At 40.2% G+C, this 63,916-nt stretch overlaps 1 protein-coding gene across 1 annotated transcript; it reads right to left on the bottom strand.

The window, feature by feature from the left end:
• Positions 1-38,459: 38,459 nt before the first annotated feature.
• LOC308078844 (ubiquitin-conjugating enzyme E2 Q2-like) lies at positions 38,460-39,638 on the bottom strand (the record flags this gene model as incomplete). The annotated part of the gene is made up of 1 exon (XM_080420188.1): positions 38,460-39,638. One exon carries the CDS (start codon positions 39,636-39,638, stop codon positions 38,460-38,462), a length of 1,179 nt encoding a protein of 392 aa, XP_080276314.1.
• Positions 39,639-63,916: the final 24,278 nt, after the last annotated feature.

Raw genomic sequence — 63,916 nt, forward strand, 5'->3', positions numbered from 1 at the left:
TCTTTCCATTCCAATTTCACTTTTTGGCAAGCATCTCTGTTCACTTTTCTAATTGGTTCAGCATCGTTGTCCTTATAGAATTCACATCCAATGAAATGATTTGACTCACAACGCATTGTGATGGGTGTAACTATGTTGATGTAGGTAGGATCTATAGTGATTTTTGGAGCTGGGACAGCATGTAGAAAGAATCAATTTGAATTTAGTTTGAAAATGTGCCTCATGGAAATTGAACAACTGTAAACTCAATCAACTAAACAGTTTACATAAATCACCTACAATCAAGAATCAAACCTACACATTGTTCAAATGTATTCAGACTTTTTGATGGTAATTCATTATGCATTTTGTAAAACATACTGTACCTTCATAACTTCTTGTGGTAGTGATGCTAAAGAAAACTGTAACATAATGTTGTAATGTTTTATCATATACAGTAACACATAGTTGAAATAGATGAATATTTTGCAATACAATAGCAGTCACTACTACTAATAAAATAAAAACACTTACAAATGATCAGAAGACTGTTTGTAGACATCTCTTGGTTGTATGGATGTATGAGGTGCAACTGAAATAGATAAGTCAGAGTTTGTAGAGTAGCGCTATATTGGATCACTCCAATATGATATATCCGAGGTAGACTTACAGATTAATCCCGTGTACGGTGATGATGCGGCTAGGGGCCCTCTACTCTTGACCAAATTCCTACACGGCACCTCCTTCTTCCCCTTTCCTTCTCTCGGCGCGGCAAAGAGGTGGATATTTGAAGCTCCGTGGATAGATTTGTTTGGTAAGAGCTCTATGTGTAGAAAGTATACTCGCAGCTACAGTATCTAAGCTTGGAGGAGCTACTTGTAGCCCCTCCTTTGAGTGTTTCTGCTTTCGCTCCGCTCGTTTTGGCTTTGTGCTATCTTGTTCAGGAGTTTGACGTTTGTTTGCAGATTTTTGACACGGTGTACGAAAAAAGCGATACACGGTCTGGACAACCTGTATTGCGGCGCAGGGGGTTTCTTGTCCTTTTATTGTCTGTTTGCCGAAACCCTCCCATTTTGCCTCCGGCTTGGGGACTGCGCCTACTCCGTAACAAGCACAGCTGTGCCGTCTTGTTTTCGCAAACTTGTGTGCACGGTGTGCTCCATGGTGAGCGGTTTATGAGATCCCTATAAACCCAGCAAGTGAAACGACCACAAAGGAGTGTACTTTTGTATTACCCTCGTGTGTTCCACATTGAACGGACCTGAGCTTCTCGGTCGAGCGAGCAGGCATACATATTCAAGTCTCATGTACTGTAGTACTAACAGGCTGCAAACTCAAATTCCGATGTTGGCCACCGCCCTACTAGGGCATTTGTGCTACTGTGTCCGACTGTACCGGAGGTGACCTCGCTCCTAACCAACGGTACTGTGAGGAAACTAGGACCGCCAGAACGGCTCAGTGGGTTCTCCTCCAACAGTTTCCTCGTCCTATCCTGGACCTGCGCCACGGGTGGCATCCGCAGCTACACAGACGCCGTCGCCTCATGGTGACGGGGGTGTGTTAGTTAGCGCTGTCCCGATGGCGCTCCCGGTCCTTCCTCATGGGAAGGACGACGTTGGGTAGGGTAGCACACAGGGCGTTGGCTCGCTGCCCCAGTTGGTTCTCAATAGCGATGCTAACTGTGCTTCCCCCGTTTGCCCTGATCTACTCGATGATGGACACGGTCAGGATGAGGAGCCATCAGAGGCTCTTCATAGCCCCGTGCTGGCCGGGACGCCCCTGGTTCAGGTTGTTGCTGTCTCTCATCTTGGGGACGCCGTGGCGGCTGCCACTGAGACCCGACCTGCTTTCAAGGGCCCAGGAGACCCCGTGGCTTCCAGAACCATGTCGCCTTCAGTTTTGGGCCTGGCCCCTGAGAGGTGTAGGTGGTCAGATTTAGGGCTCCTGGAGCCCTAAATCGGTATCACAGTGTCGTGCATAGATTGCAGAGCGCCAGGGCCCCTGCCACTAATGCGGCTTATCAGACCAGATGCCGCATGTTTAGTGTGTGGTGCGACAGTCATGATGCCATACCAGAGATCTGTAATGTCCAGACTGTAATGCAGTTTTTGCAGTCATTGCTCGATGCAGGCCGGGCAGCGTCTAAACTGAAAGTATATCTTGCCCCCATCTCTGCGTATCATGATGACGGGCCAGAGGGACCACATGGGTAGGCACTAGTTACTGTCCCACTTAATGAAGGGCATTAGGCATCCTCGTCCGGTGCGGGCTCCTCTGGTTCCCACATGGGACCTCAGCTTGGTGCTGTCGGCGCTTGTTCAGCCGCCCTTTGAGCCCTTGGACTCTATTTCCCATCAGCACCTTTCCTGGAAGGTGGCGTTCCTGTTGGCTATCACCTGAGCTGTTCGGATGGGTCCTGACAAGATGAGTGTCACCCTCCGACCTAACCCCTCTTTTCTGCCAATGGTTCTGTCCTCCGAACATGTGAACCGGCCTTTGCACTTGTCGGCCAACACCCCTCCCTCAAGTGAGGGTGATGTGGCTTGTGCCCGGACACTTAAGTCACACGGACACAAGCGATCAGACAGACTGATCAGCTTTTCGCCTGCTATGGTGAGAAAGTTCTGGCTCAGAAGCTTTCAAAACAGAGACTTTCGCACTGGCTTGTTGATACCATCACTAACGCGTACCGGTCGGCTGGTCGGCCTTTGCCGCCCTCTGTGGTGGCACATTCTACCAGAAGTGTGACTGGCTACCTCTTGGTCACAGCTCCGGGGGGTTCCCCTGTCTGATATCTGTGCCTCGGCCAACTGGACGTCCCCTAGCGCCTTTGCAAGGTTCTACCACGTTGACTCATTCACTGCCAATTTCGTGTTTGACGTGTTTTTGGTGTTTTTCCACCAGCTGGCGCTCTTCAGTAACACATGCGTGACCATTTCATCCTCAGACACACAGATCCAGGAGATCACGTGATCACAAGATTTCCTCCTCCATTCACTTCCTTGTTAAACGATTTGGAAAAATGCCTGTATCTCGCCTCCCTGGTTTTACTCTGCATTTTGGACGAGACATGCTATATTCAACGACGTATAACAAGCGCACAGGGGTCGTGATAACTTTTTTCCCCCGCGGAAGCTCAAAGAAACCCTCTGTGGTTAGCAACGATAGGGGGATCGATCATACTGGAGATAAATATTTTGTGACTAGTTGACAGCAACGGATGACAGCTCTGTCGTGAGAAGTTGAGCTCAACCCCTTCTTATAGGTGAGTTTGAGCTTGTTCTTTCCTAGTTCACCGATTAATCTGACACTGTGATATTGGAGTGATCCAAAATAGCGCTACCGAAGTTTACGTATGTAACGATGGTTATGTGAGTGATTGGATCACTCTAATCGTCTTGTGGTGATCTAGGGCGCCGTGTAGGAATTTGGGCAAGTGCAGAGAGCGCCGCCCCTAGCCGCCCCTAGCCGCTCACAACGCCTCGCAGTGCGAGGCGTTGTGAGCATGTAGATTGGCTATTTTCACAATATTTATCTGTGGTGTGCAGCGTGTGCTTGTCAGGGTGGGGGGTCCCCAGTTCAAATATGATTATTCTGGGGGGTCGTGACCTGAAAAAAAACCTTGCTCTAACGAATGGACTGTGTGAAATGCTCTGCCTGTCCATCTGAAGGCCCCTCATTCTTGAATATGAAAGAGGAACTAAAACATGTTCAGATTAATTTCAGTACTTCATTTTAGAGTGTTTGATGTCATTGGTTATCCACAATGTCAGAAGGTCACTAGCAAAGTCCACAAATCCAAACTGCTCATATCCCTTAAAGATGAACGTAATTTTACTTGAATGATAACAGAATGTCTTGGAAACAGATGCAGATGCAAAGTTAGACTAGGTACAGTACATACGTACAGAAGGAGGAATAGCATGTCCACATGCGTTATATTCTCCCTGTGAAACTCTTCACTGTCGGGTGAAAAGAAGGAGCAACTGGTGACTTCATGTGTATCGGAAGGTCCCTTTGTCTACACCCTCACTAACAAACAAACGAGTAGGGGTCAGCGGCGACAAAGGACTACAGTACAAGGGGGACTGGAAATTGGCAATATATAAAGAAAAATAAACCTCTAAACAAAAGAGGTTTGACACTGTATGTAGGCTAATATCAGCTAGAACAGTTTTTAGCTCAAGACCCAAAAGAGAACTTAGACATTTGGGGACCCAAACTAGTAAAAATAGCAGATCTACAAGCTCACAACGCATCACTTCGCGTCGCATTGTGAGCTTGTAGAACTGCTATTTTAGATGCATTTTCTTTTTTATGTAATACTTTTGAAGAATTGTTTTGAATTGATGAAAAGTTGTGATTTTTTATGTAGGTAACAAAAAAAGGGATATTTATTTGCGACCCATATAAATTGGTCCGCGACCCAAACATGGGTCCCGACCCACTGTTTGGGAAACAGTGAGTTAGAATGTACAAGGCATAGTGGCCACCACAATTAATATTTCATATATCTGCAAGAGGAGGTACTGTGTGAATAGAAATTTAAACCATATTATTGAATGCATTATTACCTTTAACTTACTTCATCTTATTCATATTTTACGGTCCTGCACACTGTTGAGAAGCTTGACATATAATATTGCCACTGCCCATTAACCGTACAGTGTATCGTACAGTATGTGATAAACACGTAGACTGGTGAACTTATTTCTAGAAAGCTTATTTGCAAAACCCGTGCCTAGCTGTTATAACCCGTAGTGGTGTACAGATGGAGGATCAAACCACACTGCAAAAACCACTCGTGTACAGCTTTTACTAGTGCTTCTGTTAAAACAGCAACCATTGTTTGATTGTGGTTAGTCTGCATCCTTCCTGTCACACACGTCTCCTGAAGTGAATGAACATATTCTATTATAAATCATTAGTAGCATCACTGCCACCACAAAGCTCTAATTTACAGCAGTCACTGTGCAGGCGAACATGTCTCAGTTTCATCTCTAGTTACACCTTTACATTTAGTTTCTGGCAGATGTCAAACTTTCCAGTAAGTAGGTCAGCGTGGTTTGATTGTCGGTAGCAGTCGAGACCACAGGAGTCTATCCCTGTTACAATGTGCTAGACCCCTAGGAGAGGTCGAGCGTAACAATTACTGTACCATCAGCTTCCAGTACTTACCGCACGACTTGCTGCACCCAAGCCGTGCTACTCACGGTGAGTTGGTGCAGTGCCCAGGATCGAACCCATGAGCCCGGGCACTTGTGGTCCAAAGGCGAGAGCTTTACCGACTGAGCTACCCGAGTACCCGGCCACAAAGTTTCTAACCTTTCTATCCAGGCCAACAGAAATATCTCCTGTACTAGTATCATCTACAGTACATTTTTTTGTTTTAGTCATATTGAGGAATTATATTGTTCAGGCAACATGCATAGTACAGTGAAGAAAAACTCACCTCATCCCACCCATTTGCTGAAGATGTTGTGGAAGCTGTCAGGAGTACAAAATAAACACAATCATTTAAACAGAAAAATAATGTAGGTACTGTATAATAATAGTCATTTTAGCAGCATCAATGCAACTGAACGACAATTTGACTATACAGTCAGTTGCCCGAAAACGCTTGCACGCACGCATGCAGAAACGCACGCACGCACACAGCACAGCCCCTTGAAATACCAGATTTATGTATAATGTATTTATGTATTGCAGAAATAAATACATTATTTTTAGTATACTATGTCAATAGTTATAGTATATAATTTAGAAAGGGACTTACCAGTATAGAATCATTACTTTGTCTCAGTTGATACAATTATTTATACGTAATTAGTAAATTATCTTCAAATAGTTTGATCTATTTATTAGCATGATCTAATGTTTAATTACTGTTTACAAGGGATAGTTATTATAAAGTGTTCCTGATTTGATTACAGTACATGTTGTAGACTTTTGTTGTGGGGTTTGTCAGTACTGACTACTCTCTTGTATCTGTAGTTTGTCTTTCAGTGTAATGTATCTAACCCAAGGGATCGATAAGGTCAATCAATCAATACTGTTGTCAAAATTGTAAATTAAAATGTATTACCTGACTCTATGCCTGTGCTGTGCCATACTCTTTTGTGTACAGTATAAGCTCTCATCTTTAGTTGTGGTTAAAAGATGCAGCTCAAAAAAGAGCTGCATCTCAATAAGCTCAGATAAACTTCATGTGTGTTTTTCCTTTCCAAATATTGTAATCTTTTTAGTAAGATTTAGTAAGTATCTTATCTCATTATGACTATTTTTCCTTTACTCTATATTCTTCTGCTGCTGTACATGTACATACTGTAGATTACAGATGATACAATTCTCAGTGATTGAAAGTTCAATACAGCCATATTTAATAGGAAATTTGATTTACAGAACATTCAGGTGTAGAACACATCAGATACTGACAAAAGACAGTGGAAGAAACAAAACAAAACATATTCTAAATTATCATGGGTTGGCGAGTTAAACTGTTACACTTTGACAACTTGTTTAATTTTTCCATTACAAAAAATGCAACTGAAGTGAAATACAACCTGCCTTACAGATCACACACTCTGTGGGTTTATTCAGCATTTTTGTAAACAAAATAACATGTACTGTACCATGATGCCATTTATTATACAGTATAGGCTACCAGAACCTGTTCCAAAGGCCCATTACACCTTTGTGGTTGTATAAAGCAACCACTAAGGTGCCATTTACTCAAGCCAATGTCCCACCAGCCTGATGAAACATTCAAGCCCTGGACAGTGACACCTGATAATTGTCAGAAAAGGGAGAAAAGGTGTTTGGTCTGTTACTATTGTTGCATCAAAAGGTGGGAGTATTTGCTATATATGCTCTTATCTTTTGGTCTGTATTGTTGCACCTTTAAACAGCACATTTTGAGTTGAAGTTTTTATTGACAAAACATGCATATACTGTACATGACCATATTGCACATTATGTGTCAAAACAAAAGGATTAAATGCAAAACAGCTCAAGAACGTAATTCCATGTGTTGTTGGGGGGGCGGTATAGAAAAATAAAGACATACAGAAAAATATAATCCATAATAAGCACAATTCGTATAATTTTAAAATACTAGACAAGCAAATAGCAACATGATAGACAAGTAAAATAACTCGGTAAAAGGTACCACAAAATATTCTGTTCTGAGAAAATACCTTGGATTGCCCTGCTGTACAAAATGTGCTTTACAGAATGAGTTTCCTTCTCGCCTTGCACGACCTGACAGATGATCTTCATCACAGATATTTAATTCATACAAACAGTTTGATTCCTAGCAGTATCAGTACACTGGTGCATGGTTCTAAAGAACAGCTTCAGCATCATGTCTGGAATAATAAATCTATCCGGCCTGGTTCTTGGGTTTCACACCAGACAGTGTTGTTGTAACCAGAGGTGGAAGAAGTACTAAAATTTTTTACTTACTGTAAGTAAAAGTATCAATACCGCAATGTAACACTCTGTTACAAGTACAAGTATTACAAAAAGTACTTGAGTAAAAGTACAAAAGTATTGTCATCAAAATATACTTAAAGTACCAAAAGTGAAAGTACTTCCCATTTCACAAGTTCAATATAAAAATCTTTTGAAAATAGTAGATCTACAAGCTCACAATGCGTCACAAGCGTTGTGAGCTTGTAGATCGGCTATTGTCAAATAGGCAAAGTAATGAAAGTATATAAAGGGCTGGTTAGTTACAGTAATTACGTTTTAGTTAACTAGTAATCTCTCAATAACAGATTCCGAACTGAAAAACAGCAGAGGGCGCTGTTTTTTCCTTTTTTTTTTACTATGGGTTCCCAGATTGGTTAACTAGTAACTAAAGTCTTCAAATAATTGTAGTGGAGTAAAAAGTACAATATTTGCCTCTGAGATGTAGTGGAGTAGAAGTAAAAGTATTGAAAATTGGAAATACTCAAGTAAAGTACAGTACTTGAGTAAATGTACCAAACTTTCCACCACTGGTTGTAACTAATAAGTGTCAGTAATCACTCACACTGGGAGTGAGGGTGGAGTAATAAACACAGATATTAGAGCCACAGTACAGTAGATGAAAAGCTTTGCCCTCAGTCAAAAAATTATAGATTATAACGTTTAGTGTTAAATGTTATAATTATGCCCAGAATTTCAAGTCACTACATATTTTTTTTCTTCTTCTTGGGAAACCATCGTCAGACAGCCACCATTTCTGAATTCACGACTTTTAAAGTGATGTGATTGATTGTTTTTTCTTCTTTTTACTTTAACATTTAGTAAATACAAACAGTATTTGACACTGCCTACCTACAAATTCAGTGTCCCATTTTTGTAGCCAATATTAACTTTATCTAATATACTATAGGTGTTATTTAGAAAAGTGTATAGGCTCTGATGTGTGCATTTTATACACAATTTACAAGTACAACAGGGAATTTGAATGAACCCTGGTGTTTTGCTGTTGCGCAGAAATATGACGCTTATGACACAGAGAATCAGTGAGACGTAGAGAATCACATTTATTTTCAGATGATTTAGAGTTAAGTATGTTCATCATTCAATCCTCTGAACATCTCTCTGTCATTAATCCCAATAGTATTCAGATGTTCTGCAAGAGATTACAAACATTAAAAACATAAGACTATGGGGCCATAGAATAATTTACCTTTAGCTCTAAACCATGTACCTGTTCACAATGTAACATACTATTGTAAATCTAATAGATTTACAATACGTAGAAATATAGAAATACACGTTCAGCGTTCAAAATTATGTTAATTACTCACATATTGGATTAGACTGTGTGCTGTATTCCCTCTTTCCATTCCTTCAAAATGTTTGAAAAAAAGAATATATATATATGATGATACAATTTTTAACAATTGAAACAAATCACTTCAAAAGACTCTGATTAAGCTAGACTGTGTTTAAAGCTCACCTGGATTCATCTGTTTCAAAAGAGATAATTAACATTTTACATGACATTGTCAGGCTAAGGGTTCTCTCCATCCACAGTATCCATAGCAGATATGCCAGTGTTAACATATTTGTTTGGGGGGGGGGGGGAATAACTTTTATATTCAACCTTTTTATTTAGCCATATAGTGCATGATTCCCTTTAAGGCTCCATTTTACCACTAATCAGTGTAATCACCTACAGTAGTTAGAGATAGATAGGTTGACAATTAGCAGATACTCTCTGACAGACCTGTTATACTCACTAGTCATGTTGTGACGACCTCAGGGACTTATATAATATAAATATCCAACAACATAAAAGAGGGCAGCTTTTTCTAAGACATATGGAATCCTAAAGTTAATTTTAAAAAGTAGCTTACTTTATCTAACAAAAATCATACTCACATAATGGGATTTCATTTTGATGCATCTGTTGGATTCTGTAAAGAAAATGTACAGGAATTATCCAATTATGAAGTGTGAAGAAATATGTTATTAGTGTGGAAGAGGTCAATAATAAAACTAAAATGTAGGAAGGAAGATAATTACCTTACTGCACGAGGCAACAGATTACATAGAAAGACAAATAGGATACTGTCACAAAATAAATAAATAAAAAGTCCAACTTGCACAAATATTTGGATTGTAACAAAGGAAAATACACACCTTGTCTGTAGTGGAGAAACAAAATCGTACATCCCACCAACAAACAATAGACAGAGCAGCCAGCATACCGAACCACAGTGAAAAGCAACTGTTGGGAATCTAAGACCATAAACAAAGGAACAAAACAGACAGCCATTTAAATATGTCGATGTCAGTGGAAACCTTGTATGTCCAAATCCGTTCCTTTTTAATTATAATTTTAAAAACATTTTAAAATAGTGAAAATAGGCAATTTAGAAGCACACAATGTGTTGCATCGCGATACGTTGTGAGCTAGAACAAGCATAAAAAGTTGAAATATGGAGATACAAGGGTTCTGCCCGACAGCAACAATATGTATCTAAACATTTGTTATTACTGCTGTAGGCTACAGGGTATAGAAGTTTACCTGACCACATGGAGAGTGGTTTACGGCATCTTCTGGACTCTTATTCTGGGTGGGAAATTATCAATCCAGAATAATGTAAACTAGAAAAAGTGCTCCTCGGAGCACAAGTCTCCGCTAGGTCAGGTACGTTATTGTGCCTCCTGGTGGCGCTATAATAGGCCAATGTGAAAAGGGTGCCATTTATTCTTAGGCCTTTCACGGCAATCGAACACTTTGATGCATTTTGTTCCAAAAATGTGTTTTGCTAAATTAGATCTGGTGGTGGCGCTATAACAGGCCAATGTGAAGAGGGCGGCATTTCTTCCTGGGGCAAGTGGGAATCTACGTGGAAGATTTCACGGAAATCGCATGCTTCGTTCATGATTTGAGGCATTGTGTTAAAAATGAAGCAATCCTGCACATTTTGGGAGCCAATCTTAGCCAATCACGATGGAATCTGCTAAATCAGACAGATCCGTGTTGATCACATGACTATAGAGATACTGTGTACCGATTTGCGTGTTTTTTGGAGAAAATCTGTAGGAGTAATATCCAAAAATGTGTTTTGCAAAAGTCGGCCTCATGGTGGCGCTATAAAAAGCAGATGTGAAAAATGCAGGGCAGATGTTTTTCCTTGGCCTCTGGGGAGTGTGTGTGCAAAGTTTCACGCAGATCGGTGCAGTTATAGGGAAAAACGTGAATCGGCCTATTATAGCGCCACCATGAGGCTGTTAGGAAAGTTTTCAAGTGGCTTTTCTTCCTGGGCCAAGTGGGAATCTACGTGGAAAATGTCACGGAAATCGCATGCTTCGTTCATGATTTGAGGCATTGTGTTCAAAATGATCCAATCCTGCAAACTTTGGGAGCCAATCTTAGCCAATCAGGATGAAATCTGGTAAATCGGACAGAGCCGTGATGATCACATGACTATAGAGATACTGTGTACTGATTTGCGTGTTTTTTGGAGAAAATCTGTAGGAGTCATATCCAAAAATGTGTTTTGCAAAAGTCGGCCTCATGGTGGCGCTATGACAGCCTGATCTGAAAAATGTGGGGCAGAGGATCTGCTGGGACATCCAGGGAGTGTGTGTGTGCAGTTTCACAGCGACCGGGCCAACGGTGGCGGAGATTAGCTGGTCGCAGACAAGGACGGACACACGGACACACACACACGGACGGACGGACGGACAGACAGACGGAGGGTAAAACATACTCTCTCGCCATGCCTTTCGGCCTGGCGGAGACAATTACTTTTGTGTCACCCACTAGCCTACTAAGCTCTAGACCAGTGTGTGTGTGCACTGTGCACATGGGCTAAGAGAGCCCAGAGGGTTGTTCTTAGTGTGGGGTTTAGTTTAGACTGGGCCTACGGAAAAGTGAGAAAGCACCTATTGTGTAAAAAAAAGTAAAATAAGTTGTAGGGTGATATTTATTGTGATTGTGCCAAGTTTTTATAAGATGTCCTCAAAGAGCTACAAGAATTATAATTTGTTTAAGTGAAAGAGGGAAATATTTCTGCAGCAAGTTGCTATTATCCTGAGCAATGTAAGCAATTCGACTCTTAGGTCCATATAGTACTTTTCCGATTATGTATTTTTATTGTTTTAAATGATCGTAATGCCTATATTTTATGTTAACTTCAACCATGTGGGCAAACATAAATTATGCTAACAGTACAAGGGTGATGGTGCTTGGCTCGCAGCACACCATGCACCAATCATCACATCAATGTCAAAACATAATGATGAAACTGTATTTTCACTGTTTCACTTCAATATAGTGACACTGCCTAACATCTCACATGCTAATTGCATTGCACCATTAATGTTTTTCTTTCCTTACCTGTAGAATTGTTATTCAAATCCCCAGATAAAGCATTCACATAAGTAAAAGCTGTAAGGAAAATTATACATAGAAAATGTATTTAAATTTAAGGCAAATATATTTATTTATATAACACAGTTGTCTTTTAATTCAAATATGGCATATAGTGCATTCTCTCTTTTTTTTTTTTTTTACATTTTAACATCAAAATACTCAACCTGTCATGTAATTTGCATAATGGCATACACAGAAAATGTGCCTTACTTGTAGGGGTGGACTTTGCATCTCTCTCACCTGAAAAAGATAAATATATTAATATGCAGTATAAACGTCTATATTTACACATTCATTAAGAAAAACTACTCATTAAGCCCTCACCGTTCATGGAAATATGGACTGATTCACTTTTTGTGACTGATTTAACACTGCCAAACCCTTCAACAAGTACTTCCACTTCACAGGTAATAGAAGCCGTGATGGAGTTACTGATCTGTTTCTTCATTTCTTCTTGGGAAACCCTCGTCAGACAGCCGCCATTTCTGAATTCACGACTTTTAAAGTGATGTGATTGATTGTTCATGTAAAAGTAACATGTGGTACCGTGTTTGGCCTCACATCGCAGAGTGAAGAAACTTCCTGTTGTCTCCACATAGCATTTAGGTTTTCCAATGGGATCTGTGTGACAATTTAATGCAACCAAATTACATTTGTTTATCTAAATGAAATCTATCAAAAATGTTCAATTAAATGATCACTTACCACCAACAGTAAGTTGCTTAGCTTCACTTCTCTTTGATGTGATAGTTTCTCCATTAATTTCATGCATCGTGGTACAGCTCAGATTTACATTGTTCTGGTTCCAACTACTGAACTCTTTCCACTCCAATTCAAGTTGGCAAGCATTTCTATGATTCACTTTTCTTATTGGTTCAGCATTGCTGTTCTTATAGAATTCACATCCAATGAAATTAATTGACTCACAACGTATTGTGATGGGTGTAGCTATGTTGATGTAGGCAGGATCTATCATGATTTCTGGAGCTGCAGGGACAGCATCTAGAAATAATTAATTTATGTTTAATGAAAATGTGCCTCATGAAAATGTGTTACTTAAGGAAACTGAACTAAACTCAATCAACTGAACGAGTAAAACCAATCACCCTCAATCAAGAACTACTGTACACCTGCAAATTCAAAAACGGTATTCAGAATGTTTGATGGTAACATGTTTTTCATTTTGTGAAACATACCTTCGTAAGTTCTTTTAGTAGAGATACTAAAGAAGACTGTAACAAAAGGCGGTAATGCTTTGTCATATAATTGTAAATCAGTGTTCCCAATATAATGAAGATTTTGCAATACAATAACAACAGCAATAACAACAATATACTGTAATGAAGAGGAAGAAAAACACTTACAAATGATCAGAAGACAGTTTGTAGACATCTCTTGGCTGTATGATTTGCAACTGATACAGAGAAGTCAGAGGTTGTAGAGCAGACGTACAAGAAATAAAAAGAACAAGGAAACACTGAGCATGGGCAGGGCTAATGTGATGTGTTTAACCTATCAGTTTCACGTGAATACCAAGAATATGCTCCATTAATAGGATGTTTGATGTGTTACGTAAAATGCAGATTGACTCACTGATACGTTTACCAATATCCAATTTGTTAAAGAAATCTACAGTAGAAAATAAACCTAATCCTACAAACAGCTTACTGTAAGGAAAAGGAAGACAACAATTATACATGCACCTGTATTGTTATAACAGTGCAGAATTACATACAGCAAATCAAGTGTAAACTATATACTGTATACTCTATATACTATATACTGAGCAAGACGCTGAACCCCTAATTGCTCCCGATGAGCAGGTTGGTGCCTTGCATGGTTTCCTCCGCCATCGGTGTATGAATGTGTGTGTGAATGGGTTAATGGCACAATCAATGTAAAGCGCTTCGGATAGAAGCGCTATATAAATGCACCATTTACCATTTACCATTTACTGTACATTAAGGTCCACTCAGTGGCTAATTAATCACAAAGTAAACTGAAGTCAAAAGGAAAACTAAATTACTTCATCTTTATTTTATGTCATACTGTAAATGCAGTATGAGTTTCTGAGATTAACAGATTAATAGAATAGCATTTGTGGGATTGTCTTGGGCAAATGCTATACAGTAAGTCAATGTGGATCACATTTGTGTCACACTGGTCCCATAAGCCAATCTCTAAATAAATTCGCTCAAGTAGAGACTGAGGCAGGCTTGCATTGTTAAATGGGATGGGGAGTGATTTACTTTGGTTAAAATAAGTGTTAAATAGCTCTATATTCTGATAGTACTCATTGCTATAGAGTGTTTGTTCAGTAAAAGGAGTCTCCCATGTCCCTCCTGCTCTTTAGTAAACAAAAAAAATGCATTTTCAGTGCTCTCTCCTGATTGGCTTAAATGTTGTCACCTACCTGAAAATGTACTATATTCTGTTTACTAAAGAGCTGGAGAGACCCCTGCTGTGACCGAACAAACGCTCTGTAGCAATGATTACTATCAGAATATAGTACCTTAAACTTTTTAACAACCCCCCCCCCCCCCAAAAGAAAATACCACTTACCCTACCTTTAATTATGTTTTTAAATTGATTTATTTTCAAAGTGTTAAATAATATGAACAATTATGGCTAGCAAAATCCTAACATTGATCACTTGTCAAAGGCTTTTGGCAGTTCGAAACCAACTGCTAATAATTGTGGGCATTGTCAGTCCATCCATCTGTACAGTACCCACCATATTTTAAATGTTGACCCCCCCCCCCCATATTGTAGTTTTTATGAGACAGCATCATTTATCTGATATGATTTAATTTTTACTTTGTACTGGAAACATATCATAACCATCAAACATTCTCAGTGATTCAAAGCTTTAATGGGAAATGTGGTTTACATTCAGGCGTAAAATACTGACAATAAACATAATGGAAGAAATAAAACACTTAAATTAGCAAAGGAAAAACAATAATTAAATTAGCTGTGCTATAGCTACTTTGACAACTTTATGGTTGTTTAATTTTAGCATAAAAATTATAGCAAAGTGAAATACAACCTGCCGTAAAAGTAATACACATCACTCCTCAGTGGGTGTCTTTTTCAAAGCAATATAATTTGTGCTGTACCATGATGCCATTTTGTATATAACTTGCTAAAGGTCTTAATATTACACCTTAGTGGGTGTATGCAGCATTTACTCAAGCAAGCATTCATTAAGTATGAAGCATCCAAGCCCTGGACACCTGGTAAATGTTCTTTGAAGAGTTCATCATCCCTTGCAGTAAAGTCGTAGGCTTGGTCCACTTTCAAAATGGAGAAAAGATATTTGGTCAGTTAGTCAGGACTCCAGAGGACTTCTTCATCACAGAGATATTTAATTCATACAAATAGTTTCCTAAAAGTATTGTACACTGGTGGTGCTAAACAACAGTATCATGTCTGGAATGATGAAAACAAAACCTTCCTGCTCCATGAGTTTAAGACCAGACACTCAGAGTAGCTGTAATTAATTAACTGCAATTTTATTGCCAGTATTCATTCACACTGGAGGTGGGGGTGGGGTGATCTCATGGCATTTTAAAAACATAGATATTGGTGCTACATGTACGGTACAGTAGATGAAAAGCATTTCATTTTTTTTTGTCTTAGATGTTGTAATAGGGACCAACATTTCACGTCACTTCTCTTCTCACCCCCTTTAAAAAAAATACTTTTGTTAGGAGTCACTTCAATCCTCTGAACATTGACATGTTCAGAGGTTCAGATGTTTTGCAAGAGAGATCATATTAAGTTACTTTGAAGAGAAATCACAAACGTACTTGGACTATTATCCAGTGACCATAGTATAACTTACCTACAACAGAACCGCTGTTCACGATGGCACATTTGAATCTAATGATGAGACATAGGATGCAGAAGAAATAAGAAATATTTATGAGTTCAATATTCAACATTTTGGAATGGTAGAAATTGATAGACCTTCTTCAAACTGTAGACTCACATATTGGATTCAACGCCAGTGTCTTACTTTAAATTATTGGAAAAAAGAAAAAGAAATGTTAGAAAATGTATACAAACCATTTCAAATGAATCTGATATGTCTTTAAAGCTCACCTGGAATGTCTCTGTGATGGCACCTTCACATCTGTGAAAAGTATGACAATGTTAACACATTTGTTTAGTCAAAAATATTTTATATACAGCCTATCTACCGACATAAAAAATTAAACCGAATATATATATTTTTTAATGAACTAGCAGCCCTATAAAGAAGCCATATTTTCAGAATGATTCCTTTTTAATGGAAAAATATTTAAAGATAGGTTGACAACTGGCAGGTTTGTCATGTACTGTAAGATAGCCTCCACAATAGTATTGTTCATAATTTTTATTATAGGACCTCAACCTATCTTCTTCTTAAAGTTGGTTCCTTCCTTGCCTTAATGTAAAGCGAATTTGGGTACTTAGAAAAGCGCTATTTAAATCTGAGCTATTATTATAATTATTATTAAAACCTTGTGAGCATTTATTTATTTATAGAATTGAACCCAATACATACTGTACATTATCCGTTATACTGTATAGCAAGATCATTAATTAATAAACTAGTCTACCTTTTTCCCCCAATAATTGCACCATTTTCAAAAACCTAAACTTCAGTCACATTCTTTTTAGTTTATTTTGTTTAAAATAAAGCTACATTTTAGACCAGAATGTCAGATTACAGATTACAAGGGGCACACAAACCATGCTTCCTGCGATGACAGTACAGGGCACACAGCGCCACTAGCAGGAGGAAGAAGAGGGAACCAACAGAGACACCAAGGTAGAGATGCATCTCTGAAATGGAATCTGAGGGAACATTTTAAAGAATATATAAAAAAGAAAAACATTTTAAAAAGTAAAGAAGTCTACAATGAACTAATAGTATGTTCAACTTGGTATTAAACGTATGTCCTTATTAATAATAATAATAATATCTTGCGTGTTAATTACTGTGCATTGCAGCATGTGAGATGTAAGGCATATGTTTCCTTGCCTGCACAGCTACAATTTGCATTATCCGGTATAATTCTTGTTTCCTTGTCTGTAGGGCTAGAATCTATCCAGTTATACTCAGTTAAATCCAGTATACTTCCTACACTGGAATTCCCAAATGTATTCACATCTGAAAAATATATAAAAAATGATGCCCATACCCTTAGAAATTATTTATAATATTAAAGCAAATTACATACATTTTTAAGGCATGAATATTGAATTTCCGCTGCACTTTTGCTCTACATTTCGAATTATAATTTTTCTTCTTTCACTGTGAGAACATTCAAGGAATAGTTGATTGGCAGCAAGAGACGTTTGGTTGTATTGTGTTTATTAACATTTTTGTGTGTATAAAGTTTATTAAAAAAATTACCCTGGTAATAATGCAATAATGCTATACTATAGATGCAGAAAAAATGCCAAAGATGAATTTCCTGCAAAGCCTACAGTATCACTGTATATTTTGAATTATCAATGGCTAATAATCCTCAGTTCTTATGTGTTGTTTTATTTAATTTTTCAAAGAAATACATTGAATTAATTATAGTGGAAAGTGTTTTTCCTTCCGTCTTTCTTTTTAAAAAAAATAGTACAAAAAAGCTCCTATCATGTCATTCACATATTGGTATGTATGGTATACTAACGTATGTATATATTTCCCTTACCCGTAGAGGTTGAATTTGCATCTATCTCAATCTCAACTGAAAAAGAGAAATATGTTAACATATAAACATCACATTTTATAATTTAATTAAAGGAGCACTTCGCCCATTTTCTTTGTACAGTAATTGGTCGTTACAAATACTTGATATAAGATGCCACAATTTTCGCAGTTTCTGAACAGTCCAGACTGGAACAATTATAAGAAAAGACCTGTAGGTTGAAAATTTGTGAAGCGCTCGTTTAAAGCTGCAGTATGTAACTTTCCTCTTTTACCCCGGATTTGAACCCAGTTTCCTTTGCAAGTGCTGCATTTTTTACCATTGAGCCAATAGAGCATGCCTGCTTGCTCAGGGGATACATTTAATCTTGACCATCAAGTCAAAATTCATGTCAGATCCTGTGTATAGGTGAGACATGACCTTTGGCTTTGACACATGTCTCAATAGAAGAGCAGGGAGGGAGACAAAATACAAGCAATCCAATTGTATAATTTATATTGAATTAACATACTCTACCATACAGATTGGACACAATTAAAATGTATTCATGAAAAAAAGTTACATAGTGCCGCTTTAAGTAAAACCAAAGCAAATTAAGTCCTCACCATTCATTAAGATGGAATCACTTTTTGTGACTGATTTCACACTGCCCCCTCCTTCAACAAGTTCCACTTCACAGGAAATGGAAGCCGTGGAGTTACTGATCTGTTTCTTCACTTCTTCTTGGGAAACCCTCGTCACACAGCCGCCATTTCTGAATTCATGACTTTTAAAGTGAATTGATTGATCGTTCATGTAAAAGTAACATTTGGTACCATGTTGGGCCTCACATCGCAGATTGAAGAAACGTCCTGTTGTCTCCACATAACATTTAGGTTTTCCAATGGGATCTGTGTGACAATTTAATGAAACAAAATGTTATTTATTTGGCCAAACAATCAAAAAAAAAATACAAATTAAATGATCACTTACCACGAGCATAAAGTTGCTTAGCTTCACTTCTCTTTGATGTGATAGTTTTTCCATTAATTATATCCATTGTGGTACAACTTAGATCTGCCTTGTTCTGGTTCCAACTGCTGAACTCTTTCCACTCCAATTTAATTTGGCAAGTATTTCTATTGTGCAATTTTCTTATTGGTTCAGCATCGTTGTCCTTATAGAATTGACATTCAATGTAATTGTGAATTGACTCACAACGCATTATGATGGGCGTAGCTGCGTTGATGTAAGGAGGAACTATCAAGATCTTTGGAGCTGGGACAGGATCTAGAAAGAATGAGTTCATAAAGTTTAAGTTAAGTTTAGTTCCTCATATACAAATGTGTTACTGAAGGAGATTGAACTAAACTTAAAGGAATATTTCACTTTAAAAAAAGAATGTGGGTAATTTTATGGTCTACTCAGTCTTTTGGGAGCACCCGGACAATTTTTAAGTTGCTTGATTCAGTATTTAAATATTTTATATTCATTTTATCAGACACACCCACTTCCTACACAAACCCATTATAACTTCAAACTCCATTTTAAACATGTTAGATTCATCAGAAACACCCATCCTTGGTTCTGGTGACTGGCATTGTCCTTCTAATACGTATGGAGACCGTGTCATTTCCGATGAAAATGAAACAAAAAAATACAATAAAAACAATTAAATTAAATAAATTAAAAAAGTAATAAAAAAAACACGGCCACTCACGTATTAGGAGGGCAGGGTGAGTTAAAAATGGAGTTTGAAGTTATGATGGGTTTGTATAAGAAGGGGGCGTGTCTGATAAAATGAATATCAAATATCTAAATACTGAATCAAGCAACTTAACTGTCTGGGGGGCTCACAAAAGCCTGAGTAGACTATAAAATGACCATTTAAAGAAAAGTGAAATATCCCTTTAAACCAGTTACCGGTACATCAATCACCAGCAATAAGGAATCAAACATACAAATTGGACTGTTTGATGGTGAAATGTTTTGCATTTTGTAAAACATACCTTCATAACTTCCTTTAGTAGCGACACTAAAGACAACTGTAACAAAAGGTGGCAATGATTCATCTTTTATATACAGTAATTGCACATCAGTGTTTCATAAAATACTTGAATATTTTGCAATACAACACTGATACATACCACAAATAATAATAAAATGACAAATACTTGAATATTTTGCAATACAACACCGATAAATACCACAAATAATAATAAAATGACAAATGGAAAGAAAAACACTTACAAATGATTAGAAGACAGTGTGTAGACATCTCTTGGTTGAATGGATGTACAGTATGATGTGCAACTGATACGGAGAAGTCAGAGGTTGTAGAGTAGATCAAAAAGAACAAGGACTCACTGACCATGGGCAGGGCTAATGTGATGTGCTCATCGTCTCATCTGACTACCAACAACATGTCTGCACTGTTCCCTTAAAAGGGTGTGTGATGTCTAACAATACAGACTGACTAAGTTATGCAGTTAAATAACCATTATGCAACTTATTCAAGTCATTCTTGCTGTGATATAAAAAAAATACTGTAAGTAAAATGAAAACATGCATTGTTGATTCAACAATGCATTGTTGTTCAGTAAGGTCAGCTGCATATACAGGAAATCTACACTATGAACATTGACGTCCACTCAGTAGTTTAACAATCACAAAGTACAAAATCAAACTGAAGTCAAAACCAAACCTAGTGTGGACCTAATTTTATTAAGTGAGTTTCTGAGATTAACACAAAACTGCATTCACGTGGGATAGTCTTGGGCAAATGGTGTTAAATCTAAATCAATGTCAATGACAGTTGTGTGTCAACCTATAGCTCTACATTTCCTCAATATTGGTACTGTATTATGGCCCTATGCCTGATAATATTTCTTAGACGGCTATTTTGTTGATCGACTGTATTGCTTGATTAATTGTGTAACTTGTATTGGGCCAGTAATTCATAAGTAGTACAGCACCTGTAGTTGAAAATAAGGTACAATTGTCACATCAGTTGTTAATAGAGATGGCAACAATATCTCCACCACAATGAACCTCAATACTGCATTTCCAGTGATGTAAATACCTCAAGATAATACCTCATAAACCTCTTATCTGCACCCCTAAATCAAATGGAAGCCTGCTCCTCTATTCACTTTAAGTGCATGAACTATTATTCTCTTTTGTTTTTTAAGTGCATTTGTACGTTACCACAAGCCCTCAGTGTACTAGATTAGATGTCGAAGTCCACAGCCTCAAACTTCTCACAAGCCTTTATTTTTAGATTCACATTTCAGATGTTTAGCTGATGCTTCTACCCAGGACAAAAATACTATCAATACTTGTACTGTCAACAACGTTTTGATGTTTGAGGCTATATTTGTTCAGTATAGCCTACAACAAATACATAGTCCTACAAGAGTACAAGTATACATAGTCATATTGCTCTTGAGCCAAAATGCAAGACATTAAAGTTGTCTCAAGAAAAAAAAATGTAATGAAATGGCAGTATTTGAATGACATCTGTGGACAGACAGGACAGGAAAAAGTGAGACGTAAACTCGGTGGCAACCTCCATCATCAGCTTTGGACTTTGAAGCCCCAAAATCAACAGAGTGGAACGTGAAACTGCTTATACTGTATTCTGCAAGGGAAAGGGTTATTTTTTTGAGCATTTTTAATGTCTATGATCTTAGCAGTAAACTGACACATGACATGGAAATGGATCCCTCAGCCTCCGCACAGAGGAACGACGAAACTGCGTCACCCTCATGGCCACCCTAAAGCAGATCTGGCTGGCCAACCTACCAACAGTCAGGAACCAAATATTTATCAGAATGAGGGGAGAAAGGGAGAGTTTGAGAGCCTACTGTATGCGGCTGATCTGTATGTCCAGACCCAGCACAGTTCGACAGGAATTCGTCCTGCAGGTTTCAGGAACACATTCCCGTGTGTCCCATGGACACTTCCTGGTCCCCCACCAGCCACGAGGACAACCGACGAGGCAGAGGATGGGACAGAGGTCCCAGTCTGGCTACTATCCATGCGGAGGACTGGGACATTTGGTGCATAACTGTCCAGCCCCAGCTACCTTGAAAAATGGGCCCTCACAACCTTTAAACTATATGAGGCGGTGGCGCAGTGAATGCTGTCCTAAGTCCTGAATACCATTCGGTGCCAGGCCCTTATCAACATGCAAGCCCCCCTCTCCCTGGTCTGAGACCTGAGACCCTTCCTGACACTAATGACTCCCTGTCTTCAGGCTGAGTACACCAAGTACACCATCCACAGTAAAGGGCAAGTATTTCCCTGTCTTGCATTGAAAACGATGTTCTCCACGTCATTTCATATACAAGTCGTACAAGATATAGGCCTATTACAATTACATTCTGGCATACAGTTTTTACAATATAATAATTATATTATTATTAGTATTATGTTGCAAACAATAAGTCCAAAGGTCAAAGCCAGGTAGTGGTAGGTAAAGCTATTGGCTCATGATTTATGAGACACTTTCGGTTTCTATATGTTTTTTATAGACCCGTAAATAAATGCTTCTGTCTTTACAATTTTATTCCTATCTCTATAAATAATGGGGCCTGTGTATTTGTATTTGCACCTGCATGTGCTTCACAGAATGCTTTGTTCTCGCTTAACCTCTAGATAGATGTTCACTTTACAGATTCCACATCTGATAAGGCGTGTGTGTGTGTGTGTGTGTGTGTGTGTGTGTGTGTGTGTGTGTGTGTGTGTGTGTGTGTGTGTGTGAGAGAGTGATTAGCAGGGTCTGCTCAGTTGACAATATTTTCCCCATATTGTCTGTCAGAGTAACACTAGTGATAACAATAGAAACGTATCATGGAAGCAATGTATCTTGTTTAGATTGAGGATTTCCTTGATGACAAACAAGGCAATAAAACGCCAAGGTCAGACTACAGACAAGACAGTGCATGCACATCTCACCTCCCCAAATGCAAATACACAAGTGTTTTACCACCACCAGGTGGTGGCAATTTGTTATTACCACAGCTTGATATTTAAAAATAAATAAATATCGAAATGAATTGCAAATAAATGAATAATGTGTGTGCAGCAGCTGGAGTGTATAAATGTAACCAAATGGGTGCAGTAATTTGTACACAATGAGTTACAAGTAAATGAACACTGCAACTCTGAGCCACATACTAACTGGCATGATTTCAGTCCATAATCCTTATGAATATTTAGGAAATGTTGTAGATTCTATACTCTTCACCAGTCTGGTCTAGTATGGGCCTATGCGATGGGTGCATTTAATTAAACGTCTACTAATGCAATGAGATAATTAGTAGGCTATATAATAAGCCTGGTCTCAATATCTGAATGATACACAGAAGCATACTAAGGTATGTGTGCACTTTACTCCTTCACAATGGAAATTAATGCAATGAGCTTGCAAGGTGACTGGAGGGGTTTCCTTATATCTCATGTTGCCTACTCTTGGATCAGTGGTTCTCAAAGTGGGGTCCCAGTGCAGGGGGTTCCCAGCAAAATGAGGAACAACCACTTTAGCCCTATTTTATAGTTTGTCAAAAATAGCTCTAGAAGCTCACAACGCAGAATACAGAAATACCAATTAGCCTATAATTCATTTATTTACAAGTCAACAATCCTACCAAATTTCTCAGTTGATCGTCAAGTGATGGCATGCGTTGCCCGGCCCGGACACAATGATTTGCCACATTAGGATATTTCATTTGGCAGTATCCCATGCAAGGCCCATGCAAGTCTTGCACATCTTCCAGCCACTCTTCAAAGTCAGTTTCACTCCTGTCATGTACAATTACAATGATAATTGTATAAAGGAAGTATATTCAGAATGACTGAATGTCATCATTCTGTAAATGTTTTCTAATGTTAGTGAAAACAAAATATTTTGGTGGTTGGAATGCCCTCTTGTGGATCGAAGGTACACAACAACCACATGTTATAGCTTGTAGTATTCATTGGTAAGCGTATTAGGTACACAATAATAGGCAAAATTTGAGCATTAACAAATCAATATATATTCTAATATATATATATTTTTAAACATTAAAATTGGAATGAGATTATAGAGGGAGACTGACAGCCCTAAAGGGGAACCTGTGCTGAATAAAGAACACCATACAGTTGTTAATTCCTTGCACGAGTCCCTGTTTTATGTAAAAGGAGCCAGTCTGTTTCTTACATCTTCCAGGGATCTGCATCCTGTCTTTTCATTCATTCATTCAACCTTCATTTCTTTTCTCGGTTATACATTTTCAATGATTACAACAGAATTACAATACTGAAATAATAACAGGATAAAAACAAGTAATGTATTGGAAAAGCAAGCAAGGAACAGAGTATAGAAAACAATAATAATAATAAAAACAATAAGACACCCTAATTAAAACAATTACACAAAAAAAAAAAGATTAGCGAGCAGATTTTTAAATTGTCTGGAGGCCAGACAGAAGAGATAGCCACACTCCATAGCATCCGTTTGAAAGAAATGAACCAGGTACAACGCAATCACCCAAGGAAACATATACTACCTTCTTTGCCAGGTGCTTTTGTGCCTGGAAAGGTGCCAACAAGGATGCTGCAGTACAGGCTTCCTTCAGCAAAGCAAAGGTATAAGACTGGACAGAGCCATTTATGTCTAGATAATATAAGTATTGTATTGATCCCCAGAGATTAAATGGGTTTCTATTCAGAACACGAATAGTAATGTAGGTTTGGACTTCAAGTTGAATTTGTACTTCAAGACGCACGCACACACACACACACACACACACACACACACACACACACACACACACACACACACACACACACACACACACACACACACACACACACACACACACACACACACACACACACACACACACACACACACACACACACACACACACACACACACACACACACACACAATATTGGGGTTGTTGAACATTGCCATCTAAACATCTAAATTTGTCATACAAGCTTGGCTCATTTTTTAAACCGTCACTCGCTTTGTCCCTGCTGCCCTTGAGCATGACTTGCATTGTGTGCAAGCATGACTTTGGGATTCAGCCAGCACTGCTGCTGCATCCAATTTACAGTCTATTGTGAGCTCTGAAGTGTATGAAGGAGCCCATCAAGGCCAGGTTATGGGGCGTGTTCTTTTCTGGGGTGAACATTTGGCAAAAATAGCCAATCTACAAGCTTGAAGATGGGCTATTTTCAGCGAAGATATTTAGTGCACAGAAAAAACATGAGGGGGCCTTGTAGAGCAGCTACTGTATAGACAGAAAAAGGAAAACAACCAGCAGGTTGTTATTATTATCAAAAGCAAATAGCAATAATGAATAACAATAATGATTTGTATTATAATAAGCAGATAAGACTACATATTTTCAAATTATTGCACAAACAGCTCAAAATAGAATCCAACTTTATATGATCATAATAGACAAACCATTCAATGATTTTCCAAAAGGGGTGGTTTAATTGTCTCTTAGCTGTGCATTCACACTTTAAACTGTAGATGCCAGTAAAGTTCCAGTAGATAAATAAAGCATGGAACTCTCATTCTCTCCCTCTCTCTCTCTCTCAATTTCTCTGCATTGAGGGGGTGATTCAGTGTGTCGTTTGGTAGCTCAAAACTGCACTGCACCTATCCAGAAATAGAGTGAGAGGAAGAGAGAGAGAGAGAGAGTGTGTGCGTGTGTGTGTGTGTGTGTGTGTGTGTGTGTGTGGGTGCGTGCGTGCGTGTGCGTGCACGAGAGACAGAGAAAGAAAGGAGAGACAGTATAATGTCCTCATGTGTGCATATTTAGAATAATTGTATTTCTATGTGCTTTAGGAATGTATTACACGTACAGTAGTTTAAATTCAAAGGTGAGAGCAGCATCAAAGTCTGAGCATTTTGCTCAGATTTTTTGTTAAACACCCCAATCAATAGGTCAGCATCCTACAAACAAACATTGTAACAATCAATATTAAAAGAGAAGACATTAGACACCAATGCTGTAAACAACAAGGAATTCCCATTAGCAAGTTAAACGTGATCTGGTCGACTTTGAAGTCACTCAGATGTCACTGAAATCACCTTGATATGTGTAGGCTACTGGTGGCAAGAGGGTATTTTTAGCTTGTGTCAATATTATAGTTGAGAATATCAATACAAATGACTCAAATGATGCCACAGAGAAAACAAACTTCAATGTGTATGCAAATATTTGTGAAATCGGTGGTCATCATGTATCACTTGGATCCTTTTAAACTCTACCGTACGCTATTTCTCGTTAAAAACGCATAATGATAGAAGGTAATGTAACTTGTAACAGTAAAACTAAGAATACGTTTTGTTTAATTCAACAACATCAAATTGTCTGTCATAAAAGTCTCCCAGATGAATTATCGTTGTTCCAAGTGAAAAATAGGTTAGCAGTGCAAGTGAAAAAAGAAGAGAAAACACGAAAAACTAAAACACTATCTGACCTGTCCTATCGTCTCTCAGTCCTCTCTTTCCAGCATTTCTTCACATTATTATTTTATTAAGTAAAAATGCCTCAAAAATGTACTTTGAAATACGTGACATTATCTTGAATGATAGATGGAGAGGTCTGCATATTGCATAAAAACCTGTCAGTCATTTCAAGGATTTTATTGAAAAAAGCCGTTACAATAAAACCATCTCATCCACTGGCAGGTTGTTATTTTTTTCACTTACTGAGAAAAGGTTTTCTATATATATTGTTATATTTTCCAGGCTGAACTGAAATATGAGATTGAATTAGATGAGACAAATATCCATGCTGTGTACTCTCGGAATGACCTCTGCACATTTAAAAAGCAAGTGGAAATTAAATTAGGCTAATAAATGTATGCTTATCATAAAGCAAATGGCTTCAGGTCAAAGAAAAGAATCTCTGTGTTCTTTTCTAGTCTGATGTGGCACACTTGACCACTTGTCCATTAGGGGCTATTGATCATTAGAAGCAGGCATGCTATAGCCACTCTGTGAAAATCAAAGTGCTAGGGGGCAAAAAAGCACTTGGCAGGAGGTCAAAAATTCTCTCAGAGTCACCGCTGTGGGAGCCAAGACACCACAATACTGCAGACCAGCTTCCTGTCAAGGAGAAGAATAATGCAAACTTTCTCTCATTCTGTCTGAAATGCTGATGAGGGGACTAGCGCGTTTTGGAAATTCTGCATCATTTGTAATACAGTCTCCTTTTTCATCGTCAAAGCCCTTTTAAAAGAATGGCTGATGACGATAAGCTTGTGTTTATTTCACCCAGACATTTCCAGGAGTTCTCCCCAGTAAACCCCAGGTACTGCAGGATATAGCATTCAAGTTTCTGTGAAGGCAATTTGCAGGGAGAATTATGAGCTGCTTTGAGAGGTGTTGATTAGAAATCCCTTGCTCTCTCTCTCTAAACCCAGACCAATTCCACTCCGTCACGTTTTTGTTTTTTTTATTTTGGAGCTGCCTGCCTGCAGCCTCGCCTCATCCTCATCCTGCCAGGAAATCTGCTGACCTTTGAGGCTTAGATTACTCAGCAGCCTCTGACGGAGCAGCTCCGGAGCACTTGAGGACACAGCTTGCACTGGCGCGATCAATGCACATCGACTGAGCCCCTCTTTTACAAGAGTTACATTACAGTAAATGTGTTTGCTTTGCAGTGGTTCTGCTAAGAGCGACGGCAAATACATTGTTCTTTAGATTAAGGGAGGTGGTGCGGTGCGGACGTCTGATCCCCTTCACCTGGCTGGCTGGCACTATACCCACGGCATGACGGTGCAGAAAATGACGATGACAATGTTGGAACCTTACTTTGGGCGGCCGCCGTTGCCCAAAATAACACAGCCTTGTGGTGTGTGTGTGATTTTGATTTGTACAGTAGGCCATTAATCCTGCAGGGGACATTCTGTTTCAGCTTCACCCAGCTGATTGCTGGGTGGTTGCTCAGATGGTCATGATGGGCATTTATTCCTAAAATCTGGAATGCCCTATACCCGAGTCTATTTGACAAGCTGATACTATCATATCCTTTAAATCACTTCTGAAAACATATACATTATGTTCAGAAAAGCCTTTTGGTTATATAACCACCCTTTTCTTTTCTTACACACTATAGTCTAATCCCCCTCGAATTTCTGTATCAGCTTTTACCTGTTGATAGTTGTTAATTTTCTATTAGCATCCTTTTAAATTGTGATTAGTTTTTCTTGCTTTCTTGCCTTTATTGTGTATTTTTTCTATTTAGGTGCTATATATATAAAGTTATTATGATAATGATGATGATGATGAAGATGATGATTATTATCATTCAGGAGGAACAGTTAGGGGTTATGTTATGTTGTCTCGCTCAGGGACTCTTTGTCAGGTATTACTGAACCAGTGACCATCTGAGTACCAGCCGGCCTCTCTACACACTAAGGTGGCGTTGTGACATGACACAATATTGCATTACATTACATTACATTACATTACATTACATAACACAATAGTCCATGGCATAACATGACATTGTGTGACAGTGCAGAAAACCGCATAATACAACATGGGATACATTTATATTGATTAGATTCAAGGCACCGTAAACAATACATCCATGATTGTCCTCTGTGGGAAGCAAGCCCTTAACCACTTAACTCATTCAGTGCCAATGACGTCGCAGACGTCACGTTTTTCATAAGCCCAGAGTGCCAATGACGTCTGAGACGTCATGAAAAAAAAAACTAAAAAAACTAAAAAAAAACTAAAAAAAAAATTTTTTTTTTTTTTTTTTTTTTTTTGAAAAAAAAGGTTCAGAACCCAAGATATGATGATTTGAAGATTTGCTGCTCCATTCACTTCTTGTTTAACTTGAAAACTGAAAAGGCTGTATCTCGGCTCCAAAGCACTTTTTTTTTACAATGTATTTTTGGCCTTGGCACAGGGGTGATATAGCCAGAAATATTTTTGGCACTTAATGAGTTAACCACATGATTGCTAGTGTCCCTATTCTGGGTCAAACACTGGGTGAAAAAAAACAGATCTACAAGCTCACAACACGTCCCCCCCGGGGACTCCGGTCAACACATTATGGGTTTAAATGGTTAAACCCTATGGTATATGGTCCACAAGTTGTGAGCTCGTAGATCGGCTATTTTCGCTATTTAAAACAATTGTGAAAATGCCCAAAATAGGGACGTCAGGCTGAAAGTGGGTAACCTTAACAGTATCCACTCTGAGTTCTATGTCTTACCCATTGACAACTACAGGGAATAGAGTGACACAGACACTTACGACCTCATGACCCTGGCAGAGATATATGTCCATGCTGAACCCACTGACCTACAAAAGACTGCAATCTAGAACATAGCATTGCATTGCAACAGAAGAATACTGCACTTAATACCACTGCAATCCTCCACCATTACTATTGATATTTCCCTCATGCACCATCATCTCTGCTCCTCTGTTTGTCATTAATCAGAAAGGAAAATGCATCTTGGGATATCAACACCATGGTGGAAAAAAATAAAATCTCTCAACCATCCTGTCCGAGTTCCAAAGTAATGGCGGGGTTCTTTTCGATCTTTCATTCCAAGAATTATTAAATGTATACACCGTCGAGCGGTGAAGTATAAATCAGGCTTAATGCCTGCACTCTGGTCTGCGCCCACTTTGATGCTGCCATCCTTCTCCCTGATGATGCAATCCACGTCTTTCTTCCCTCCAGTTTCCATTATGAACCAAATGGATACAGTTTTTTCATATTATATATATATCACACAATGACACTCCCGAGGGACACCAGCAGCAACAACAACTATATCAAGTTACCATGAGTTATCATATTGAAGGGTTAACTTTTTTTTGTATTGTTTGTTTTTTCTTTTGTTTATGGTGGAATGCATTTTTCCATTTTCTTATGTTTTGATATGTTTTTATATGCAAATTGAAATTAAAAAATAAAACTTATCCCACTCAAGAAAGTGAGTTCCTGGTTGAACAAGTCAAATAGTGTTTGACATTGTTACATTAAAAAACATACTTCATTATTGAGCATTATGTATATATTTATATAATATACCTTCTGTTCCATGTTTGTTGAGCGAGTGACACACACACACACACACACACACACACACACACACACACAGTACACATCCTCATTGCCTCATTGCAGAGAGAGAGAGAGAGAGAGAGAGAGAGAGAGAGAGAGAGAGAGAAAGAAAGAAAGAAAGAGAGGTATAGTGAAACAAGAAGAGGGAGGGGCACAGGCAGAGGCATTTTTTGGAAAAGGGAGACTATGCAGTACTGCACCATCTGGGCGTTGGCTCAACATTAGGGTGGAAACAGGGGGAGGAGGAGGAGAATGGGAGGGGAGGGGGGTGTAGGACCAGGAGGAGAACTGGGAGGAGGAGGATGAGGAGGAGGAACAGCAGCAGGAGGAGTATACAATAAATGAGAGCCCATGGGAGAGGTGCAGGGCGATAAACGTCTATTTGATTCAGTAGCTTTGATGAGGAGATTGTTCTTAAAGTACAGACAAGTGAACGACCAAACTTTAGTGAAAAGATACATTTCTTCTTGTTCATCGTAATTGTAATTCTGAGAGGGAGAGGAGACACACACACACACACACACACACACACACACACACAATTCTGTTACAAGTAAAAGTCCTCATTGTGCAGAATGTCCCGTTTCAGAAGTTATCATAATGTCTAAAATGTATAAAAAATCTTTTTAAAATAGCAGATATATAAGCGGCATTGTGAGCTTGTAGATCGGCTATTTTCAAATAGCCAAAGTTTAAATAGGGCTGAAGTGCTTAATAACTAAAGTACTAAAGTAATTAGTAAAGGTACAATATTTGTCTCCAAGATGTAGTGGAGTAGAATTAAAAGTACAAAACAATTTAAATACTCCACTAAAGTAAAAATACCTCAAAAGTGTACTTAAGTACAGTACTTGAGTAAATGCACTTAGTTACTTTACACCACTGCACACATACACACACAGTGTTTATTGGGCATTGATTTACAACTCTTCTCTTGGTCTTGGTCAGTCATAAATGAAAAGCTTCCCTTTGCTAAGATGAAGGTTAAATTAGGCTATGGCTCGCTATAAACTACCCCCCCCCCCATCTCCACCCCTGTCACACTCAATGCCGTATACATAACAACATGCACACACAATCCTCCACTGTTCATGGTTCATTTATGAATATATCATCAGAGTCCAGCTGCAATGGCAGGCGCAGCGTGTGGTTTGGCTACAAAGCTACAAAGACCAGCTCATCAAATTGTAAGGGCACGCTGATAACACTGTACTGTATGTCGACATCCATTTTTTAAATCAAGAAACAGAGTATTGCTTCAAAATACCGTGCTGCTCAGCAAATTATAAAGGTAAACTCATAGTATGGTTCACCACATTTATTGATGTTCGTTGGTCGTTAGGCCCATTTCAAATAGCAGCATTTTCTAAAACAATGTACCAGTGCACCGATGCCATCATGCACCGCATCCTATTCTTCAAAATCGTAAATGTAAATAAATGTTTACACCACGAGCACATTTTGTGGAGCTACTGAGCAAATCCTTAGAGAATGTGATATTTGGTTTAACAAGAAAAACAACTTTTCCATGGTCGCAGAATGAGCCTGCTGGTTGTGCATGAACGTACTGATTCAATACAGGTATTAAAAAATACTACAACAAACAAGGAAAGGTTTAAAAGGAAATGGGTTACGGGTAAGATTAATACAATAAGGAGAGAAAGCAGGAGAGGATGGGTTATGCGTTCTGTTGATGACATATAGTACAGTACTATCCCTCAACCACTGCTGTTTTATAAAGGTTTATGGTGTTTCATCAAAAAGTGGATAAATAATTAGTACATTTAACATACAACCCTCTGATCTAAATTCACATTAACTACAGTACATCAGTTATTTTTTTCATGTTAAAATGTCAACTAGGGATGACATTAATTCATTTTGATTATAATATAATATCAATTCAAGTATACTCTTATTGGGGGAAAAAGATATTGGTTATCAAATGATACATTTATCATAGCTTTGATAAATAATCATGTAACTATTAATGTGATGCTTTGTTAATGCATTTATACATCATCAATTTGTGTTACCAAAACAATAACCACAATCCGCAATAAGTTCTAGCAGAGACTGCTTTCCCCCTGCTCAGGAAAGTCAACGCCTGAACGACTCCTCTTGACCCTGCAGCTTCACTGTATCAAAGGCAACGCCAGTCATGACCCCTCTGGACCGGGCAGTTTTACAGTATTTGTATTCTGTGTCATTGAGTGTGCTCGCAACCTCTTCTATCTACTGATGGGACCACGGGGCTGTCATCTACCCTCTGACTGTCTATAGGCCTCTGCACATCACCAGAGTCAGAAGGTGAAGCGAGTTCACCAGCTCGTGGAAAAAACCTGCTGACCCAATCTTCCAAGGAATACACTTAAGCACAGTATCATTTCCACACACACAGCAAACCAATGTCACAGCTTCCCCTCCAAAGCCATTCTACATGAAAGCCCTTACTGTAGTTCACCCTGTACCCCCCACCCCACACACACGCATGCACGCACACACACACAATGTTCACCTACAGTATGAAACCTCCCCCTACCACAACTTTTTCTCTATAATGCACAAGTTGAACTTTAGAGCTCTATATTGCACGATTGCACTTTTCATTTTTTACCTGTTGTTGGCCTGTGCACGGTGCATCTTCTGCCACTGCTGCTGCAGTATATAGGCTATACTATAATATATACGATATTGTTAAATTATGTATTGCTTCCAGCACTGTTTCTCATATGGTTATTATCTACCATGCTGGAAGTTCTGCTACTGGGGAAATAATGGTTACAAGTCACTACTCTATTTGTACCACAGTGCCTATTTCCTACACAGTTAACCTAATGATGGGACCCAACAGTGTCATGTCAGTGAGGACTTTGGAAATAAATTGTCTTCAGTAGAACCACCACACTACAACTACTTCTAGTATTCTGGGACTGAATATTCTACATATTTGTCCATTATTATGCGCTATCGCGGAGTCAACCAAAAAGTCTGCTTTTCTGCCATTCTATCTGCTGTTTCAGTGTGCTGTGGCACTATACAGTATGTGAGTCATTTACTGTATGTCCATGTACTTTGTCAGTAGTTATGCATTCATTGTTCTTGCAGGGTTGACATTGCACCACGGACCAAGGCCAATAAAAAAAAATGCACAAGATAGCAATAAAATAATAATAGTAATACATAATAAATATAGTGCTAGAATATAACACAATAACAAATGCGCAATGTAAGGTGCCTTTGTTAGATGCTGTGTGCTTTGGTCCTACCTCTAAATATTATATATAGACGGTATATAGTGTAATGTATGGTGTGTTAGGTGCTGTGTGTGTGCTGTTCTGCATATGTATACTGTATGCGATTGTTTAACAGCATTTGTGTGAGTGAGTGAGTGAGTGAGTGAGTGAGTGAGTGAGAGAGAGAGAGAGTGTGTGTGACAGGCACAGGCCATTGGTGAACATTGTTCATAAACCCGGTTGTCTGGTGGAAAAAGTTTTACAGAAGCCTGCTATTCCGGGCCTTCTTCTTTTGTGTATCTTCAGATGGCCAGCTCAGTGTCATGTAGCCATGCTGTTACCATTCAGGTTGCTGACCTCACCTGTAGGGTCATCATTGTATAGGTGATCAGGCCTATCACTGTCGTGTCATCCACAAACTTAATCGCCAAGTTGTAGCTGTGTGTGGCTACGCAGTCATGGGTATACAGAGACTAGAGGAGGGGGCTCAGGACGCAGGTACCAGAATAATGGTGGATGACTTGTACACAGAGAAAGGGAAAGGCTGAATATGTATATACGTACTATACCAGCCAGCTGTGTCGCTTCCGTTCTTATCACCGACCAATGCGATGCCATCTGGCCGTACCCGCTTTACGAGTGTTGACACGCTTGAGCAGCCTGCACACATCGGCGTCAGCAATGACCAGAGCGCCGTTTGTGTGGCCAATGTTGGGGGCTCCTTCCAGGAGACTGACCTTGAAACAGGTGAAATCTTGACTGCATATCATCAAATTCAAGTATGACCTGTATAGTACAGTAGTAATCTGTAAAGTACAGAACATCTCACATATAAGAGTAAGGGTGAAAATAAACAGTTATGATTATTTCCATTGGAATAGAAACATGTTTAATTAGTGATTATGTTAACGGATGGAACATAGCTCTAGTAAAACAAGTTCTCACAGACAGACAACCAGACCAGTTACCAACAGCTACCGCGACAGAGAAAAATGGGGTCGCCAAAACATTTCCCTCATAATATGGGGTCGCGGTATAAAAAAGTTTGAGAACCCCTGTACTAGAGGAAAGGCCATGGGATCACCAAAATCAGTAGGGTTCATCCTGTCATCTGCCAGTTAGATTCAGTTAGATTGAGATACTGTATCTTGTGTGCAAGTGGAAGGTTTGACCTGTGCTAAGGCTATGGTGTCATAAAAAAGACAGCAGACTTCATCCTCTGGGGAGCACGATTGTGCACAGAAAATTCCATGGCAATCTCGCTAGTAGTTGGCGAGATATTTAGTTTGGTAGTAAATCACCGACAGCTGGATAGACAGACTGACATAGGCATGCTTAGAGCCCTGCCGTTACTGGGGCAAACCTTTATGTATGCATGGTACTACGAAGTGTTTTGAATAATTTAGTAGGCCTACTACAAATTTGTCACAGTTGAGTAAGCCATCTCTTTGAATAAGGCCATACAACACAAGGTCATGCAAATACAGAGCACTGGGTACTACTGACTGAGCCTAACCCTACATATTTGATGAGACTGACACAACCTGCAGAGAATGGTTTCTTGCTGGTTTTGTGTTTGATAAAAGGATGGAGTGGCAAAGTAATTACTTAGATCAGGGGTTCCCAAACCTTCCCATGCCAAGGACCCCCAAATATTTTGAAATGGCTCACAAAAAAATGAAAAATGCCAAAATATAAAAATATCCCATCTACTTACAGGGTTTTCGCTAGTATGAAATCTTTTTGAAAATGTTTGGAAAACTTTGATAATAAGTAGTAAGTAGTTCGGAGAGGCTTATTCTGGTATCCCTATTTCAATGTGCTACACCCCTGGGAGATGGATTGCTGGGGTGGAGCACAACACCGGGGCCCCCACTTTGAAAACCTGTGGCTTAGATAATAAAATCGACCTTGGACCAGGAATATACTACAAATTTAAACATAAGACATCTAGAATATAATTATCCCACGCCCAGATTTTTGGCAGAATAATCCGTCATGTCACCTTTATTCATGAAGTGCTTGTACAAAAACAGATTCATCACAAAAGTCAACCAATGGGCAACAATTAAGAATGAAAAATAAAGTCTCAGGCTACATGTAGTTCATTCTGAATGCTGAATACTAGGTAACACCGTCACGCCTACCAAAGAAATAGGCCTAACTTGAATTGATCTTCCCATTGGATTGTCTGACTCACGTGGATGCTGTAAAAAGAATAGCACAGTAATGCCTCATCTTAGACGAGAAGGAAACTTGCAGCACCAGTTTCTTCATCATATGCTTTTGAGAAGTAGAAAGGATAGAAAGATATTTGACTTTTTAGGTGTGGCAAATGTCCCCTGGGTGCAATGCAAGTAATACTGCAGTTTCCCCATTTGTCTTTAATTCTTCTTTATTTGAAGATTTAAAAATAAGACCATACACATAAATGTTATGATTAAAAGGCTGAGGATGATGTCAGCACTATTAGACTTGTTAAAATGGCAAGCTCTCCGCGTGCGTGCGTGCGTGCGTGCGTGCGTGCGTGCGTGCGTGCGTGCGTGCGTGCGTGCGTGCGTGCGTGCGTGCGTGCGTGCGTGCGTGCGTGCGTGCGTGTGTGTGCACACGCTAGCTACATTTATGTATGTACAGTGCACTTGCACATGCACATCTACAGTCCATGCAAGAAAGTGTCCTTACACAATATGTCTGCTTAGGTATGCAGAGTGGTGTTTGTGTTTAAGCTTGTGATGTAGTACCACACGTGTCTATGTTACAGTGTGTGTACTATACAGTATTACTCACTGTATGTGGCGTTAGCATTTTCATTATGATGTTAACCTCAGGGCCAGAGGGAAAAAGAGGTTTATCCTGGGATTGCTCATCAATATTTTAGAGTTAAAGTCAGTAGTGTAGCCAATGCAGGGCTGATGCAGTCATACACTGAGGTTGGAAACACAGCACTGTACTCAATGCATCAGCAACCCTGGCACTGTAGAAATATCACATGTTGGAGGGTTTATCTAGAATTGTATCAATGAGAATGAATAATTTTTTTCTCCTATTTCCCTTTTTGAAAAACACCTCAACATTTGAGATTGCTAGTGCAGTACAATCATGTCATATTGTGTCCTTTGCGGGTGACTTTGTCAGTGCGAATATGCGCGCATTTGCGTCTTTGCATTGACTTTACATGATTGTAATTGTGCTGCGCGCTGGTTCTGGAGAATCACTGATCTGGCAAATTTCACAATTGACACTGCACTTCCGTGGGGCGTCAGCAATACAAGTGCCAAGTTTGAAGGCGATTGGTTGAGTGTTTCTCATGCGAAGGACAGTGTCATGACCGAGCTCATGAGACTGTACAAATGTAACTACTGTATATGAACGAGCCAAAAATATACTAAAGACATGAGGCTGAGGTGTGAGTCAGTGTCACAAGTGTGCCAGAAGATAGTTGCAGCTGCATGGTGAATGCAGGCTGCTGTACAATGTGCAACGCCAACCAAAGCAGGGCCTAAGCCCACCAAACCAAACTGGTAGGATGGAGAGATCAAACTGAGACACGGAGGTCTTAAAATTCTCCTGGGAGACTGACTAGGTTGCTCCCAGTTACACTGACTGACTCCACCCTCCAGAGACCTGCAAGATATATCATTGACAATATCCTGGCAAACTGGCACTTTGTGAATGTTTATATAGGCAACCTCTTCAAAACATTCCAAACAATGATCCACAAAAGCACAACGCCTTGCATCCTGACGTGTTGTGACCTTGTAGATAAGTGTAAAATTGTTGCAAATGGTTACATTTGTAACCATGTAGCCTACACTGTGTACACTCACACAGTTAAAATAACATATTTGTGTAAGCAGTCTAAAACCCACAGGATCAACAGTAGCAGTCGACAAACAATGCATCAGCAATAATACTCCTAATAATACTGAGCTGTTTTTCTGCGCCAAGGCCGAACACCAAGACACCAAGTGTAGCTACAGTACCCCATTTTTAAACTGTGATCTCTTGTTTTGTTTTGATGATACTTAATTTACTTTTCAAATAGGGTAGGCAAAAAGAGCCTTGGCTCCAGCCTACAGCTTTTCGGGCCATTTTCAACTTGGTAGCCTCAACTCTAGCTATCCATGTTTTGTTAAATAGGACCAAGATAAACTACTACTACACTACACTACACCTACTACTACTACTAGCCTACTACTACTACTACTACTGCTACTACTGCAGTAGTATGTATTTAAGTTCCCACAAAAGTGTGCATAAACTTGTGAAAGTTAACCATTTAAACAACCCTATATTCTTAGTTGACCATGGCCACCTACCAGGGCCCTATACTAGGTCTTCCTTCCCTCAACACCAGATATCTTCGGCAAAGATAGCCGATCTACAAGTTCACAACATGTCGCCAGGAAGGATCCTCATATTGATGATGTCTTCCACAAATATGGAGTTCCACATGGCTCAAAACCGGCCTCCAAGTACGGGATATTTATCCCATAAACTGGATCTGAGAATATGAATTCACAAAACAAAAACAAAATGGCCTCCATGCGGATCTCGTTCCTCATGTGGCCTGTCCATGATGCTAGTCATGTATGAGGTCAGTATTATGACATCAGTCATCCATGATGTCAGTAATGATTAGCAGTAATGATTAAAATGTAATCATGTGGATGGGAATAGCATGGCTTCGTGTGGATCTCACACTTCAAGTGGACAGCCTGTGACGTCATATAAAAAAGTGGAGGTACTTCTTTGCTCTATTGGCAGCATACACAAGACATTTGACTCTCCAGCGGTATGTGAGATTACCTCTAGACAAATACACGTGTGTGAAAGAAATTCCGGGATTTACTTCCTTGGCCAGTAGGCCAAGAAATTTGATACTGATCGGACCAGTGGGTTTGATAGATTAGCCCCGGACACACAGTTCGCCCCATAGGAGCCGTGGCGTAAAATAACTGTTGTCGGTGACCAACTTGACAACTATTGGGGAATTTAGTTCCTTGGCCTGCTGCAGAAGTTCCCTCTCAGTTTTGCACATTATTTTGACTCCTTGGGGCAGATGTTTATCTGAGAGGAGGGTAGCAGCAATGAAGATGGAGAACAGAGTAGGAGCAAAAACACAGCCCTGCTTGAATGCAGTGTCAATCTTGAAGGGTTCTGTTTCATCTCCACTTTGCCCTCTGAGTAGTGTCTGACATTATCATGCAGCAAGACTCCGGAAGACAGCACACACATACACAAACACAGCCAGACCCTCTTATAGAGGGGCTAGCCTCCTGCGGAGCCACACCGTAAAACATGAACAAAAATGTAATGGAAAACAAGACAGGATCCAATAACGGGGTGTGGCTTGTGGCTTCATGTGGCCATCATGTACATGACTTACATTATCAAATTAAGTTAAATATTTCAAAAATGCTTGGAGGTACATTAGGCCTGCTGGCAGCATGCACGATAACTTTGGCGTTGATTGGTTCAGCGGTTTGTGACATTAGAAGCATAGACATGTGAAACATAAAGAAAGACTCACCAACTCACAGACAGACCCTGTTCTAAACGACTCTGCCTTCCTTCAGGAGAACCTACTCATAAAAAGGTAATGATCTGGCATGTCAAAGTGCATGAATGGATATCTACTACCGGCAAAATTGAACTGTAACGGACTGCCTCCAAACTGCACTCTGGCTTTTCCTTCAACTAAAGTGAAGGTGATCTGCATGATAACAGACTCTATGGAATAGGCACTGCTCCAGCCCTCCTTTGTGAGGAGGTCCATGCACAGAGCATCTCTTTTAATGACATAATTTCCATAAAGCACAGGTGAAACGACCCGCAACACTGGTGGATCAAAGGGAAAGTTATCTTTATATGAGAAGTTTAGCAGAATGTAATCCTTTCCCTCCTTTTCCTTAAGGACTTGCAGGTCCCTGTGTAAAGGGCTGTCTGGGTCCACCGTCCTCAGCTTGACATTCCATTCATAAAGGCTCTCATTGACAAGCTCCACGGAATAGATTCCAGCCTTGTAACTCGGGGACCTGTAAATCTCTCTAAGCTCTTTTATGAGTCTGTCAGAGGCTTGCACTGAACCAGACACAGTGCCTTTCAAGTGATCTTGCCTCTGGTTCATACGAATCTTCTCCAGGATCGCAAGGTTCTCCTTTTCGATACCATCTTCCTCTGAATTCTTCTCATCATCCACTGGCTCCTCCTCTTTCAAATTATAGTCGTCCAAGTCCAAGTCCAGATCCAGATCCAGATCCAGATCCAGATCATCCAGGTCCACGTCTTCTATGTCTACTGATCGCTTCTCCTGATCCTCCGCCTCTTCCTCTCCTTCCTCCTCTTCCTCAGATGTGACCTCATAGGCGGTCGAATGCCCTGGTTCTTGTCCTACGGGGCCTGCAGGCAGGGGCTGGTCCAACAACTTCACATCGCAGTGCTGGGGAAGGTCGTACAGCTGACAAAGGTCACAGATGAGGTTCTTCAGCTGCTGCAAAAGACCTTTCACATCCTCCAAACGCTCCAAAACTTGTGCCAGGTTCGGGTCATCAGAGTCCACAAACCATACTGGAGGCATAGAGGGGTAGGACTCTGTTATGTTGCAGTGGATAATCAACGGTTTCTCTCTGGTCAAGTTGAACTGGCATCTCAACTCGTCAGGCTTCCAATCAATAATCCTGAAGAGTTCGTGGTTCGGATCAAAAACAGACTCCAAAAACTTCAGTTCTGCCTTCAGCCCTGACACCGACATCTTCAGCGTGAGTCTAAATTGCCAAAAAACAGGGTATGGACTGTCATGGACTGCTGGTCATCACAATGTTTATTATAGCAAGTGAGCAGTTTGGCTAGCAAAAGTAGACTACTAGTTAGGAAAGTATGCTTGTTAAAAGCACTTCCTTCGTCTAGTTTGGTTGGCTTGTGTTCTCTTTTCTTTAACAATATAATCCCCTTCTATATCACTTACACTGACCGTGTGGCTGTCATGTGACTGTTATAAAGAACCAAATACATAACATTGTGATGTCACTGCTACATCACAAAAGGGCAATTAAGTAGTGTATTTCTCTTTAAAACATTGGGGTAATTTTAACCTCTACTCTGTTTTCACCCAGATCTCATGCACACAAAAGCCAGAGTAGACCCTTTAAGTCATAATAATGTAAATGGGGCATTTATATAGTGCTTATATCCAAACCATTTACAAAGTGGATTACATGAGCAATTCTCACACAAATTCACACACTGAAGTGGAGGGCCGGCAACCATGCAAGGCACCAACCTGCTCACCGGGAGCAGTTAAGGGTTAAATGTCTTGCTCAAAATAGAAAATACATCAACAAGACAAGGCTACCTCAAGAGTTGTTTAAGGGAAGTAAATTGCATTTACATACCTCCTGTGTAATATACAAGTTCAACATAGGAAGTACATTCATTGATGTCAATGATGTAGTACTTATTGTAATTAAGTGTAAGTGCAAAGAAAATGCCAAATTGTGATTATTTGACTGGCCTTCCCCAAATGAACATTGGCCAACCTAGATCGAAATATTATAGCGCAAGAATAGAAACAAAAGTTTCAGTCTTACAATATGATCTAAAACTTAAGAGGAAGAGGGGAAGGATTAAGCTGAAAATAAATATAAAAACATTTTCTAACAAAGATTTAACTTTGTTACAAATGTAAAAAAAAGAATTATTCTTACATACATTAACATGAATCCAACATATTATTGGCAAAGATGCTTGTGTAAACAAATAAACAAAAAACAATTCATTTACACAACACTGATGATACAATATGCTGTCAACTTAATCTATGAAGACATCAGCACCATGCTGCAGCATCACTTGGAGACAACCCCTAGCCACTTGGAAGAAAAACCTGTGGACTACTTCTCAATTCCCTCAAAGGAAAAAAACTTTTGGACACATTTTTTGGGGGTTGAACCATATTTGACCTGGCAACTGGTCTTCCAGGAGAATATGGAGCACAATTGTATTACAATATGTACTAATGGGGGTCCTGCTTTGTCTCTCTCTCAGCTAAGCTGTCCTTGGCCTGAAAAAAACGTTGAAGACCCCTGATACAGTTAATAGTTGCTGTCTTTCAACTTTAGTTCAAATAATTGTTACTCATTTATTGTAGGCTACTCCTGTTTTGTTCTCCTACTCATGCGCTCTCTCGCGCTCTCTCTAGCCTGTTTGTCTGTCTGTCTGTCTGTCTGTCTGTCTGTCTGTCTGTCTGTCTGTCTGTCAGTATCCGTCTCTTTCCCATTCCTTCGGATTTCTTTCACTACCATTGCCTTTTTCTCCCATTGCCTTTCCCTAAACACAAACACAGCTCTCCTGGTAGCTATAAGATCTGCACCATTATCAATTACTCCCGGTCTCCTGCACCAAATAACCTCCATGCACACACAGCACATTTCCCTGGCCCAGAGAGAGACACTGACAGGGAGAGAGAGGAATGAAGGGAGAGAGAGTGGGAGAGGAAGAAGGGTGTGAGACAGGTGAAATGAGAAAGAGATGAGAGAATGACGGAGAGCGACATAAGACAAATAGAAAGATGTTGAGAGAGAGAGGGACCAGGGAACGCCACAGGTTTAAAGAGATAGAGGGAGAGTTACACATGAACAAAGCAAGGTTGAGAGAAAATGAAGAAAAAGAGAGAGTGACAATGTGTTGCGGAGGGAGAGAGAGCAAGAGAGAGAGAGCGATAGAGAGAGAGAGAGAGTGAGATCACTTACATCATTAAATGTTCTATTGTCTGAGTCATGGTGGGACAGGTGATAAGGGAGCGAATATGAAAGATTATTACCTAATTTATACTCCGGTGCGCAACAGTGTCGCGCACCGAAAATAGCAGACCTAGAAGCTATGATTCAGGCTTTATGCCTTCAGACTATGGAGTGCTGTAAAACACCACGGTACAGATGCACTGCATGCCCTGCAGTGTGTGTGTGTGTGTGTGTGTGTGTGTGTGTGTGTGTGTGTGTGTGTGTGTGTGTGTGTGTGTGTCCTCATCTAACCTTGTAGCTCACTTACATACAGGAAAGAGAACACACAAATATGCACATCATTGACACATGATTTATCTCGCACCTGTGTGTGTCTACAAACCTGTGGGGATGTGCGCGTGCGTGCGTGCGTGCGTGCGTGCGTGCGTGCGTGCGTGCGTGCGTGCGTGCGTGCGTGCGTGCGTGCGTGCGTGTAGAGACACTTCATTTTCCAGTGACTTGTATTGTAAAATCCTGAGTGTAAAATTATTAATAACACGATTTTACTGTGTACAGCGTTAGCATAAGAAAAGAGAGTTAGCTCTTTTATTGAGCCCTTCCCTGGCTTCTTAATTCAAAAAGTTCTTGCCTGTCCTCAAAATGGCCTCCTTCCAAGTAAGGTTTCCTGGAACACACCATTACTGTCTATTTAACTAATTTGTCTCCTTCCTCTGTTTTGGCTATACACTGTAAAGTCCTCTGTGTTCATTTAACTCTATACAATGGGTCAATTTGGTTGATCCATCTGTAGAATCTTGGAGTTAAATGAACACAGATGATTTGACTGTGTAATTGTATGCATCGGCGATGATTTGGAGGTATTTTTTAAAGTACTACATTCATCCCTTGGTCTTGGTTCCAGTTGTTAGGACACCGTACACGTCTAACTTTACTTTATAAGTGCATTATATGATTGTACTTAATAAAAAGTGGGGTGGGATTCTAAATATTCTAAAGTTTTCTGGTTCTTTCTAGAGTTTAGTTCCAGGGACCATAATTGACGGTCTCTCTCCCCCTTATGCTTTCTCCACACACTATACTGGTTCTGAGTTATTTAGAATGCATACAACTTCATTGTTGTATCTTTTATAACTAATTTATCGTTGGGATACATACATATTTCATATTTATTGTTTATTTGCAATAAGATTCTAGTAGCCTGTATTGTCATTAAAACAACAATCATTAAAATGTGAATTTGTACTTCTCGTATACAGTGAAATGAGACCACTGCCATGTCAAAGTGCTACACCTGTTTGTTCATTATTCTTGCCAAAGCAAGCAAACTTATCATCTTATGCTTTGTGCACTGTCCTTGTACAAAAAAATCTGAAATGAAACAAAGAAATACACTTACTGTCTATAAATAACTATTGCACAATCTATTCTTCCCAGCTGCTGTCAGGACTTTAATCCCTGCATTAGAAAAAGGAACAGGAGTTTGTGAGTTTGTGTTGTGTCACTGGTTCAGGGATGTACTGACATCATAGTATTAAAAAGAACACGCTGTTAAACGATCAAAGAACAACTCAGCTGCATATAGTGTACACGCCGGACAATTCTATAGCCTGTACAACACTATGCATATCACTCTACATATTGCATACAGTATGTATTATTACATACATATTGATAAGTTGGTCGTTAAGCAGTGTACCATATAGTATGCTTACAACTCTAGAGAGAAATATGGTGAGTCACCAGTACACAGCATACATGAGAAAGTTATAATTAAAAGAATTATAAGCATACAATCAGTGATGTGTGTATGGCTTATTGCAGCACATTTCTGTCTGTAACTCAAGTCCCTCTGCACTGGTATTAGTGAGCAACATTGCATTCCATTGTAACTCACATTATTTAGGGAGAGATTACATCTAGCCATTAATCGAACATCAGAGTGAGATCCCTCCCGCCCCTGCCCCCCCCCCCCCCCCCCACTGATGATATGACATTTTATTCATGCTGCAGCATAAGTGTACAGATACTACTATGCAGTGGTGTAATGGTGCTGTACCGTGCCGTACATGCGCGTGTGCGTGAAAAGATACTGGCCACACGCCGTGGTGTCCCGTCCAACGACCAAAACACCACTGCACTTATGTAACAACACCTCGCCCTCCCCTCTTCTAGAATTATACTCTAACGTGTATACATTACTCCTTCAATGTTTCCTATAGTCACCAGTTGTGGAAAGTAACTATGTACATTTACTCAAGTACTTTTGAGATACTTTTACTTCACTTGAGTATTTCACTTGATGTATCACATCATGACGTGTCGCAAGCTTGTAGATCTCCTGTTAGTATGAAAATGTACTTTTACGTTTGGTACTAAGTATATTTTGATGTCAATACTTTTGTACTTTTACAATTATTAAAGTACATTTTGAACATAGGCCTTTTAATTATTTTAATTAAGTATTTGTGTTACTGTAAGTGGTAATAATAATAATATAATAATACTTACGATTTATATAGCGCTTTTCTAGGTACTCAAAGTCGCTTTACAGAGCAGATATAAAAACAACTTTGTTTAGTTGTAAAGTATTGTTACTTTACTTATAAGAAAAAAATACTTCATCCACTGCTCATCACATCAGGGTTCCTATGCTCTCCATTCTTCCTTTTCTCTTTCTCTCACCCTCCATCCCTCTGTCTTGTCTCTCTGTCTGTCTGTCTCTCTCCCCCTCTCTATATCTATATCTTCGCCCCCTCTCTCTAGTCTGTATCCCTCTTCCCTCCCTCTCTTTCTCTCCATCCATGCATTTATTACTCTCTCCATCCATCTCTTCCATTCTCCCTCTTTCTCACACCCCATTAATCTCTTCCTCTCTCTCCATCTCCCTCTCTTTCATTGTCTCTCCCTCCCTCTCTTCCCTCAAACACCACTGCACTTATGTAACAACACCTCGCCCTCCCCTCTTCTAGAATTATACTCTATAACGTGTATACATTACTCCTTCAATAGTCACCAGTTGTGGAAAGTAACTATGTGCATTTACTCAAGTAATTCTGCAACACTTTGACTTCACTTGAGTATTTCACAATGCGTCACATCATGACGTGTTGCTTGTAGATCTCCTAAACATTTTTTTAATAGTATGAAAATGTTCATTTTTAGTACTTTTACGTTTGGTACTCTAAGTATATTTTGATGCCAATGCTTTTGCAATTATAAAAGTCTGTCTGTCTGTCTGTCTGTCTGTCGGTCTCTCTACCCCTCTCTCTATATCCTTGCCCCCTCTCTCTACTCTCTAGTCTGTATCCCACTATCCCTCCCTCTCTCTCAGTCTCCATCCATGCATTTATTACTCTCTCTCTCCGTCTCCCTTTATTCTCCCTCCATCCATCTCTTCCATTCTCCCTCTTTCTCACCCCCCATTAATCTCTACCTCTCTCTCTCCCTCCATCTCCCTCTCTTTCTCTGGCTCTCCCTCCATCTCCCCCCCCCCCCCCCTCACCCTTATTCCAGCTGTATCATGACTCGGCAGCTCAGCCTCTTTGCAGCAGAGCTGGACCGCCTCCTGGTCTCTCCCACACAGTAAAACCCAGAGGGTGTTTTAGTTTAACTCTGGTCCATTTTTACGCTTTGCAGTGCTCTCAATCTGTCTCTCCCACATCTCCTGTTATCTCTTGTGCTCCGCTTATTCACCGTCACCTGTGACAATGGTAGCCTTAGTCCAAAAATACCTATACTGTATATAATATATGCGTGCGTGCATGCACGTGCATGCGTTTGATGACTGCCATCTACCTCTATGCTAGATCATGTTTCAAAAGTTACAAATATTTTTTTGTTTTAAAATAAAAGTGGAAAATGGGCCATTTTGACCCAGACCAAATAGAGCCTCCTGTCATACATGGAGCAACTGGAGAAGCCTAAAAAATGAAGAGTTAGTAATCTGTATGCATCACTAACACATGGTGGTACAGCAGTGGCGCGGTCGCCTCTCAGCAACAATGTTCTGGGTTCGAACCCGGGCATTTGTGTGTGGAGTTTGTATGTTCTTCCTGTGTTTGTGTAGTTTCCTCTTAGTACAGTAGTACTGCTTTCCTCCCCCACCAACAGACATGCTAGACTGGAGTTGGTCCCCGGGCTCTGCACTGTGGCTGCTCACCGCTCCTAAGTAGTTGAGATGATTCAAATGCAGAGGACAAATGCAAGGGGTAATTAAGTATAAACACACACACACACACACACACACACACACACACTCGTGAAGACCCTTGACTTATTTTCAATGATTATACTCTCCCCAACCAGAAACAAAATGGACCAACTTTGAGATTTTACACTTTATGACAATGTGTATACGTACCCCCAAAACACACACACACACACACACACACACACACACACACACACACACACACACACACACACACACACACACACACACACACACACACACACACACACACACACACACACACACACACACACACACACACACACACACACACACACACACACACACACACACACACACACTAAATTAATTTTCTGGCATGTTTGACTGTGGCAGAATATCCCTCTTTCCAAATGACTGAATCTGCCAATGAATTTATCAGAGTTCCGAAAGATCCCTGAGCGCATCTCAGAAGCAAACACACTTAATCACACAAGACAAGGGTTTGAAATCCTTCTCTGATCTGATTTCCATTGACTACATTAATTCCCTAATAGCTATACGCGCCAAAACAATGACCTACAAATAATGCTTAAATTATCAGTTTGGCAAGGACTGTAAAATGAACTAACTTTCCAGTATTGTCCTCGTCTCTCTCTCTTCATAAGATTACAAGAAGTACATAAAGTAAGCACACACCCACATACTGCACAACTGCACATACTGCAACTGCTCTCTCTAGTCTACAGTATGCATGCACCTCTCTTTTCTGTGCAGCTCCTTCCCTGGAGGACCCAGCTGAAACAGGCTGTTGCAGAAATAGATCTTATTTCCCTCTGGAGGAGATCATCAGCTCTTTTTAACCCATTCAATCCGGGAACGCATCTGTGTCACTTTAGATTTATTTATTTTGAAAATGTGTGCAAATCTTTGAATATATCTATTTTTAAAAGCGAATATTTGTAACTCAATTATTTGCGTCTGGAGGTCCCTAGCTGGAACTAAATATTTTACAAATGTTCGCTTTAAAAAAAATATATTTTTTTATTTTTGAATAGCCAAAGAAATCCAAAATGACCGGATTGAATGGGTTAAAACAAACTCTCAGAAAGGTCTAATGGCAGCAGTCTAAACAAATCCATATCACTTCAGAGGTGCTTTATTGCAGTCTCAGTAAAAAGACACATTGGGGTTGTTCTGTTAAAGGACCATACCACCGGTTACTGCCATGTTTAGCTCACTCACGTTATACTTACTTGACATTATACTGCACATCATTTTCCAAAGCATAATGTATGCGGTATGCTGCTAAATCAGTGACAGTGTTTACACCGACACCAAATTTTGTAAAAAATAAACTAAACAGAGAGGTGGACGTGTAACTTCTTTTTTTTTAAAGATTTATTTTTGGGCTTTTATGCTTTTATTGACAGAACAGTAGGCTGACCGGAAATGGGGAGAGAGAGGTTAGGGAGTGACATGCAGCAAAGGCCGTCGGGATCGGGACTCGAACCCGCAACACACTGAGCCTAGGTGCCTGGACCGCTACGCCAGCAGTCTAGGCCGACGTGTAACTTCTTAAGCACTTAGCCTTATATGTATGTTTTCGTATAGGAAAATAGCTGATCTACAAGCTCGAGCCTCATGTAAGACATTTGCTTTGAAAAATAGGACGGCAATGGAACATGTAAACACTAAAGTATAAAACATTGAATCGTGTCGATCTCAGGATCGGGGAGGATCTCGGACGCCAGTCATGTATGACATCAGTCCTCTATGACATATTACTTCACATTTGGGCAAGGTCAACAGCCAATCAATAAAAATCTATAATTCATAAACGCGTACGCACACACACCACACCAGCTGAGTCATCACAGTTTGTCATATGCTGCCTGCATGTCAATGTGACTCAATATTAAAGCTGCACTATGTAACTTTCCTCTTCTACCCTGGATTTGAACCAAGTTTCCAGCGCAAGTGCTGACATTTTTTACCATTGAACTAATAGAGCCTGCCTGCCTGTTTGCTCAGGGGATAAATTGAATCTTGACCATCAGGTCAAAATTTGTTTCAGATCCTGTGTCTAGGTGAGACATGACCTTTGACACGATCTTAGTGTCCCAATAGAAGAGCAGGGAGACAAATACAACCACCCCAATTGTATAAGTTATATTGTATCAATATACTCTACCATACAGATTGGACAAGATTACATTTATTCATTTGTATATGTATATTATTATGATGATATCGTAATCCTCCTATCAAACAGTACAGTATATGGGATGGTACTGTATGTTACTGAGCACCCATAATACTGTGCTGAATATACTGATTCACATAGGTACTTATAACCACTTAAACTCTATATACTTCATTGACTGGAGTCCCCCAGGAGTCTATACTAACTAGGCCCCATCCTTTTTTCCCTCTACACCAAATCTTCTCACTGATTGTTCATCCAATTTCACTGAATGTTTGCCTAATATGACACGCCCAGAATAGGGATGTGAGAGTATAGTGGTTAAGTTATCACTAGGATTTAACACAACGTGCACTAATGTGTGGTCCCCCCCCCCTGCTGTGGCAGTATTTCTGTGTGATGAGTCACCATTACAGCACTAAACACAAGGTCAAAGTGCATAGGATACTACTGCAGGCTACTGTACATCTTCCTCTTTGTCCTCTTTTACAGGACATTCATGTTTAATTCATACCAATCTGGGAATCAATTCTGTAAAAAAAAAAAAAAAAGGAGGGAAAAAAAGGAAAACCTCCTCAAAATGTCTTGAGAGATAATACTCAATCAAACTAACCTGAAGATCTGCTTGACTGAGCTTGCAAATCTGTTCTTTTCAGCATCTTTTCACTCCATGAACAAAGCTAAACTCTCTCCATTATTTCCTTTATTTAAAGGTTAAAGCGAGAATCAGACAATTTTAACCTTTAAATAAAGGAATTAATGGAGAGAGTGCAGCGCACCTAGGCGTTCATGGTTTTTAAGGTATAGCTCTACTCTTGTTGGAGTATGTAATATTATGCACATACATAATTTAAAAGAAATACATAATATCCTGTGAAATCCTTCCTTAATGTACTATATACAGTAATAATGTTTCAGAATTCCTGCATTATTATGATAGAGACGTTGAACAGAGGGACAGGAAACTAAAGGCGCGAGAGAGAGGAGAATGACATGCAGCAAAGGGCCGGATTCAAACCCGGCCAGTTAAGCACTTTAGCCTTATTTATGAGGTATGCACCGCCCCACAGTGATGCACTTCTAACTACAGTATACAGTATACTGCGCTGTTTCCAAAACAGTTTGTCGGGACCCATTTTTGTGTCGCGGACCAATTTTTATGGGTACATGTCCCCTTACAACACGCCGCGCTGTGAGCTTGTAGATCTGCTATTTTCACTAGTTTGGGTCCCGGGCAATTGTCTAATTTCAAATTTTAAAAGCTCACAACGTGCCACACGGCGACGCGTATATAATGACAAGTATATACAAGGGCATAACCACTTAAACCCTTTACTTAGTTGGCTGTCCCCCAGGGCTCTAAATTGAGCCCTCTCCTGTTTTCGCTATACACTAAATCACTGAAAATTGCTGATTCATAAGCTCACAACGCATCGCATTGCGACGTGTGGTAAGCTTGTAGATCTGCTATTGTCACCAAATGTTCGGCCCAAAATAGGGACCCTGGTGTGGTTAAAACAGCAGCTTTATAAATGCTACAGCTATGCGTTTTCTACTATCCTTGGGATGTCCCGCAATGCCAATTTGAACTGTATACACCGCGAAGTCCTGACTGCACTGGGTAATTTGCTGTGTATGAGGGCCTGGCGACCTACCACGCATTGCAAGATTTACAGTGACATTGCACAGTGGAGCTTGTAACTTTGTTACAAGCTCCTCAAGGACCTTTTTTGTTTTGTTTTTCATCAAGGAAAATAGAAAAAATATTTCAAGGTAATCTGTTTTAGGACGTAAGTGATGATTCACCCAGCACCTTTTTTTTTAAGTCAATAAAAGTGATGAGAGAAGGGAGATAAATAAAATGGGAGACAAAAAGAAGGGGAAAAAACTGCTAGTGTCAAGGTGGAGAAGAGAGTGGGAGGGTTGGATGATTGTAGAGAGGAGAGGAGAGGAGAGGAGAGGAGAGGAGAGGATGATGAGTGACTCTGCAGATTAAAACTATGATGTCACAACACTGGCGGTGTTCCAGCATACTGGCAACAATAAGAGAGCAGAGAGACAGATACATACTGTAGATACTAGAGAGAGAGAGAGAGAGAGAGAGAGAGAGAGAGAGAGAGAGAGAGAGAGAGAGAGAGAGAGAGAGAGAGAGAGAGAGAGACAGACAGACAGACAGACAGACAGACAGACAGACAGACAGACAGACAGACAGACAGACAGACAGACAGACAGACAGACAGACAGACAGACAGACAGACAGACAGACAGAGAGACAGACAGACAGACAGAGAGACAGACAGACAGACAGAGAGAGAGACAGAGAGAGAGAGAGAGAGAGAGAGAGAGAGAGAGAGAGAGAGAGAGATAGATGTCACTACTATGACTCAGCCAAAACCACAAGGAGTTCCCAGTGCAGCTACGGTACACCCACATATGGGGTAACCTGGCATCAGGCACAAACAAATCAGTCAGCTTTATATGGGCAAAAAAGGGGGCATGCCCATATATGGGCATTTACTGAAGACATCAGCGATCTCCATATATGGGCATAAAAGGGACAAGGGCTGACAGATACAGAGATCTCCATACAGTATATGAGCATATTGGTTGGATTGGCGGTGTAACGTAGGTGTGCGCCGAGTTCTTCTTCCTCCACTGAGAAAAAACGTGGAATCGTGAAAATCTTCAGTGTTAATTTAACTCTGAGAAATGTGTGTGTGTGTGTGTGTGTGTGTGTGTGTGTGTGTGTGTGTGTGTGTGTGTGTGTGTGTGTGTGTGTGTGTGTGTGTGTGTGTGTGTGTGTGTGTGTGTGTGTGCACTGCACGCACATGTGTGTGAGCTTGCTTGCATGCGTGCTTGTGTGTGTGCATTATGCATGCATGCATTATGCGTGCGTGCGTGCGTCCTGACTGACCTTGGAACATAAACAAAGACTTCTTGCAGCACTAGCAGAAAACAGACAGTAGAAGAGAAATGAGAAACGATTTACACAGAATACAATAAATATACAATAACTGGCCTTGGATGACATTGGATAGGGACATTATTAACAGCTTACATTGTGAATACATGCTGATGGTCATGGTATAGGGACAAAAGAACTTCACATACAAGTGAAAAAAAAATAAGTAGTGCAAAACATACCAAAGGCAGTGTGGATTATATCACTTACTAGTACATTCATCTTCCATGTTAAGCAGCGTAGCATAAAGTATTCTTGCTGCTTGAAGGAGTACTGGAGTTTCCAAGGTCTATTGATTGTGTGTATCATGAGGAAGCTATACGTGACATGTTGTAAGCTTGAATATCTGCTATTTAGTACTGTATCTATCAACAGAAATCAAACAAGGGCTCTGGCAACCAAGATAAGTGGCTCAGATGTCGTAGTTTCAAATCGCTGACGCTCACTGTTTCATACATATTTGAAAACAGTTGAATATTCTTGCTGGTATGTGATGAACCAATCGTTATAGACTGATTTACACTTACTGCATACCGTAGTTGTGTGTTGTGCTTCATCATCGCATTGTGACCATGTAGATTTGCTACTTACGCCGTGTGACACCGCCACACAAATAAGTATAATGGGGCTTTTGCCCTCCTGTGAGTTACCCTAAAGCAAGGCACTTTGACCCCAACTGCCCCAGTGGAGCCGCTTAGTGGCCAATTGTAGGAAACAGTTTTACTGTGCAACTCCCCTGTGTGAGTGTGTGTGACTGGATAAATGTGAAGCTAGACAGTTCTACCAAAATAGAATAGTGTGCAAGCTCAGCAAAATCCTCGGTATAAGCAAAATAGGCTTGGAAACAGGCTTAGTGCCGGGACCGGATCTCAGACCATGGGCCCGTCTCAGCCCCAAACTTGAAGCCTAACACCTATAGTATGTAAATGCAGGCATTACCGTAGTTACCTCTTCTAGAGTATATAGAAGGCCCAGGGGCAATGCCATGGTCAGCCAGAAAGGACAGCGAAACTGAATATTTAGCCTTTAGGCGATTCTTGAGCAGAACATTCCGTGGGGAACTTCTGACTGACATGAATGAGCCCTTGGGGGCCCTCATTGCTCTGGGTCCCGGGTGGTTGCCAACTTTGCCTGTTCATAAAATGCACATCTGCACAGTACTGTAGGGCCTTTTTGGTTCAGCTTCTGAAATGAAGTGTCAGGCTCTGGAACGGTGGGTCTCAGTTGTCCCTGTTTTCGGACCTTTGGACCCCTGAGTCTGGGCCCGACAGGGCCATTCAGGGACTCAGCTCTGCTTAGCACCATAAATGTGTAACACCAGAGGGCAATGGGATGACTAAATGTTGCCTCATTGGTTGTTGCCTTCTCTCCGTCTCTATTGTTAGGTTGTAAAACCATGCACATTTCCTTCAGTGAGGACGTCATTTAGTCAGTGTATCAGCTGCTCTATAACTTTCCTTCCAGTTGAGGCACAAAGCCTCTACAGTATACTGGCTTTACAGTCATGAAGGAAATAGGTGTGAAATGAATCTATCTCTGTCCCTAGAACACAACAGTGATTCTCAACATTTTTCATTTCAAGAACCCCTATTTTGATATGCATTAGGCCGCTGACCCCCATTTGATAGCATATTCTGGGGGTCTGGGACCCCAATCTACACTGTAAAATGAGAGAGTATACAGACCCAGAAGGGTCGAATTGGATCCACGGTGGTACCCGGACCGAACGCTGAGAAACAGTGCTATAGAAGAAAATCATGTCACACTTGTTTGTGCTCTACACATTCAAAGAAAGAAACAATACAGTGAATAACGCAGTGGGACCCTGAAGTTCAGAGGAGTAGGTTGTGACCAGGTGGACACTCTCCTCTTCCTCATTAACTACCACTGAGGTGCAAGGTGCTTAACCCTAATGTTTTACCAGTGAGCAACTCGGTCAACCTTTATTCATTTAAAATTTAAAATTTACATAGATACCAAATCTGCAACTTTATTTTCAAAGTGTTGCTTCAGCCAGTTTCATTTTATTTGCCCTGTAAAGCCTTCTTCCAGTTCAACAGTGATGTGCATTGTGCACCATTTCAATACAAGACAGGCAAATCATTTACATCTCCCAAAGTTCCGTACTGGTCTGTGTCAATATTCCATCGTGAGTTTGTACCTCAGGCAGGGTCAGTCAACGAGCACTTCTACCAGCAGGTCCTCAATCGCCTGACTGGGTTCGGCGCAGCAGGCGGGCTCTGTGAAGAGACGAGTCGTGGCTGCTCCACCACGACAACGTGCCCGCACAAACACCGCTCACTCACTGCAGGGTCTGTCTCTTGGTTTCTGGGTCGTACTGGAAGGGTTAGGGTTAGGGTAATCTCTCAAGAACAGATTCTGCTCTGCGTTTGAATCTGTCGGGGAGGTTCGTCATAACGTGTGCGCACTGGGCTACAAGTGGGCGTGCCTTCAGATCAGGAAGCAGCTTTACCCAATCTTTACCGCGCTTTACCCAATCAAATGTAGTGGGCGGGATTCACGTGTCCGTCGATCCTTCCCCTCTCGAAACCAACCGAAACTGATTTAACAATAGCGTCCGCGGAGCAGACAAAACCACGGAAAGATATTCACATTTTAACTTGCTCTTTCATCATAGAAACAAGTGGGCTTATAACCAAAACGATCCATGTTCTCTGGGAGAAGTGGTGTTAGTGTTCCGTGTAGAAATATTGTTAGTGGGAATGAAAACATAGTCGCACCACCGGAAGTGATGCGCTGAAGGCAGACCAAAACCCCGGTTTCCTTGCGCACGGGTGCTACGTTTTCTTCCGCCCAGAGCCAACTGAGATAGTCAAAAACAGCAGAGGGCGCTGTTTTTCCTTTTCATTTGGCGCTGGGTTCCCAGATTGGGGTTAGGGTAACCCTAGCCCTAAATAATTTTTATCCCTCGATTTTGTAACCCTTTTTTCACCCGGTGCCAATTTGCTAAGTGATCCTGGGCACTACACTCCCCCCACCAGCCTAGGGAGGCGAGGGCCGAGCTCATGCCTCCTTCAATGCATGAGAGCCAACTGACCTTCTTGTCACCTGACAGGGGGGAGTTTCCCTGGTTGGACGTAGCGCGTGGAAGGAACACGTTATTCCAACCAGTTCCCTTCCCCTCCATCAGGCGCCCCGGCTGACCAGGGGGAGGCAGTATAGTGACCAGGATTACTACATGTTTTTGTGAGGGTATTAACTACCCTAGGAGACACGGGGAGAACATGCAAACTCCACACAGAGTAGGCCCTTTCGCCAACCCCACCTAGGGTATGGGCGCTGATGACGCGGAGGAGAAGACACGCCCCCAGCGCCAACAGCGTCCCCGGCGGGAATCGAACCCAGGACCTTCTAGCTGTGAGGCGACAGCGCTACCGAAACCCTAACCCAACTTAACCAGGAATTTAAAATTGATTCTCTCAACAGGCATGCCCGTCGAAGGTCTGAGTGACCAAAACATTGTATGAGGGGCGGCCATAGCTGAGTGGTTAGTGAGCCCGCCTAGGGAGCCAGAGGCCCTGGTTGCCCCAGGTACGATTCCAGGCCACGCCAGCATATGTGTCGATGAAATGAAATTTGTCCCTGAGCAAGACTCTTAACCCCTAATTGCTCACAGGCCCTCATTGGAAACAAGCCCGCAAGGACTTTCATGAACGTCCTGTTAAAAGGAATTATCCTTATCCCTATCCATATTTTTTTGTAAGTGAAGACAGTGTGCTTTTTTCTTAGACATATTCATATTTATACTTATTTGCACGCCAGTGTTGCACACTGAAAATAGCTCATCTACAACGGGTCACACTGCAATGCATTGTGAGCTAGTATAGATCTGCTATTTTCGGAGTGTGACACAGCGCGGTCAACAAAGTATATCAAGCCCTTAACAGCCAATATTTCCCTATTTGCTCAATAAAGAATGAAATTATGAAATATTGCAATGTTTCTGTCAAAGACATTCCTCAGGCATCTCCTCTTTTCCCTTTTCCCCTAAACTACACCTAGTAGTTCAAAAGTTTTCTTAAATTTGATGGACTTTTCTTTTTTTTTAATACAATAAAAGATCTTCCCTGACCACCTGTAATTATGCCTGTAATGGCAACACAATAAAATGACTCAGTGGTCAGGTGTAGAAGACAGTAGAAGCACTAAAAAGGTAAGGAGAAATTGTACGTGCACTTTTAATATTGTGTATAAAGCACAACACAGCAGGGAACAGTTACACACTGGTGGGTGGTTTTATCTGCACCACCATAGAGTAATCTGAGTGCACGCATTGGTGCAATTGTTGGCCACAGTTGTAATCGGAGCCCCAGGTGGTGTTACAGTTGTTCCATGATCCTGGCATCCAACTGTACAAAACCACAGCCCCTCTTTACAAGAAGATATAAACTTCAAGTAGCTGTCCTATTTTCCTCCGCCCCCCTCCCCCCCCCACCGGTTCTCAGAGCAACAGTCATCCATTTCTCTTTCTTTTAGTTGTTATTGCCTCTGGGGGGTGGATGAGGTAGAGAATGTGGAACAGTATTATTTGTTCGGATCCTATAGAGCTGAATTCTCTCTACAGTAAAGCACATTGCGTCTAATGTTAGCTACAGATGCAGAGAGATTGGGGGGGGGGAGAGAGAGCGAGAGAGAGAGAGAGAGGTACTGATGCATTGCAGATAAACTGCAGATCCTGGTGTAACCCCTCCCTTATTCACCCATGGCCTCCTTCCTCCTTTCCTCAACCCTAAAAGTCCATGACATCATCACTGTCTCCCTGCCACCGCCACCATCATCATCATTATCATCATCATCATCATCATCATCATCACCCCATGCAGCTAGCCTTCCTTCATGCTCCTTACTCCCCACACACCCAACCCATTCACCAGAGAAGAGATTTTGCTGTTTGTACATTTCTGAAAAGTGAAAACCACTGATATGTTGCATCTCAACGTTTCAGAACGCTGTCAGCAGCAGGCCTGAGCCCCGAGAGGCCAGTGGTGGAAGAAGTACTCCGATTTTTTACTTAAGTAAAAGTAGCAATACCACAATAAGTAGGTACTCTGTGACAAGTAAAAGTCCTGTATTCAAAAGCCGATCTACAAGCTGCTATTTTCACAATTTCTGAAATATTTTGTTCCATTTCCTGAAAAGTTACTGTTTTGGAGAAACGAGATTTCTACCCAACAGCAACAAAATAATAGGTTTATCAGTTAGAGTGTACTTCAATATGGAAAGATAGAAGATTGGGTCGACATGGTCCGCATATAGAAACGTTGACACGCAACATTTTGGGGATTAATATACTGTACGTCCACCTTCTATGTATGTTGTGATTTGCAGAAACATAGAGGCTACTGTACCGTGCCAACATTGTATCACACCCATTCACCCCAACAGCCATCAGAAAAACGATAAACTTTTATAAAACTGTGTGTCTGTGTGATTGTGAAGCATATGCAGGGCATTGCTGAGAAAAAGAGCATTCATGCTCAGCGAACCTCCCCTGGATAAATAAAATAAAGGTTACAAAAAGAAGAAAAATCTTGCCACACATGTCAACAGCGCTACATTAGGTTGTATCTGTTTGACCCTGCCGTCAGTACAAAACCTAATTATCTTCACATTTCTGACCCAGTTTAACCCACCTGCAGTGGAGAGCAAGAACAGCATACAAATATAGAGAATACCACGAAAGCCCTATATAAGTACTGTACATCATCATACGATGAAATCCAGATTCAGACATGTTGAGTCTGAAAGTGTTGTGAGCTTGTAGATCGGCTATTTTTGCCATTTCGGCTTTAGAACGGGTTTTTTTTGTTATACTTATTGTGGTGCATTGTGAGCTTGTAGATCTGCTATGTTTGTTATTTGAGAAATAAAAAAGAATGTTTTTGAAAATGTGCCTAAAATAGGAATGCCTGTACTTAATGTAATTAAATACATTGTGTAAAATGTGGTGCCTGGGCATGTTTATGATTGTATGAATATTGCAAGCAACCACGCTGTATCACTGACATAGTATCATTGATGGCATACTGCAATACACCCAAGTGTGATGTTCTTGAAAGGATTTTCATTTTGGCATTGGAGCAGAGGACTCGACATGCAAAAGTAATGATGATTCATTCATGATTCATGGACACAATACTCAAGTACTGCATTGTGCAATGTGAATGCAGATTTTCCAGTTGCTAATACAGAGCTCTGCTCTGCTATACAGTACATAATATCTGGAAACAATAAATCTCACACTCTCACAACAATAGGGTTGTTTGATACAGTAAATAAATGGTCCCGGCACTCATACTGTAACAACTCTCACAATGATATTTTGTGCCCATTACTGTTCTTTGAGTAAGCACTTTTTTTGGTCTTGATTAGTATTCTTTTTGTTTTTCCTTTTCTTTTTTGTAGTTGCTGGGTTGATTATTGTATTGAGAAAGTTTCCTGTAAGAGTAGATCAATCATAATGCATTGAGTTTTTAATACGAGAAGTGAGAATGAATTAGGTTAATTAGATAGTGTTTTTCAGTGGGAAATACATACATTTTGTCTGGCATTTTTCTGCACTGAAGCATAAATAAGCCTTACTTGTACAAACAATTTAACCTTGCTGTTTTATCTTATAAGTACAAATAGAACTTCTCATTAAGCCACTATCTGTGTCGGCATTTCAGAAAGCCCTTAGGGACAATTGACAATTAGTGTATAGGGAAATAGAATGACAGCTGATGATGCAATTATCTACTGCAGTGTATATCAACCCTGGCAAACGTCCCAATTTTGGGCCGGGGCTACTGCTGAGGTGTGCCGCGCCGTTTGAAGAAGGTTTGAAAAAAATATCATTTTGAAAAGAAAAAAAAAAGAAAGAAAAAAACTTTTTTTTTTTTTTTTTACAATAATAATAATCAGGCATTCAAACAGCCCCGAGGTGAAAAGGGTGACAAAATGCTGTTTTTTTTTCGGGTCAGGTGTCACACTATTGCCCTATTTGGATTCAAAACGGCTAGTGGAAGCTGAAAAGCTACAAGTTTGCATGTCTGAATAATGCAAAAACAGAAATATTTGTTTGCATTTGCTTTTTTTCTCCCCCATATATTTTCATGATAAAAAAGTGCGTATCGTATCGAAATCGTATTGAAGTTGTGTGCCCAATATCGTATCGTATCGTTTCGTGAAATTAGTGTATCGGCACACCCCTAGTGTGTGTATATAGATATACCGTATATATATATATATATATATATATATAATTATATATATATATATATACCGTATATCTAGGTGTGCCCTGGGATTTTTTGGCTATGCCAGGTGTGCCTTGGAACAAAAAAGGTTGATAGACACTGATCTACTGTACATCCATGTGTACATATGAATAGGCGCACGCACGCATGCACGCACACGCGCACACGCACACAGGGAGTTATTTTACTTTGGATACGTCAATATCCTGAAATTAAATTAAAATGTAGATTATATTATCATATGATAGAATAATTCCATTTTGTCAACCAAGGATATTATTAGCCTTCAAACACAACAATACTTAGTTTTAATTTAGCATTTGTAATGATTATACAAAAGCAATGGGTTACAGTTAACAGCAAGGTCAAGAGTCTAAGGCCCTGCTTGCTAATGCTCTTTACGCTGAACTAGAAATTGTGGTTGAAGGGTGGGGCTAGTAGAAAGGTCACAGGGTCACCAAAATCAGTAGGTTTCTTCCTGTAATCTGCCTGTCATATATGTTGTCCAAAACTGTCATTTTCGCCTGAGGGTGGTGGTACAAGAAAGGGCATGGGGCCACTCAAGTGTAGTAAGGGTTCATTCTCCAGGGAGCAAGCACAGTTTCAATGCAATCTGCTCATTAGAATCTGGCATAATGGTGGCGCTAGAGGAAAAGAGGTTCAACCTCTGTGGATCACAAAGGTGCACCAAACATTCCATGGCAATCCAGCCAATCGTTCAATATACAAGATATATTGTTTGGGACCAAAGCACTGGACGGAGGGAGGGAGGGAGGGAGGGAGGGACGGACGGACGGACGGACGGAGGGACGGAGGGACGGACGGACGGACGGACGGACGGACACACAGACTCCCCAGCTGAATGATTGACAGGAACCAAATGGATCCTCATAGAGAGGAACAGACTCAGTAATAATGCTATCATCACCAGCGCACAGGAGAACACAGTGGATATGGGGACCGTTGCAGGGCTGGAGCCAGAGAGCGTGACAGAGGGAGATACACAGTAGAGGGCGGGGGAGAGGGAAGACAGGAAGGGAGACACAAAGAACAGGACAGAGGACACATACTGTGTGAAATGAGGGGGAGGGCGGAAGATAAGAAGGACAGAGGACGGAGAGAAAGCCGGAGCGAGGGACACGCAGAGAGCGAAAGAGACGGACAGAGAGAGAGAGAGAGAGAGAGAGGCATCCACCAACCACTCATACAGACAGTCTAAGAGAAATTGAGACAAAATAAGACTGAAGCCTGATTTATACTTCATCGTACAATGGTGTCGCACACTAATAAATAGCTGATCTTCAAGCTCACAGAAGCTTGTATATCATTATCTGCTATTATCGACGTGCCGCGTGCAATACGACGACATAAATTGGCCTTGCGAGAGAGATACAGTAAATTCTGAGGCCAGATCAGGAGTGAGAAGGAGAGAGACAGAAATGTCGAGACAGACGGAGAACGAGATGGAGGCAATGATGGAGGGCAGGAGGGGACAACACTCCAGCTGGCGCTCTTATTGACCTGTTATTTATGGCCGCGTGTGTCGTCTGAGACCGTCTGGCCACCGGCATCAGCCCACTGATGCCCTCCACCATGCGTTGTTTTATGTACGCTGGCAGACATGTTTGAGTGAACACTCAGAAGCCATTTGGAAGTGTGTGTTGGGTGAAAGGGTAATGCGAGTACTACTGAAGTAATTGTTTTTGGAGCCAGCTTTAATCGGTATAGGCCAATGTTAAAAACATAAGCCAGACTTCTTGGTGTAGTCAATAGACAGGGTCTCAGACCTGACTTTCACCAGTCACATTAAGACAAAATTCAAAGTCATCCTACTATCACCTTAAGATTAATCAAGTATTAAAGGACTTATCTGCAGGAATTGGAAAAACGTGTCCAGGTGTTCATCTTCATTAGACTCATTCAACTAGTGTAATGGTGTCTTTACAGCTCTCCCCAATAAATCAGACCAGATTCAGATTCAGAACACTGCTCATGTCCTTAATGATAACAAGAAAGTCATATCACTTCAGTTTATAAGATATTCACACTGGCTCAATTCAACCTTTCAATTTAACCTTTATTTGTCACATGCCGCTCTTAAAACCAGACAGACAGAATGAGTAAAGTGAAGATGTTTCCCATCAAATCAAAATTCCACCCATTTCTCCCCCGGCCTGTAAAGGTCTTTAACAAGTTAAGACCTATTCAAATTTGTAACAAATAAATAAATAGATGAAGAATAACAAAACATAAATCAATCTACATTGACTGATCAAGCTTGTAGATAGGCAGGATATTGGGTTGACACATTCATTCACATTCACACGTAGGTGTACACACACACACACCACACACAGACAATGTGTGTGTGTGTGTGTGTGTGTGTGTGTGTGTGTGTGTGTGTGTGTGTGTGTGTGTGTGTGTGTGTGTGTGTGTGTGTGTGTGTGCATGTGTGCATGTGCATGTGTGTGTGTGTGTGTGTGTGTGTGTGTTTTATGTCTAATAACTGCAGCTCCAATCTCCCTGCGCGCACACACACACACACACACACACACACACACACACACACACACACACACACACACACACACACACACACACACACACACACACACAGTTCCTCATATAAATTACTAAGCTCGATACTTGACGGTTTCCTCTGACGAAAGACAGGAAGAAATGAATTATGATGCTGGGTTCTACTCTCTCTCTCTCTCTCTCTCTCTCTCCATTTAGTCTGATAGTGCAGGAAATGTCACTGCGTAAGTAATATTGATAAGGAATATTGAAAGAAACAAACGTGCACTGCAGCTGAAGGCTTTCTTAACTCAAATTCTTTGTCTTAACTTTTCTGACATAAACAGGGAGGAATGCTGACCAGCCAGTGTGGACTGAATTCACAGCAGCAGTGCTATTTGAGAAAAAACAAATGCACAATTCCTTGTAGCCATGTGTGTCAGATCACAGGCAATAGACCTTTTACATGACAGCAGTTTTATTAGACTATAGAACAAATAATTGTCCTCAAAGTGGCGTCCAGGGACCCTCAGTGTTCTTTGAGGGGTTCCAAATGGACCCTTATGGGTCGCTAACTAAAGTAAATTTACTCAAGCACTATACTGAAGTACAATTTTGAGGTATTTTTTTTTACTGGAGTAGTTCAAATTTTCAGTACTTTTACTTGATCTACTCCACTACATCTCAGAGGAAAAACTCCACTACAATTATTTGAAAACTTTACTAGTTACTTTGTAGATGTTGATTATTATCACAAAACATTCATTAACCACATCAGCCCTAGATACATTTCGGACATTTGAAAATAGTCGATCTACATTTCAAAACTTGTGAAATGGGACATTCTGCATAATGAGTACTTTCTACTTTTGGTACTTCAATTACATTTTGATACCAATACTTTTGTACTTTTACTCAAGTCAATTTTGAATTCCAGACTATTACAAAGTAACTATAGTCACTAAAGTTTTCTAATCATTGTGTGGAGTAAAAAGTACAAAATTTGCCTCTGAGATGTAGTGCCAGTGGAGTAGAAGAACAAAGTAAAATAAATTGGAAATACCCCAGTAAAGTAAAAGTACCTCAGAATTGTACAGTACTTAAGTAAAATGTACTTCCACTGGTTGAGGGGGTCCTTGAAATATAAAAAAAAGTTGAGAACCACTGAGATGTGTAAACAGCCTGCTGCCTGCAGGTGTGTGTGATACATTATTTGCGTTTGGTCCAAACAGAGTAGGGTGCTGCTGATATTTTTAATTAGTATCATTGGTAACACGTACCTGTATTCACCTTGTTATTTTATGTCAACAAGACTGGTGGTGCCCGTTCGACTTATGAACGCATGCCCTGCCCTATTAATGCAATAACGGGTATAATTTGAAGTGGCTGCCATGAAAAGGGGCTATAATCCACTTATTTAAACAAAACCAGCTAGAAAAGTAGTAAAAGTTAAATTTCTTACCTTTAGTTGTCTTCTTCCTTTAACGTCTCCAATAAATACTTCAGTTCAGCTGTTTCAGTTTCACGACTTCTGAAGCCTAATAATAATTCAGATATTTAGCTACTTCATATTATAGGCAGTGGTGGAAAAACTGCTCAGATATTTTACTTAAGTAAAAGTAGCAATACCATAATATAAAAATACGCTGTTACAAGTTAAAGGCCTAGCTGTGTTCAAAATGTTACTTGAGTAAAAATACAAAAGTATTTAGTACAACAAGATGCCACAGGTTGTGAGCTTGTAGATCTGCTATTTTCAAATAGCCTAGGTATAAAATAGGGCTAAAGTGGTTAGTGTATGTTTTATAATATAATAATTTATATCTGCAAAGTAACTAGTTACTACAGTTTTCAAATAATTGTAGTGGAGTACAATAATTTCCTCAGAGATGTATAGTGGAGTAGAAGTAAATACTGAAAACAGCCTCCAGTAAAAAGCAAAAGTACCTCAAAATTCTACTTAAGTACAGACTTGAGTAAATGTACTTAGTTACTTTACACCACTGATTTTCACCCTTTCTTTCATTTTGTAAGAACGTGCCACTCTCAGCAACAAACAACAACATGACGGCAAGCCCTCTGAGCCACGCTCGGAAACAGTGAAGCGGTCGTCGCCTGGTGGTCAAATCTGAGAATGCAATACTTCCGCATATAAAACGCCACTGCGCATGCTTCTGCCGTTTGAAACCCTAGACGCACTGTGGGCTTGTAGGTATACAGTAATACACTGACTGTTCGAGCGTCAAATAATTTGAAAATGACCGCAACAATCAGCCAGCTGTAATCTGATTGGACAAACTGTGACGTCTCAGATTCATTAGCAATGAAAACAAAATAATGAATAAATAGCCTACACATCATTTTAAAGTTTTTCAGACATTCTGTACTTCTTTGCTATTTTTATCCATTTATTATCCATTTATTTTATGTAGGCTAATGTAACATTTAGCCTACCATAAAGTTTTGAGCCTTCTGTTTTTATTACTTTTGTGCAACACTAGGGCAGTCATTTACAAAACAACAACAACAATATAACTAATAGAAATATAGAGATTCAAGGTTTCTGCTTGACAGCAATGATATTTCACTTGTCCATGTAGGGGAGACTGGGGGCAATTATGTAGACCTTTTCTTTTTTGCCAAGACAAGTTTTTGAGGTATTAAAGTAAAATGTATCATCTCCAGTATTTTTCTCATACTGTCTTCAACTTTTATATCTATGAATTCAAATCTGTTTAGTTTTGCTGATCACCTGTTCTCTAACATTTGATATATTTGTCAACTGTTAGCTTTGTTGTTTTTAACCAGCAGGGTGGCTTGTGTGTGTCATGGGTGGTATAGGGCCAGTTGTAACCCTGGGCACATATATGCACATGTTCTGGGAATGTCCCAGACTCCAAATATTCTGGTCTCAGGTGGCCATGTGCATTATCAGAGTTGTTTGAGGTTGAGGTTCCATGTTTGCCTCAGATTTTGTTGTTGAATGATTATTCCACACTCTCCTTACCAGTCACTCAAAAAAAGTATTCTTTGCTGGAGTTACTGCTGCAAAAGAAAACTCCTTGTGTTTAGGTGGAAACCTCCACATTCCCTTTCTGTAAAAAAAAAAAAAGAAACTATCTTTTCTGAATGTTTTAGGGTTGGAAGTGTCAATTGCAAGAGCAAATGGGGCCAAA

Source organism: Gymnoscopelus braueri (assembly GCF_963280865.1).
Source record: "Gymnoscopelus braueri genome assembly, chromosome: 22".
In the NCBI taxonomy this organism is placed as follows: Eukaryota; Metazoa; Chordata; class Actinopteri; order Myctophiformes; family Myctophidae; genus Gymnoscopelus; species Gymnoscopelus braueri.